The following is a 67,739-nucleotide window of genomic DNA, read 5'->3' on the forward strand; positions in this document are numbered from 1 at the left end:
AGTTTCAACCATTCATTCAAAACATATCACATTAGAGTATCATGTCTAAAACATTATTTTATTTTATCAGAGTAAAACATCTCACGTTGAATAAACAATGGTGTGTGCCATGCTATCACCCCGAGCTCTTCCCTCCGCTACCGGAAGTACCTGAAACCAAAACAGAAAAACATAAGCACGAAGCTTAGTGAGCTCCCTAACCTACCACATACCATGCATAATCACATACTGCAAGCACTGGGCCACGCCCGCTACATCGGGCTCCGCCCGATCCCAGGCCCCGCCTGGCCTCGAGCCCCGCTCGGTATGCAGATCTGTTTTACATTAGGCCCCGCATGTCCCTGGGCCCCGCCAGCTAAATGCATGCAAACATATAACCATAGCACATAACGCATAAACTGAACATACCCTACTGCATTATTGTCCTAAGGCCTCGCATGTCTTGGGCCTCGCCCCTGTCCTGCTACTAGTGAGTCATGGAACCCTGTCCACACTCCTACTGATAATGAGATACGGGCCCCCACCCACACTCACTACTTTCCTAACTCGGGCCTCGCCCCTGCTCTGCTACTAATGAGATAAGGAACCCCGTCCATACTCTGCTAATGGTGAGATATGGGACCTCGCCCACACTCACCTACCTACCAGGCACATACAAGTATCACACAGACAACGAGTATAATCTAACATGCAACTTTCATCGGGCTTACCCCGGCATCAGATCTTGATCCGGAATAACTAACACATAAACCTTCCTCAAGGTAAAATGACCATTTTACCCCTACCCCTAATATGGTCCATAACTAAGGCCCAAACATAATATAAAAGGCCCAACTAGATAGGCTTCACAAGCCCACTGTTGGCCCATTAATGGCCCAATTTGCTACATTGGGCCCAATCCCTTTATTTGGGCCTTACCCTAAGCCCAACACATATACTTGGCCCATAATCACTGACTCATGATGGCCCACTAAGGCCCAAAAACCTATAGTCCAAAGCACAGCCCACACCGAGGCCCAAATGCTCGAAACCCAACTGGCAGTGTTATGTGGGGCGTACTCCAATGTACGCTTAGCGTACAGGCTTGACGACGAGTACGGTGGGCGTACTTGCACGTACGCTCAACGTAGTACCCTGTTAAGCCATATTTCCATTAAGTGCTTAATGCTCCGATTCAGAGGCTACAAACTCAGATCCAGGTCTTATTTTATGTCTTAAACCATAAAGTTGCTTACTTTATGGCTTCCATGACTCTCATAAGCTCCAACTCCAAAAACCATAATCTATTTCCACGGAAAAAGGTCTTAACTCATGCATGAACTCATTTGGACCATCAAGATATCAACTTTCTGTTCTAGGGAGTCATTTAGCACCAAGGGAGGCAACCCTTGGTCTGGAAATTGGATTTAAGCCATAAAGCTTTCACCTTTGTACCAACAAATAAACCATACTAGATCTAAGCACCCTTAAGTAAAGTTGTGAGCTTTATACTTTCAAAGTGTTCCAGAAGATGATGTTATCTCATATATATATATATATATATATATATATATATATATATATATATATATATATATATATATATATATATATAAGCTCTAGCCTCCAAGGTTCCTCCTTTCCACTCTTCTTCTTTTTGCTTCCAAGCTTTAAACCACCAAACTAAGCCTCCCAAGGTCAAGATCTCACAAAATGAAGGGTAGGGGCATTCTAGGGTTTCTCTGAAGTTGGGGAGGCTGATAAAGGGTCTAGGGTTAGAGCCATTGTGTTCCTTATATAGTGGCACACCCTCAAAATAGGGTTTTAAGACTCTGAGCGTACGTTGAGCGTACGTTGGGCGTACGCCTCCTCGCACCCGCGATCACTTGCTCCATTACGCTGGGTGTACCCCGCGCGTTCCAAATTGCATGCATGGTCTTCCATACGAACTTTTCTCCATAAGGTCCATTATTGCCAATATCTTCAAAGTGTCATAACTCCTTCGTTCTAGATCCGTTTCCGATGAACTTTATATCCACGGAAAGGTGGCGAGAAGCCCCACGCTTCTAGCAACACACCCCGGCCCGAAACCTTCTCAAATAACTGCTCTAAGACTCATAAAGGACTGAAACGCCCCTATCCTTGGCTTCTAAAATTCCATAAATGAATAATTCAGAACAGGGCATTACAATAGAAAATATTGGATTTTACATGGAGAAACACACTAACATTTTCATGAAACAAAGAAAGATTTCTAAATACTAAATGCTTATGAACTCACCAACTTAAATGTTGATACTCTCTTCCCAAAATAACTTGTATTCCCAGGGAACCAGTAGGCAGGTACATTCATATAGGTTTTGGGAAGACGGAGCTTATGCAAGACTCGTCTTTCATTTTGCTATATATTTTGGTGTTATACAAACAGTACTACGAACACGAATGTAACTACTATATTTTCAATACTATGGTTGTTGTTGCTTTGATTGCTATTATACAATTGTTGTGATACTATACATGACGTCTTGCACCCTCGAATGTTTCCGTCGTCTCGGTTTGGCGGTGTGACACCAATGCCATCCCATGATTGTTTATGTTAGGATGCTAGATGTCTGCTTGACTCTTGTATGTGTTATGTGCTTGTATGCTTACCGATCGGGGACCAATGACCATTATGTATGTTATTTATCTTTGTGATTATTTCATGTGTTATGTGTTTATCTGTTGTATGAGTATATGTATACCGGGCGGGGCCCAATTACTAACAGATTTGTAGATCGAGCGGGGCTCGTTGGCGAGCGGGGACCGATGCCAGGCAGGGGCCTAATATATGTTGATATGTATGGTATGTAGTATTCTAGGGAACTCACTAAGCTTTGTGCTTACAGTTTTCTGTTTATGTTTCAGGTACTATTGTTCGAAAGGGAAGAGCCTAAGATGATTGCAGTGCACACACCAGTTTGCTCCACATTATATTATTACTCTGATGTTTTCTAATGTATTTGATACATACTGTTTTACTATGGTTTAATGATGATGTTTTGGATAATCGTTTTAGTTATTAAAAAATTGAAATTTTTTCGTCTTACTTTTGGGACGTTACACCTGGAGATTTATTCCGACTTGATTGTTTATGATTGTACTATGATGTTTTGGGATAATGAATGAATGATTTTGACTTATTTAAAATGAAAATTGTACTCGGTATTTTTGGGATGTTACAAGTGTTCTCTTTGATTTGGAAATGCTGGTGCTTGACTTGGAGATCATGGGTTTGAAGGAAGAAAAAGAAGCCATGAAAGAAGAGGGAAGAAGTCGTTCACAGAGGAGGAGATTCTTGACCTAGTTCGTTTCATTAAAAATGAGTTATATAACTGAAAATATCCTAATGTTATGCCAACTAAGCAATCTACATGTCAAGTATAATGCCAAGTCAACCATTAACTAAAATATCGGATTACCATGAGGTAAGATAAGAACAAAACCTAGCAGTCTGGTACCACTCAGCCCTTGTGGCCATGAAGGTTCGCTTGCAGTGGCTCCAAGGCATAAGACAAAGTCTCATGTTTGCAGCGGGAATTAATCGGTACGCGAAAGCTAGCCCGAAAACCCTTGTTAGAGAAGTTCATTTTAAAATAATAATAATAATAATAATAATAATAATAATAATAATAATAAGAACAAAACATGATATTAGATGATATCTTTTGATATAAATTTTTTAGTTAATCGGTATTTTTATACTAAAAAAAACATTAATAGTATTGTTACAACCTTGTTACCTTTTCAAATCATTTTCCTTTTAGAATCTACTCTAAACTCATATCATATCCTATATTTTACTATTTTATGCCATTAAGGGGAAATTCCCTTTTCCTCTGCGTTAGCATTTATGCATGGCTTAAAAGCTGCGTCGTGAGAAGTATAAAATCCCCAACCGATACCATACCATAGCTGTAGCCCAGAAAATCTTCTCTCTCTCATTTTTCTTGTTTCTCCCATTATCTTCGAAACATTTACATCATATCACCGCCAATACACACTTCAGCGTCGAATCTTCCAACCACAGAACACCCACCTTTCGCCCAACGCCATCTTCATGTTTCCTCATCACTCTCTATCTAGATGGATACAAATTCTCTGTATAAATAACAAGAAACGTTTTAGGTTTTGATTTTCTTGATAAAAAGATGAAGAACATTAGATCGTGTGAAGAGATCGGCATTCTGCAACACGATTTGGTAAGACGTGAACCCTTACTTGTTTTTCTCTAATTCGTGCTCGTGTTTCGTCAATTTCTACGTAAACCTACTTCAGTTTTCGATGGATTTTTGTTGATTTGAGTTTTATAAAATCTTAAGCTCAATTTGAAATCAATTGTTTCAACGATGAAAAAACTGCATTCTTTTCATGAATCTTATACGACATTTCACAAAATGATTCAGTGTGAGTAGGATTTTCTTTACTCTAGTTATTCTCTTGTTCTCTTTTGGTAATAATTTCCCCCAAAAACATGCTTGTGTTTGTTTTTTATCCTCAATTTTACTTTCTCAAACAGGTCTTAATGAATTGAACCTTAATGGAGTCACGATTTAATGAACTTAATGGAGACTCTCTTTCTTTACTTAAACAAAGAGGAATTCAAAATAAAGGAGCTTTTTATAGTTGAACCTCAACATTATAATCATTTGATCAAAGCTCAAATTTATTTTATTTAATTATAAAGTAAAACCTTGCATGTGTATGGAGGGTATTCAGATTCCTTTCACTAATAAGTTTGCTAGCTTAAAAGAACATAACAAATAGTTGTGTCCAAATTTTATAAAAGCAAACAGTTATTATCAGTTGTCTCCGATGACAATAAGAATCAGTCCAAATTATTTATTATGCCAAATTTTCAATACTCAAAATTTAAAACTTAATGTCAAGGGGACTAAGTTATTGAAGCATGGTTTGAGTCTTGTATTTTCCAACTAGAAATCATTCTATTCCCTTTTGGAGTGTTAAATTCCTTGCATTGTTTGATGAAAATTTGGTTCTTAAACTAGATTACAATTGCTTCTCTTAAACCATGATTTACAATGACTAGAATGAGTAACTAAATTTCAACATGAATTGCAGGATGAGTTACAAAAATCAGATATGCATGCAGATGATTACAAAAACACATCAGCTATACTTAGAACAAGACTCGAAAGACTGTTGAAGGAAAGAGAGTTAAGAAAATCTTCCAGGAGTACTCAAACTGATGATTTTCATGGAAATGATAATAGTAGTAGTAATAATAACAATAACAATACGATTGGGAATCGCAAAATATTTTCAACAGGGACCCATCCTGATGAAGAATTACGAATTCGCCCTCCAACAAACAGTCAACGTTTATTAGTAGTAGCAAATCGTCTACCTGTTTCTGCCACTAGAAAGGGTGATGCATCATGGCAACTTGAAATGAGTGTTGGGGGTTTAGTCAGTGCACTTTTAGGTGAGTTTTTTTTTTTTTTAACTAATGGTGATTATCAGGGAAAATTGCAGTAAATAGTAACATATTATTATTTCTTTTCTAAACACCGTTAAAATAACCAAATTAAGTGCTATCTAGATAAAGTGTTTTCCTTATGTTTATATTTGAAAAGATTCTAAAGGGGGGAAAGCTTTGATAAAGGTATAACCGAATTTGAAACAAGATGGATCGGATGGGCTGGAGTAAATGTAACTGATGAAATCGGGAAGAAATCACTCACCAAAGCATTAGCTGACAAGGTTGACTGTATGTATATTTATTTATAAAGGGTTAAAAAAAACAACCTTCATAGCATCCTACTCTCATTTCTTTCTATTATAGATTGTGTATATATAAACGGTTAAATGAAGAAAATCGCAACGTTTATAGCATCCTACTTTTGTGAGTAAATTTTTAAAAATTCAATGCCTTAATAAGAAGAAAAAAAAACCAAAAGTACAATGATATAAGAGAAAAACTAAATTAGAATGTTGTAATAGAAAGAAATGGAAGTATGATGCTATAACACGCAAATAAATTAAAGCACGTTGCTATTCTTCCATTTATTCATGTTTAAAGAAGATGTGTTAATATTTTGAAGAAAAAAAAACAAGGTTGTTACTCTAGCAATTGTTGGTATGCAGAGGTGTGTCCCGGTTTTTCTTGACGAAGATCTTGTTAATCTGTATTACAACGGATATTGTAATAATATCTTATGGCCTCTCTTCCATTACCTTGGTCTCCCACAAGAGGATCGTCTTGCTACTACTCGTAGTTTTCAATCTCAATTTGATGCTTACAAGAAAGCTAATCAGTTGTTTGCTGATGTGGTGAGTGAGCATTATATAGAAGGGGATGTCATTTGGTGTCATGATTACCATTTGATGTTTCTACCTAAATATTTGAAAGAACGTAATAATAAGATGAAAGTTGGTTGGTTTCTACACACACCGTTTCCTTCCTCCGAGATTCAGAGAACACTCCCTTCCCGATCTGAGCTGCTACGAGCCGTTCTTGTAGCCGATCTTGTTGGGTAAAGACTTACATTCTAAAATTTGTTCCATAAATCTTTCAGACTCAATCACTACTTTCATCCCTAAGGCTATGTTTGTTACACTATGTCCTAGACAGTCTGGCGGGAAGACGACCCAAAGGCCAAAACACTATCTGCTTGTCTGCCCACTCTGGGCAGACAACTCAGAACAGACAGTCTGCCTTTTGGGCAGACTATCTGGCATGGGCAAAAAGTCTGCCCTGTCCCGTGTCCTGTCCTTGGACAGATGGCAGACTGTCTGTCTGTCCCGTCCTGGAGTCTATCTTGGATGGGACACACGTCTGTTTTGGACGGGACAGACAGTGTATGGACAAATTGTCAGTCTTATGCCTAACGGAGATAGTATTGATGCTAACATGTGCTATATATATGTCAGCTTCCACACTTATGATTATGCAAGGCACTTTGTGAGTGCATGTACTCGAATTCTTGGCCTTGAGGGTACTCCTGATGGAGTGGAGGATCAAGGGAAACTTACTCGTGTTGCTGCGGTAAATTACTTGATCATCTTTCGTTTATATATATATATATATATATATATATATATATATATATATATTCACTTATGTATATTTTGTTATGTTTTATGAGCACAAAAACTTAGAATCTTGAAGCAGCTACTGATTCAGATTCATATATTGGTTTTTGAAAGCACAGTTTCCTATTGGGATAGATCCTGGTAGGTTTATACGAGCAATTCAACTTCCTCAAATCAAAGAACATATAAAAGAATTGGAGGAGAGATTTGCTGGTCGAAAGGTAAATCATAATCTACCTGTGTATGCACTACCAAAACAAATCTTTTTCAAGGGATGCAATACAATATGGAATTTTCAAATTTTCAATAATTTGTTACACTACAAAAAAACTAAAAGTTTCTTTTCAGGGTATGAACATGCATATCTTGGCATTTTTCATTGGTTTTTTTTATATGAAGGTAATGTTAGGAGTCGATCGCCTTGACATGATTAAGGGAATTCCACAAAAGATTTTGGCATTTGAAAAATTCTTGGAAGAAAATCCGGATTGGCATGACAAAGTGGTGTTGCTTCAGATTGCAGTGCCAACAAGAACCGATGTTCCCGAGTGTATGCTTTCAATCATTTTAAGGGTTAAATGCAAGAAATAACAACATACTTTTGTTTATTTGTTTATTTATTATTTGTTTATTTATTACAATGCCTTAATAATAAAAAGATTGAAATTATATTGCTGTACTGGAAAGAAATGAAAGTAGGATGCTATGATACTCAAATAAATAAAAGTATGTTGCTATTTCTTTTTTCCTTTATCAAAAATGGATCAATTATCGAAGCATGAAACTCGTGTTATTTCTATTTTTGTTCTTTGTGGATTAACAGATCAAAAGCTCACATGTCAAGTTCATGAAATTGTTGGAAGAATTAATGGAAGATTTGGGAGCCTTACAACTGTCCCGATTCATCATTTGGTTTGTCTTTTCTTTTAATTGAAAAACATCTTGTTGAATCTTGAGTTAAACCACAAGATATTGATTCAATGTATAATCATTGATTATTATATTATCAAGAAATATCTTAAAACTTGAATAATTTGTATTTGATCCCTCATACCTTTGGGAGCAATAATAATAAGAGTACACTCATGCAAATGGGAGAAAAAGGTTAATTAAACTACAAAATACAAGATAATGCTTGTGTGAAAGATTCTTCTCTTCTTGTAGATGCATCAATAGAATAATATCCCATGATTTTTTAGCCTTGAAATCTGTGATTCCTTTTCTTTATACAGGATCGCTCTCTTGACTTTCATGGATTATGTGCATTATACGCCATTACAGGTATGCTTTAACCCCTACCAAATCATGTGTTATGCTGTTTGAATGCAAGAAATAACGTACTTTTATTTCTTTCTATGACAACATTGTATTTCCTTTTTTTTCTTATTAACATATTGTACTTTGAAAAGCTACCCAATTATAGCTTTATACTTTCAATTTTTTTTTCCTTATTAGGGTATTGTACAAATTTATTCGTATTTAGTTGGCATTTTGAAATGGAAGTAGGATACTATAGCACACAAATAATTGAAAGTAGTTTGCTCTTTCTTGCATTTTAACCCTATGTTATGCACTTGTACTTTACTCATAGATGCTAAACTATGCTTCTTTCTCCCTTTAAAAATCTCAATTAACAAGTCTTTTTTGCTACCTAACACAATCATATTTTCTCGAATTGGTGGATAAAGTGATATACAATTTTCTTTTTTTTTTTTTACATAGATGTGGCTCTTATTACATCATTAAGGGATGGAATGAATCTTGTGAGTTATGAATTTGTAGCTTGTCAAGCTTCAAAGAAAGGCGTTCTAATCTTAAGTGAGGTATTTATTCCTAATTATTCAATCACTACAAAAAAAATAGTCAAGTGGGTAAACTGAAAAAAAAAAAAAAAAAAAAAAAAAAAAAAAGGTAAAAGTACATTGTTAGTATTCTTTTCTCTATTTTTCCAAAAAAAAAAGTAAGTGCATAGTTATTAAACATTACAATTTTCATGGAATGGATGAAGTAGTAATTTGTATGTTTCATACACATAGTTTGCAGGAGCAGCACAATCTCTAGGTGCAGGGGCAATTTTGGTAAATCCATGGAACATTACAGAAGTAGCTTCTTCAATTGGTTATGCTCTAAATATGCCTGCTGAGGAAAGGGAAAAAAGACACCACCATAACTTTGTCCATGTCACTAGTCATACATCCCAAGAATGGGCTGAAACATTTGTTAGGTATGCATCTTATTTGTTTACCAAATATTATCAATTCACTTTATTTTTTTATGAATTAAATAAATGTAAATGTAAGCATGTGGTTTATTTATTGTCTTGATGTGTAGTGAATTGAATGATACAATTGTGGAAGCTCAATTGAGGATTAGACAAATTCCACCTCTACTTGAAACAAATGAAGCAGTTGACCGATATTTGGATTCGAACAACCGTTTACTCATTTTGGTATTCTCTCCCTTTAAATTAAATACAAAAAAAAAAACAAAAAAAAACAAAATGTTGTTCTAAAATTAGTTTGTATACTTTCAACTTCATAGGGGTTTAATTCAACACTGACTGAACCTATGGATACGGGTAGACAATTCGATCAATTCAAAGAAATGGAACCCAGACTACACCCTGAAGCAAAAGAAGCTTTAAAGAGACTTTGTGATGATCCAAAGACCACAGTAGTCATCTTAAGTGGAAGCCATCATTCTGTCCTTGATAAGGTATTAAATGTAGACCTAACAATTTCAGACACGAAGACACGAATCTGTGAGATACACGACACGACACGAATACATCTTAAAAATTGAGATAAAGCTTATTTCTCATTGTGTAATCATATCGTGTCAAATTTGTGGCTGACACGTTTTCATGACACGAATACACGAATTGTCAGGTCTAATTAAATGCGAGAAATAGGCATCCCATATCATTAGCAAATAAAATGTTGGTGTTTTATTTGATGAATATGCAGAACTTTGGAGAATTAAACATATGGTTAGCTGCTGAACATGGAGTTTTTTTAAGAACACCCAATAAAAAATGGACAAGAAACATGCCTCAAGTACACATGGATTGGGTTGATAGTGTCAAGGTCAGTCCATTCAGCCAACATTTCCCCTTTTCGATATCATCATGAGCATGTGCCACAAACCCTAAACACTTTTGTCTAAAATTTAAACTGTTTATAAATATTTAGTGTGTGTTGAATATGATTATACAATTACAATAATAATCGATTGAAATCATATCCTTGGGAGACTTTATGATATGTTGATTTCAGCACGTGTTTGAGTATTTCACCGAGAGAACTCCTCGATCTCAGTTTGAGCTTCGTGAGACATCATTGGTTTGGAATTATAAGTATGCAGGTTAGGTTATTATCGTCGTCAATTTATATTTCCTTTATATATATATATATATATATATATATATATATATATATATATATATATATATATTATATGTTTTTAGATTAATTCGATTTTCACTTTAATTATGGGCTACAGATATCGAGTTTGGAAGGCTTCAAGCTAAAGACATGTTGCAGCACCTTTGTACAGGACCCATATCAAATGCATCCGTAGAAGTTGTTCAGGGTGGCAGGTCCGTTGAGGTTCGCACCACTGGAGTCACCAAGGTTTCCCTTTCTACTTCTTTATATATATATATATATATATATATATATATATATATATATATATATATATATATCCCATGGGCATGTCCCATCCCATGTGACATGCCATACTGTATTTGATGTGCATTGGACTGGGACCGATGTCAAAAGGACTTGCTCGGGATCTCTCGACTCTGCAAAAAGACATAAATGCTCTCCTCATCATTGAAAATAGCCCTAGAAAACTTTTCTAGTCTCGTCCCATGTAACAAAATGCATTTTGTTACACTTGATAGGAAATGACAGACTGAACAAGCTTTTTAGGGCTATGTTTGATGGTGAGGATGAGAAGGGTATACACGTCTTTTTCACATACAACAGATCAAGAGGGATTCCTTCCTGCTTTTTTGCGTGAGACAAAAATTTGCAACTTTATCATGTGATCCGATTTTCTCCAATCCTTTTTAGGGTGCAGGAATTAAACGTATTTTAGGACAAGTGATACATTATAAAGACACAAGGGAACCAATCGACTATGTTCTATGTGTGGGACATTTCCTCCCCAAGGTAAATATATATACCTTTCCATCTAACCAAAATACTATCATATACATACAACTCACTATCTCTATAATCTATCTAAATCCTTATTGTATTAGGATGAAGATCTTTACACATTTTTTGAGCCAGAGCCACCTACTCCGGTGAGGTCAAGTTTATCGACCCCGGTCAACGGATCATCTTCGGATCGAAACGGGTCCACAGGACATAAAAAATCTCATCCGTTTCCACCTTCCAACAGCAAACATATTAGCAATGGGGACAAAAAAGATGCCACACCATCAATTCTTGATCTCAATAGTAATAATTACTTCTCTTGTTCAGTCAAAAGAAAGCGATCCAGTGCTAGATATCTCTTAAGTTCATCAGCCGATGTTGTCTCGCTGTTAAAACAAATGGCAGATGTTTTATAGTCGTAATAATAGTGAATACACACACACACAAAATGTTAACAGTGGTAAATACATTGCTAGCATGGATAAAAGGTATTTCTTGCAATAGTAACTCATGTTACAAATCTCAAAAGCTAGAAAAATGTTCTAAAATGCACTTCTGTGGGGCCCCTTGAGTCGGTGGATTGCACATTTTTGTTTTGAAAGTTGTCGGCTTGCCAATTTTTTCTACACTTGTTGATAGCAAATTTTTGTGTAGCTTTTAAGATGTGGAAAGCAGTCACCTCCTTGTATGAAAAATTCACTGAGCTATTTACATATTATTTTGAGTGCAATAATATTGGAATTTGTTTATATGGTTTATAGATCGTGTGGGGAAATAAGAAACATTATATTATGTATTAATGTATGAGAAATTGAGAATGGTATTTTGTTGATTGTGTACTACATTAATTTGGTAAAAGTTTAAAAACGATTTTTTTTCTTAAAAAAAATCAGAGAAGACATTTTTGTTACAAGGTACAAACTATTATTGTAAACATGGATAACATACAATACAATGGATCCAAGGGTTATTTCCAATTATATACAAGTGGGATGAGTTATAACGAGGGCATTTTTGTCTTTTCCACATATGAAAGATCTAACAACAAGACCATGTCCCACCTTTTCTGAGTAGGACAAAAAAATGTAACTTTTGTCCAACTAACATTAGTCAGAGTCCCATGTCACATGTCAGACAAACACAGTACAACCTGTTATGTCTGTATTGGTGCTACACAATGAGTTGTTATAGATTCTATTCATCTGATGTGTATCTTCTAACCCTAACTCGTTCACCTTTAAAATGAATGTATTTCCATTGACTTAAGTATTTTTTAAGGACTAATTGTTGTTTTTCCTTTTCACCCACTATTTGAAAAGCACGCGCAACTTTCCTTGTGGTGTCCTCATCTGGTTTCACTCCAAGTTCCTCCATGTCTGCAAACACCTGATTCATTATTTACAAGAGATTAAACTTTACTACAACTTACACAATAATTTAAGTTGTATGTATGTTGGAAAGCAACAGGAATTGTTTACCTCTATAATATTTTGGGGCATGTTATGATGAGCATAAATGGATATGATTCTTGAAAACAACCTTTTTGAGATTGATCTTTCATGTGTATGCAAAATCATGTTCCAAAATGACTCTGCTTCATCTACCCTTTTCTCCATATCAAATGCGTGTAGAAGGGTGTCAAATGTTCCCATTGTCATCCCTTGACCTTTCCCAAACATCCATTTCGCCACCTGTACAATGCCATGTGTTTGGAAGCTTTTTAAAAAATATATATAAATATATATGTTGAGAACATACTTGAATGACTCGTTTCCATTGTTTGCGTTGTTTAAGGATATTAAGAGCTTTGGCAACTGCAATCACTGGGAATTCTGACTCCCAAGCTGTCCATTTATCAAGTTCACCATAAACAGCTTCTTTCTCATTTGGCAAACCACAAACCTATAAGTAAATTCACAAATTTAATAACTTTAATAACAATAAAAAATAATAATAATAATAATAATAAGCACTTACAATCCGAACAAGATTCAATGCCTTTTGGCCAGATGCAGCAGAATCCCTCTTATTCCATAAGTGGTGTTCTGTCTTACTTGGCTTTTTGGCAACTTTTCTGCAATATTTGTTTATAAAACTTTAACCTCAACAATCAAAATCCTTAAAACAACAAACTTTTCTGCAATATATGTCTCAATAGATTATTTAATATTACAAAGAAAAATGCATGATGACAAATGGCAGGAATAAAAGATAATTTCAAAACTGTTGTATAGATCTTGATGACAGAAAAACTTGGTAAATAGTTAAAAGGGGAAAAATGGTTCATTAAGATTTCGAAAAGGGTGGTTTGGTAATTAATCATAAATCAAAATAAAGAAAACAAAGAAGTAGCTTGCTTACCTGTCCACATCATTCAACTTGATGAGCTGTCGAGAAATTTGATTCTTGGAACACTTGACAACATGCCAAATTTCCTGTGTAAAGTCTCAAAATCATGAATTTAAGAGAGGAAACAAAGGCAACAACTAACATTCGAATGTATTTTAATAGTGATTAAAATGAGAAAACAAGCAGAATGTTATAACAAACAATTGAAAAAACAAGAAAATTGATTTGTATTTATAAAGGACTCAGTTTGGCATCAAAGAGAAAAAAACAAGAAAATTGAAAACAAATAAAGGGTTGAATGGTAGGAATGTATGTTTACCTTTTGTCTAATGGAAGGGGTTTTAATAAAGGAGGAATCTTGGATTCCAAACACGCCTATCTAACAACAAGAATAAGAAACAAATACAAAATGAATATAAGATTTAAAGTAGAAGGAAGCTTAGAAAAGACTATTCTTTTGACCTGATTTTGTTTAGCTGATGAAATTGGAAATGACATTTGAGTTGTCAGCATGCTTTGTGTGTGCTTTCACCACCTTCGATCTATAAACTTCTGTTGGTGGATCTGAATATGAAGCTTTTGTAATGAATTGTTAAACTTTCTAAAAATCAACACATATATCATCAAATAATAGTACATAATCATATTGCACTTTTACCAAAATCAAATTCATACTAATTTTTAGCATATAAAAACAATTAGCAGCTAGATTAACCTTATTGAATCATACAAGAAAACAGTACCCACTACTTAATTAGCAAATACATCAAGATCATAGTCTGAATTTAACTTACATGTACACAAATAAACAACTCAAATATAGAAATCTTTACTTAAGGCTGCTGATTGGACTAATCCAGGTTTTGTAACCAATTCATTAGTAACAAAAAACTGAAATAAGCAAGAGAAACGTAACAATTTCTCAAGAGTTGAAAGTAACAAAAAATATGGGGAGTTTGATGTTAGGTTACAATATACCTTTTTCTTGGTTATGTACAAAAACAGAAATGAATGGAATGAAAATACTTAACAATTACAAAAATACCCATACAACACAAAATTCATAGAATTCAATATATTCAACATTATCTAGTCAAAACTTATAGTTTTTATCATAATAAAGAGATACTAACTGAACTAAAAAACATATCAAAGTCTTTTGACTTTTATTTTGTTATGTGGCAATTACAGGTAGAGAATTTGATTAAAGATTGTAGTTGGGGAAAAGTTAATGTGGCTAAACTATATAATACTATATATAAAAGCTACAGAGGGAGCTGAAGGTATTGGGTTTTTACTGGTTTGTGTGTGATTAGCAGGTATACATGTTATGTGCTCCATTCCATATTATCAATAGATTGGAAGGCAAAAAGCTACCATCATTAACCTTTACATAATCACTAATTATAATCTGTGTAATTTATGAACATGACACAAAATTGAAAACTACACAGACACAGCTACGATTACATGATATTATAGCATAGCACACAAAGAAGAATACGCACTAAATGGAACACATTAAGATAAAGAAAACTAAAGGTAGAGAGATGATAACCTTTAAATGACGTTCCTTGATGAGTATAACTTGAAAGAAAACCTTCAAACGGGATTACGGGTACTAAGAATGCTCAAAATGAAGCCCTATGCTGCAGAGAGAAGGATATGCTGCCGTACATGGATGATTTTATGCGAGTTTTGAGATGGAGATTGCTAATTTCTTTCCGATTTGGAGGGAAATCAATTCATAAGTGGCTGATTTTTCAGCGTTCATGTCTTCACGATGTCTAACAGAGCCTGAATAGAATGAAAAATAAAAATCAGGGGTGCCCGCGACTGAAAACACGGCGTTTGGATTTTTTTTTTTTTTTTTGAGTAAATAATAGGGAAAATGACGCAAGGTATTTATTCGATCATTTAATTTATTTTATTTGATTTAATTTATTTTTGTGGGAACAAACTATTGCTTTAACCGGTTAATAAAGCCATGCAATTAAATAAAATGTCACATAATAAATTTTTTTTATTAAATGTGGGCCACGTTGATTAAGATATGTTTGAAAAACATCATTGAGTTCTTTCAAGCATTTCATCAAACAGTTTCTCTACACAACAGTTGTTCAAGTTGATATATGTTATATCTGATCAAAGGATTATTTTTCCATCCATCTGTAAAACCTGGAAAAAGTCATATAAAGAGTTGTGATTTGGTAGAGGGGGTATTTGAAGCTTTGAAAGGGACAAACAGTACTCGTTTTGATGCATCAAGAATCGTTGTGAATCTTCCAAACTTAAGACAAGTTGATTTGGAGTGGCTACCTTTTCTCAGGTATATATCGAAGAGTAAGATAGACATTATTTGAGTTTCCAAAGCTAACAACAGTCTCTATATATGGTTGCGAATGTTTACAATACGTTTTTACTAGTTCCATGATTGGTACCCTGAAGCAAATCCAACAGCTAAGAATAGATAACTATGGCCAGATGAACGTGGTAATTGCTAATGATGCAAAGGTTGCTGTTGCCTGTTGAAAAAGTATCTGATAGAAAAAAGAGTTAGGTTATGTTACCTTGTCTCAGGTCCTTAATATTTAGAAAACTTTCATATCTCAAGGGATTTTGCTTTGCGAAGGAGGGTTTTGTAAAGAATATGAAGATGTATTTGCTTTGCGAAGGAGGGTTTTGTAAAGAATATGAAGATAATTAGATTGAGAATTGAGACTGAGGAAGGAGGAGAACGAGGGGCGATTCTAAAGGCACCCCAAGTCTAAAAGTCAAAATAGGCCTGTGACGAGACTTGTTTTTGCATAAAAACCGAAGCTTTCAAACGTCTAATATGACCGTCTAAAATCACAATTGATTATTTTATTTACCCCCTTAAAATATATCAAGCTTTTAACTTAAACCTTTTATATTTTATAGTTTCTATTAGACTTTACCATTATTAATAATTTTATTTAGTAAAAGCTTAACAATTAAAAATTGTATTATCCAAAGGGTTTTTATTTAATTAAAAATAAAATACTTTGTAGTATCTAACAAAATTTTAATTAATATATCATTTAATATTTTAAATTTTAAATTTACAGTTATTTACCAAAATGTAAAATAAACAAAACCAACACATACCTAACTAAGTTATATCATTATAACTAGACATATGTCCGCGCAAAACGAGGACGATAAATAGATTTTTTGACGAATAGTTTTTTATAGAAAAATAATTACTATATTTTATTATTATCTATTATGTAATAAAAAAAGTTATCACTTTTAAATAAAAAATTTATGTTTATACCTTATATTAATATCTGTGTCTAGTTTCAAAAATATAAATAAATTTTTATATATAAGTTTAATATTTTAAATTTCATTTTTCTCCAAATTGAATTTTTTAATTACTTTCCTTAATTCAAGCCAACTATTGGCAAATATAAATGAATTATTTATGTATAATTGATTTATACAAAAAGCTTTGTAACATATACCTCTTAAAATTGAAGATATGACTAATATGTTTTATATTATAGTATAAGATATAACGAATATTTTCTTCCGCACCATGCCAAATCTGAAAGCATGATGACCTACCAACTCACATGTCCATCTCTATTTTGGAGACTAAGTTGATTGTCAGAGTAGCTTCGGGATACCCTCATAGAGCACGACTGATGATTAGGCTCTAATACATCTTTGAAGTTAATTGTTGTTTTTTGTTTTTGTTTTATTCGTTTTTTAACTTTTAAACTAAATATCGGTTTGATTTTTTAACTTTTATAAGAACTTGAAATCTTTTAAACAAACTGTAGGTATCTAAATGTTAAATAATTCTTCCCAAATGTCCGTGTTTATGCTCATTTTATAGAGGATTAAATGTTAAAAAGTTTGGGTTTTTAAGATTTTAATAAATGAATTGATATGAAGTTATATTTTGACGTTTTATTTTAATCTCTTATTAGCCCCCTAAGTGGTGTAAATGTTTCAAGTTATATCCATGTTTTATTTTAATATCTTCTTTTAGCCCTTTAATTTATATAAATTCTCAACTATTTCACTGTTTATCGAGGCAATAATATCTAAAGAAAAGGGAACATAAGAAATTGAAGGAAATCAGACAATTTCCAACACCCGCAACGCAGGGATCATTCCCCCGTTTACATTATTTTAAAACTATTAACGAAATTTATTAAATTATCGTGTTAAAAATTTTATTTTCGGTTTGGTGTTCGGTTTGATTAATTAAACTAAATTTAATTATGATTTTATTAGAATTGGCAACCGGCCAAAAAATTAACAATAAAAACATCACGGGACCCTAGTTGGCTTAAAGAAAACTGTTTTCCTAAAAAGTTACTCACTGTTGTTGCGTGACCTTTCTGTTTATATAAAAGTTACACTTTATCATTTTTAACTTTAAGTTACGTTACGACTACAAATTATCATTTAAATAAAATAAGAAACTATCAATATGTTATACCGAAGCCGTTCATAAACTATATCTAGCCTAAAATAGATCATAAAAATATATAAATTTAATATATTTGTATGTCTTAACTATGGATTTTTTTTAAGAAATTATTGTTTTTTTTAAAACATATGTATACATCCAAAAGAAAATAAAAATATTATTTTTCAATAAACCTTCTAAATATAAATATTATGACTAGTTAGTATTGATAATTTATTTGAAAAAAAAAAACAATCGACAAAAAAATTTCTTGAAGTTATATATGTGTTTCAATCTAAAATGTTTAAAGTAAAATTCAAAAGTTAAAGGTTTGTTTTGTAAATAATAAATATATCGGTATATCAGTAATTAGAAAAGAGAAAACTATAATATAATAAAGTAATAATGATTACTTGGTGTCAGATTATGTGGTAAATTTTTAGGTCAATGCGTGCGAATAGCAACACCCGAGAACGAGGAGTAGGAAATTTGAGACTTTTAAAAGTCAACATTGATTAAGCGAAAATGGATCTCCAGATGACCAAATGACCGATTAAACCCTACAAAAATAAATTAAAAAACAATGGACAAATGTGAAATACATAAGGCTGGTGGGTGTGGGCAACATGTTAAGACATGTTATCATATCTAAAATTTGCCAACTTATATGTCATGTCATCTTTAACACCATTTGATTTATGTAGGAAATGTTGTGTAAATGTTATAACATGTTAAGAGATACAAAGAGAGTTAGAGAGAAAGTGAGATAATGGTTTCTGATTTGTTGATTCTCACGTTACTTCTCATGGTCATGGTAACATTTCTTAACATAACACCAAATAACATGAGAGGGGGGCGGTGTTTTTGTGTTATGGCGCCGTTATGAGAGCTGTCAAATCAGCATAACGCCTTATGGCGTTGCCCATACCGAGTAGACTAATAGGATCCTTGCATCATTTTCCCTAAATTATAACACTAGAAAACATGTTTGGTACTTATTCTTTTAAATTAATTATTGTTTATTTAGAATTTGCAAATTTAATTCCCTCTGTTATAATAAAAAAAAAAATAGAATAAAACCTATTTTGGCGGGAGGGACATCCGTGCTAAGAAGAAGGGACTGCAGCTTCGCAGAGCAGCTCTCTCCCCAGACCAGAGCATAGTGTGGAATCTGGGTCGTTTCATCGAACACCATTTCTTTTAGATAGAAAGAGTCGGGGTAGGACCTTTCAGTCAAGTGTCTTGCCTTCCTTGCCTATTCATTTAGTCCAACAATTGAAATACCTATTCGCATTCCTATTTAGTGAAAAACTGGCTGGCTCTGGCTACCTTGCGGAGCAAACAAAAGATCCCCAAATCACACTGCCTATATGAACAAACAAGCTTTGTACAACCAGCTTACGTGGAAAAGATTCCATATTCTATGCCAATGGACTCGTGACTAAATTCCATTGTTTGAGTCCAAGCCCACAATAATAAAAATTTGTCATGAAGTGGACACGACTATTGGGACTGAGTCGTGTTATTAATTCGTTCACCCTTCAGACTTATTTATTGGGCTATGGGATGATGTCCAAAGGTAGTATCCCCAACATATATTGTAATAAACAATAAAGTTTAAATAAAAGATGAACATGTTGCTGCATCATTGTTGTTTTTTTCTTTTGCAAGTTTTGAACAGATCCCAATTACGATTTTAGGTGCGACATTAGAGTGTTTTAATATGGTTGTAGATATGAAAATACGAAAGTTCAAATCTATGCAATTTGTAATGTGACTTTAACCCATCAAAAAATACACAGATTTTAGCTGAATTCCACATGGATGATTTTAGTGATTTAGATAGGATGTATATTGCGCATGAAAACTTTTGGCACATCTTTTATATGCGATTAAATGGAAAAATTCTTACTTTAATGAAATATCCGAACTTTGTAGTAAAAATAGGACTTATTAACATTTTGAATAAAAATGTAACAAATTGAATTGTTTATACATAGTGCCAAGATATGAATATAAATTACAAATCTACTCCATTTCAAAACATATTACAATTATCATATAATCGATTACAAGTTGCTAGTATGTATGTGTGTGTGTGTGTTTTCCTAAAAAGTAAAAACTACAAACAATCAAGAGGAGTCAACCCACTTCTAAAGTGGTTGCAGTTTCAGGAACTGTAGAATCAGTGAGTTCCCTTCCGCTTGTCTCAAAGGGGAAAAGCATGACACAAACACCCGAAGAAAAAATAACAAATTCAAAGAGGAGGATGGCGGCGGTTTGATGGCAGCCATGTATCAAACCCACCGCCACCAGCGGACATATCATGCCGCCAATTCGCCCCACCGAGCTGCCCACACCAACACCCGTTGTTCTCACTGATGTCGGATATATCTATATATAATAATATAATAATAGTAAGAAATAAAAGCAGAATTGTATGATAAATAAAAGCAAAATTGAAGGACTTGCCTCAGGGGCAAAAATGTAAACCACAGTGAAGGTTGTTGTGATGCATATTCGAGCCATAAAGAGAAGAAATGTTGTGAGAGCTTGAGGTTGTTGGAAAGTCAATGGGAGCAAGAAAACGCAACAAAGGAAGAACATTGTTGACATGGAGCGCTTTCGACCCAATTTATCGATTGTAAAAGCTGATATAATAAGTCCCGGGAACTCTTGAACCAAATTAAAGGTAAATCTACTCAGCCAGATTATCTTCCACAGATGAACAATGTAATGTATTAAACTATGAAAATATGTCTTTTTTTTTATATATTAAAGAAAAACAAAGGCGTTGTTTAGAAAATATTTGAGAAAATCAAGGCAATTAAGAGGAAAGTCTTCTTTCATAGTCTTTCTCCATTAAGTCGAGAAAAAGAAGCATTCCTCATTAAGTCCTAACTTTTTACATATTTGTTCTGTTTTCTCAAAGGGATAATGACATAAAAGCCCTTAAGTTTGGTAGAAATGTACGAAATTTCCCTTTTGTGGATTTTAGGTTCATTAAAGCACTTACGTTTGGCAAGAATGTTCGGTTTTACCAGGTATATCAGCAAAAAGGGTAAAATCGGTAAAAAAAAAAAAAGTTGCAAGTATCTGGTATTAGTGAAGCTAAAACCCATAAAAGGGTAAATCCGCATATTTCTGCCAAACTTAAGGGTTTTATGTCATTATCCCTTTCTAAAATGCTACCAAACATCATTTATCCAAAAACGGGACCCACACATGCATATACAAAGCATACCTGCAAAACTAGTGATGAAGACATCTTTGTAGCTAACCTCCTCCGAGCCTTGAGATCGTGATCCATTTGGTCCACAATTATTTGCACCATTATGCAACTCGGTTGTAAGAAGCACAAGCCCATAATAAGAAAAAGCATTCCCAAAGAAAACCACCCATAAAAGCAAAGTCGGCTTTATCAATTCCGGAGAAAACAACATTGCCAATGTTGACACGTTACTTTTACTATGATTGATAACTTCCGGTTTTTCATCATCCGTGTGCTTATTATTATTACTCTGAGGGAGCAAGCGTGCACCTTCTGATTCCATTGACTTGACATTCAACTCGATTTCATTGTCGGAAACAAGGATTCCGGAGGGAAGTGATTTCCCGTTTATCTTGGCAACTTTTTCCAAGATTCGAAGGGCTTCACTTGTTCTTCCTTTTAAGCATAAATATCGCGGTGATTCCGGGACTACACGGTAGAATACAAGGAGGAGAGATGAAGGCAGAGATGAGAATGCAAGTAACCATCTCCATCCCAATGTTGGCATCACAAACTACAAAAAATAAAATTTAAAAATATATTACGAAAGTAAATATAGAAAATATATCAAGAGATGGGAGGGGCATTTTTGTCTTTTACACAAACGAGAGATCAAGAGCGAGTCCCCGTCCCACCTTTTTTGGGTGGGAAAAAAAAATTAATTTTTGTCCCCTTGACATCAGTCCTAGTCCCAATGCAACTGCAAGTCAAACACAGTACAACTGTTTCTGTCCTGTTCTGCATAAAAAAACAAAACGGGCCCAAAAAGGGCCCATTTTGTATGACAAGACAAAGCAGAACAGGACAATTTTGTACTGCATTTGACATTCATTGGACTATGACTAGGATTGATGTCAAGTGAACAAAAATTTAAATTTTGTCCCACCCAAAAAAGATTGGCTCTGGATCTCTTGTCTGTGCAAAAGACGAAAATGCCCTTTGTCATCCTCATTGTCAAAAGGTATAGTTATAATGAAAGGAAAGGAAGCATATATATACCCATGCAACAGAAGCCTCGAAAACAGTTCCAATAGTCCAAAAAGCTGAAAAGACAACCATCCAAGTGCCTCTGCTTGGAGCAGGGATGAACTCTAGAAACCAAGAAGAGAGGACGGGCCCACCTCCAAGACCAATTCCAACAAGACAACGAAGAATGATGAGACATGCGTAGTTAGGAGCTAAAGCACTAAGCATACCAGCCACAGAAGTAACCATTGCAGTAATAAGAAATCCTTTCCTATAATATTTAAAAAAAAAAACAATAAAACTACAACTACGAATCATTTTTTTTTTTTTTGAAACATTTAAAAAAAATGGAAAACTATACCTCCTTCCATGTTTATCTGCAACAACACCCCATGAATATGCTCCAACCAACATGCCAGCAAAGACAACACTAGTTATCATGCTTTGTTCATGCGAGGAAAGATTCCATGCAGACTGAAGTGTGGGTCCCACAAACGAAAGAAGCATCATTTCCATGGCTTCTGAAATCCAACCCATCCCTGCATACGCAAGCACAAGCATTTGGAACTTCCCAAATCCTACGCTTGCAAGTGCATCATCCACCGTGTAGCTTCGACTCTCATCTCCCATCTTTGCAAACAATTTAATTCCATAACTTAGCTACATTACATATATATACTTGAAAAAATCTATCCAGTTATAGCAGTGAAAGTTGCTTTGTATTTCGATAACAACATAACATTGCTATAACTAGATAGATTTTTCAAAGTACATCACAGAAATAAAAAGAAATGAAAGTAGAATGTTGTAATAAACAAATGAATGAAAGTACATTGCTATTTCTTGCATTGATCCCTAATAACTACATAATATACCATTTTAGCGCTTGGACTTTGACTCCTTTTTTGGGTTAGTGAGGAGAAACTTATATTCTTTCTCATAATGGAAACCGGAAGTACTTTTTATCCAAAGATATGGGAACATTGGCTAGCCCAGGCCCAATTAGGCCCATTTAGAGAATCATATGCTTTGCAGCCTTCTGGTTGACCCATCAAAGCATGCAACAATGTCAAATTCAACATTTTAGCATCCAACTTGTAACATCACAAAATGATCGGAAAGTAATAAAAATTAACTACTTTTATATTGTTATTTTTCCCAAGTTTTTAACCACTACCATAACAACTTTTTATTTTGTTTTGTTTTCTTACTCTACACTAATGTTCTTCATGGAATGCAAATGCATGATTCCATGTAGGTTTGTTCATGTCTATTATTACCACATTAAAACAAAAAATTTCCCTTGTATTTTTTATGTTTCTTTATGAATATGTCAACAGGTTTAGAATGTAAACAATGAGAAATGACATAACTGCCCTTCATTGACTTTTTTGTAAATTATTGTTTGTTTTATATGCTCCAAATGCTTTAAAGAGGAGACGATCAGGTATCAAATTTTGGGGTTTAGGAAAGTTATTTCAGTCATTTACACAGATGAGGGAGGAATGGAATAAATTTCATGACTTTATGGAGGGAAAGTTGAATTCCTTAACTAATGGAATTCAATTCCTTACTCATTTGCAACCAATCGCAGAAATGGATTGGAATGGAATTCCAATTCCAGCCACATCCCAAGGAATCCAACAAACCTGTGGTGCACCCACCACTACATTTCACGTACCAAAGAAAGAAACACAAAAAGATTCTAAAAGGACAAGGGACCACTATCACCCAGGAGGATGTTGCTGACATGGAGCAGGGGCAAAGTGGGAATTTAGAGAAATACTGACATTCCGTTATAAGGATGGGTAGGGAGCCTGGTGATGGCATGGAAGAATATTAGAAGTTTCTACTTCTCTGGGAGTCCGTAGCAGCTCGAATTGCTATTTCTATTTCATTCTTTTTCTTATCAATTTCTTGTGTAATCTCTGTTTTCGTTCATTAATCCCAGAAGAAGTGTGAATCCATCAGTTGTGGTTTTAATTTATCTTGAGTGAATCTGAGTTCATAACAAATTGGTATCAGAGCAACCAACCACCTGGGATTATGGCTGGAGAAAAGGGAGGTGGGAAAGAGGCTGGAGGAGCTCAACTCAAGAGGGTTGAATCGCTGGAGTCAGAATTAGGTGTGTTGTATGATCGCTTAGAGACCCAAGGTAATCAGATCCAACATCAGGCGGACTCCATAGCTTCCATCCAGCTGAAGATGGACCAAAATCAGCTTAAGATGGACCAGAAGTTGGAAGAGGTTTTGAGAGCTGTAACTAAAGGGATGAAGTCAGGAGAAGGGGAGAAGGAGTCCGAACCTGTTTCTTCCATTTTGGCGACACCAAAAGAATCCGCTGGGGGATATCGCAGCGGCGTCGTAGGTGGGTCGGGAGGTAGTGGCGATGGGGGCAACGGCCGAACCAATAACGGTGAACCAACAGGAGGGACCAATTGGCGATTTCGGAAACTCGATATGCCCCTCTTCGACGGGGAAAACCCCGATGGATGGATATTACGTGCAGAACGCTATTTCAATTTCTACAGATTATCAGAAGCTGATAAAATGGAGGCAGCGGTGGTGGCTCTTGAAGGAGACGCCCTTCTCTGGTACCAGTGGGAGCACACTCGCCGGCCGGTGACACGGTGGGATGAGATGAAATCTCTCCTATTACGACAGTTTCGTCCGGTTACTGCAGGTACGTTACACCAGCAGTGGTTAGCCCTAATTCAATCTGGGTCGGTTTTAGAATACCAACGAGCCTTTATTGAACTACTTGCCCCATTAAACAACATACCTGATGACATCACCTTGGGCCACTTCATCAACGGGCTACAGGAGGAAATTAGGTCTGAGGTCCAGTTATTGAGCCCCATATCAGTGGAACAAGCTATGACGTTGGCCATCAAAGTCGAACGCAAGCTTAATTCCCAACTCCATCGGAAATCCTCTCTCTCCACTGTAACTCCTCGGACTAACACATCAGGTACTCTTTCTGGAACACCCCTGATAACCCCGCTCAAAACCACTTATTTCCCCCCTCGATCGTCTACGGTACCAACCCACACCCCAGCCGTGTCGATTAAGAACCCCAGCAAACCAGGCGGGGAAGTGAGAAGATTGTCGGATAAAGAACTGCAATATAAACGATCAAAAGGGCTTTGCTTTCGTTGTGATGAGAAATGGAGTGCAGGGCATCAATGCAAGAGGAAGGAACTCAGTGTACTCTTAATGCAAGAAGAAGAAACAGGGGAAGAAGACCCACCAGACGAAGTCAATGAATTTGCAAATTTGGACACTAACGAATTCCCATTGATATCAGGTGTCTGTTTGAATTCAGTTACTGGTAACCTCAATCCTAAGACCCTCAAACTTAAGGGAATCATTAAGGACACAGAAGTGGTGGTACTCATTGATCCGGGAGCAACTCACAATTTCCTTTCCTTGGCAACTATAGATCAATTACAGATTCCAGTCAACCCTACTCCGGGGTTTGGGGTTTCTTTGGGCACAGGAGAATCAGTGACCGGAAGAGGAAATTGCCAAGGGGTATTAATACATATTCAAGGGCTGGATATTAGAGAGGATTTCTTACCGCTCACCTTGGGAAATTCAGACGTAATTCTGGGAATCCAATGGTTGGAGAAGTTAGGGGCGGTGACTACTAATTGGAAAACGCAAGTCATGAAGTTTCAAATAGAAGGCCACGGGGTGACTCTCCGGGGAGACCCATCCTTAGAAAGGGCAAAAATTTCCTTAAAAACCATGATTAGAACCATTGGCTCTGTGGGAGGTGGATATTGGGTCCAGTTGAACCAAGTGGAGGACCAACAGCCCATGAATCACATTAAAGACTGCCCTCCCTTTCTACTTCCAGTATTACAGAGGTATGCTTCTGTTTTTTCTTGGAAAGGAGGCCTACCCCCACTGAGGAATCACCAGCACGCCATTAATCTGAAGGAGGGAACTGGACCGGTGACGGTACGTCCTTATAGGTACTCTCATACCCAAAAAGCAGAAATTGAAAGATTGCTTCACGACATGCTCGACTCCAAAATCATCCAACCGTCCCGAAGTCCTTTTGCTAGCCCCGTGTTGTTGGTTAAAAAAAAAGATGGCTCGTGGAGGTTCTGTGTTGACTATCGGGCCCTTAACAAGGTGACGGTTAAAGACAAGTTTCCCATACCCGTGATAGACGAGCTTTTAGATGAATTACACGGATCACGGATGTTTTCCAAGCTGGATTTGAAATCAGGTTATCATCAAATCCGTATGAAGGTGGACGATATTCATAAAACAGCGTTTAGAACGCATGAAGGGCATTATGAGTTCAAGGTTATGCCCTTCGGCCTTACTAATGCCCCAGCCACCTTTCAATCTGTCATGAATGAGATTTTCAGACCTCATCTACGAAAGTTTGTGCTGGTATTCTTTGACGACATCCTAATTTATAGCCGAGACGAAAGTCAACATTTGTCCCATTTGAAGACTGTTTTGGAAACATTGAAGCAACACGAGTTATATGCTAATTCAGCCAAGTGTGAATGGGGTAAAAACCAAATAGCCTACTTAGGCCATGTTATTTCAAAACAAGGGGTAGCAGTCGACCCTGAAAAGGTAAAAGCAATTGAACAATGGCCCATTCCAAAATCTTTGCGTGAACTCAGGGGGTTCCTGGGTCTCACAGGATATTACAGAAAGTTTATTTCAGGGTATGCGAGTATTGCAGCACCTCTGACGGATCAATTACGCAAGGATTGCTTTGGGTGGTCACCAATCGCCATCCAAGCTTTCAACACTCTAAAGGCAGCCCTAATGAAAGCACCAATATTGGCCATGCCGGACTTTACCAAATTGTTTATCATTGAAACGGATGCTTCCGGAAAAGGGATAGGAGCAGTCCTGCTGCAAAACAAGCATCCAGTGGCTTTTTATAGCCAAGTTTTAGGGGTAAAGAATAGGCTTAAATCGATTTATGAAAAGGAATTGATGGCCATTGTTTTGGCTGTTAAAAGGTGGAGACATTACTTGATGGGACGCCATTTTTTAATTAGAACAGACCAACGCAGTCTCAAATATTTGATGGAACAACGAGAAGTGGGCCCAGAATACCAAAAATGGATGTATAAATTATTGGGCTTCGACTTTGAGATTCAGTACAAACCGGGGGCTACCAATAAGGTGGCAGATGCTCTTTCTCGAGAACTCTCCGAATCAACCGAAATCAACATGCTTACATCTACTTGGACCTTCCCGTTGGGAGAATTGGATAAAGAAATAGCTGAAGATTCCTTCATTCAGCAGGTAAAAAAAGACATATGTGAGGAAGGAAAACACCACAAAGGCTACACAATGGAAGGTGGGAAATTGATGTATAAAGGTAGGTTGGTCATACCTCAAAAATCGGAGTTGATTCCCAAGCTATTGAAGGAATTCCATGATTCGGTGATGGGAGGACATGCAGGGGAATTAAGAACTTACCAAAGGTTGGCGGCGGAGTGGTATTGGGTAGGAATGAGGAAGAGTGTCCAGAAACATGTACAAGCCTGTGTCGTGTGCCAAACCCAAAAAGCTTTAACTACTCATCCGGCGGGGTTATTACAACCATTACCCCTTCCGAGCCAGGTTTGGGATGAGATATCCATGGATTTTATCGAAGGCCTACCTAACTCGCATGGTTACAATGCCATATTGGTTGTAGTTGATCGCCTTACTAAGTACTCCCATTTCATAGCGGTTAAACACCCCTTCTCAGCAACAACAATTGCAGCAATTTTCATTAAGGAAGTAGTTCGTCTTCATGGGTTTCCATCTTCCATAGTCTCTGATCGAGACAAGGTGTTTATGAGTTTGTTTTGGCGTGAATTGTTTCGATTACAAGGGACTCAGTTATTAAGAAGCACAGCCTACCACCCGCAAACCGATGGACAAACGGAGATCGTCAACAAGTCGGTGGAGATGTATTTAAGGTGTTTCATCCACGGTAAGCCTCGTTCCTGGTCGCAATGGTTACCATGGGCAGAGTTTTGGCACAACACCGCTTATCACACCGCCAGCAAAATCACGCCTTTTAAGGCCTTGTATGGGCGTGACCCGCCGCGTGTTATACGGGTTCAGCAAGGGCAAACAGGAGTTTTGGCTGTGGAAGAACAACTGTTGGAAAGAGACGCCACGTTGGATGATCTTAAGGGCCACTTGCTTCAGGCTCAACAAAAAATGAAGACAAATGCTGATAAGGGTAGAAAAGATGTGTCATATGAAGAAGGAGATGTTATGCATCAACTTATGTCACATAGGCTAGGTAAGGGCAATATGGGAAATGCAATAAATAAAGAGAATCTCATTAGGTCAGGGGCAATTTAGGTATTTTATAGTTTGTTAGGTCAGTTACTCAGTTAGTATAAGAGGGTAGTGAGTATGCGGAGTGAGGTATCAATCTTCTGTGTTAAAATCTGGAATTTATTCCTTGGGAGAGTAGCTATCTCGAATCAGCTAAACTATCATTTGTTCTTGTAATCTTTTGGGTATAATTGAGGTTATCAATCAATATTTGAAGCTGTTGTTGCTTTTTGTGTTATTGAATCTGTTGTTATAACTCAGTTCATAACAAATGGTATCAGAGCATTCACCTTCACCTGGGATTAAGGCTGGTGATAAAGGAGGAGGGAAGGAGGCTAGAGGAGCTCAACTCAAGAAGGTTGAATCGCTTGAGACAGAGTTAGGGTATTTATATGCTCGAATGGAGAATCAAGGACATCAGATCCAACAGAACGCTGAATCGATGGCCTCTCTTCAGTTGAAGACGGACCAAAAGTTTAAAGAGATCTTGAGTGCCATCGCCAACAGCCGACCGGAAGAGCCCAATGGGAAGAAATCAGTGGTATCAACACTGGAAGTTGAAACAAGGAAGAGAGAAACTGTTCTTACGGAAGGAGGGACCAACCGGAGGTTTCACAAACTTGAGATGCTCTTGTTTAATGGAACTAACGCAGAGGAGTGGATTTTTAATGTGGAAAGGTCATTCTACACGTATGAGGATGAAGAAATGATGAAGGTTGCTGTGAGATCTCTAGAAGGCGACGCCTTACTTTTCTATGAATGGGAGCATCGGAGGCGGCCCATACGAGATTGGGAGGAGCTTAAAGGATTAATACGTCGGCGGTTCAAATCTTCCAACGACGCAGCGGAACATATTTTGGCGAATTCTCAGTTTAGATCGCTAGAATATTCCGACCATGACAGCAGCAAGAATGCAGTTCCGATCCCAGGAGGTCCCAAGCTACCTTCCGAAGAGCTAGAGATGCCCTTGTTCGATGGTAATCAGTCGGACTGGATCCTAGAGGCTGAAGGGTATTTTTCTCTTTACGGATTGAGAGAAGAAGACAAGCTCGATGCTGCAGTGATGGCTCTTCAAGGCGACGCCCTACTGTGGTATGAATGGGAGCACCGAAGACGACCCATTAAAGACTGGGAGGAGATGAAGAGTCTAATTCGTCGTCGGTACACACTACCACTGTATCCGAAATGCGAAGCAAAGAATAATGGGGAGAGGAACTCGACTATGAACAAGGAAGAAAGGATCGGGGACCATCGTAAGTTAGCGACGTCGTCTCAGGTCCCAGCAATGGCGATAGAGATCAAACCAAGCCTCGATGAGGTAACTGCTCCGTTAAAAGACATAACAGAGGCAACGTTACTAGGGTTTCACAAAAATGGGCTTAAAAAAAAGACTGGGCCCGAAATTAAAGAGCTGTGCCAACGAAAATTATATGAAGTGGACTCAGTTATAAAGGTCCAAAAGAAATTAAGCCCAAGTGTTATTAACGCAGACACAACTCAACTAACCTCACAGTTAACGCCGATTTCACCAAAATCAGACACCGTTTCTCACGCTAGCACCAACTTCTCCAATCCTCAATTCCAACTCAAACATGGAGTTTTCGCTCCAATGACACACAAATTGAACCAGTCAGGAGATTGGCCCATGGGTGTTAAAGATAAATCAGACCTATATGAAGTTAAATCTACGACAACAAAGGTAACCCAGTTGGCATCGATATCACCCAATCGTATCATCGCCTCACCCTTACCATCGTGCAATTCTTCATCTTCTTCATTCTATCGAGAAATCTTGTCTACAGATAAGTCATTAAAGAGGGGTAAGGAAAATATTTACACTAACATTGGCATTATTGGACATGTCGACTCCAGCAAGTCTACAACCACCTACAAGCTGGGAGGTATCAAGAATGAAGCCTTCAACCTATTCGATAAGGATAGCTACGGTTGCATCACAACAAAGGAACTTGGAACAATTATGAGATTGCTTGGGCTAAATAGTACTGAAGTGGAACTTCAGGATATGATCAACGAATTAGAAGCAGAAGGTAATGGAACCATTGATTTCCCAGGATTTCTATACCTGATAACAAGGAAGATGAACACTCAAAGGGGTGCAGTATTCACAGAGATAGAGAAAAAGTTTAACACTAAATGGACCACTCCAACAATCGTGAGTAGTGCTAACATGATGAAAATGGGTTATACAACCAGGGTTCATCCTTGTGATCATTATGATCTAGTGACCTTGGCAATGGTTGGAAACAAGCAGAAGGAAATTGATGGTCAGATTGGAACAAAACTTGCTGATTGGTTTAGCCCACACGAAAAGGTTCTCATGTTACCACTGAATCTTAAAATAGCAAAACTCAAGGAAAAGCTCACAACTAGCCAGGAAATACATGCAGCATGTGGGGAGATAGGAGATAAAAACGCTTCATTTATTAGGTGTATTTGGGTTGGTTCAAGTCCTCAAGCTCTGAATCGTGTGAAGAATATAAGGAATTTTGAGTCGATTGCAAGTGGTGGTGACCATTCATCTGCTGTGAATTCGATACAACTCACTGGAAGGGGGCATACAAAGGGTGTTTCTGCAGCTTGGTTCTCTCCAAAGCATCATCACTTGATTTTGCATATCAAGATTTGGAAAAAATTTAATTCAGACAAGAATGAGGAATTAATGGAGGTTGATGTTACTTATCCCATGAAGATGGAGATATCTTATTTAGAGTATGTGTCAAATTTGGCAGAATCTCTCACATCAGATCCAGGGGAGCAAGTGAGTGGGACATATGTAGGGATTGCTGATCATAGTAAGGCAAAGGGCAAGACAAAAAGGTCACCGGGGAGAGTTTGGATGCTATATACCATTTCTATCCACCTTGAGGACAAGGTGGTTCTTTTGGGGTGGGGTATTGTTATGCATCAACTTATGTCACATAGGCTAGGTAAGGGCAATATGGGAAATGCAATAAATAAAGAGAATCTCATTAGGTCAGGGGCAATTTAGGTATTTTATAGTTTGTTAGGTCAGTTACTCAGTTAGTATAAGAGGGTAGTGAGTATGCGGAGTGAGGTATCAATCTTCTGTGTTAAAATCTGGAATTTATTCCTTGGGAGAGTAGCTATCTCGAATCAGCTAAACTATCATTTGTTCTTGTAATCTTTTGGGTATAATTGAGGTTATCAATCAATATTTGAAGCTGTTGTTGCTTTTTGTGTTATTGAATCTGTTGTTATAACTCAGTTCATAACAGGAGAGTGGGTCTATCTAAAATTGCAACCGTATAGACAAAGGTCAGTGACAAATAGACCTTTCCAGAAGCTGGCGGCTCGATTTTTTGGACCATTCGTGATTATCAAAAAAATTGGTGCGGTTGCTTATCACTTACAGCTACCAGAGGCTGCTAGGATCCATCCGGTCTTTCATGTTTCGCAACTCAAGAAAGCAATAGGCAATCAGTCAGCATACCCGAAATTGCCAACCCACCTAATGGAAGACATGCGTCTTGACTGGGAACCAGAAGCATTGCTGGGGGTTCGTACCAAGCAAGAAGACACAGGTCGAAGAACAGAAGTGTTGATCAAATGGAAGGGGGTTCCTGATTTTGATTCCACCTGGGAAGATTTCACAACTATTCAAGGCACCTTTCCAGACTTTGACCTTGAGGACAAGGTCTTGCTTTGGGGGCAGGGTAATGTGGTGCACCCACCACTACATTTCACGTACCAAAGAAAGAAACACAAAAAGATTCTAAAAGGACAAGGGACCACTATCACCCAGGAGGATGTTGCTGACATGGAGCAGGGGCAAAGTGGGAATTTAGAGAAATACTGACATTCCGTTATAAGGATGGGTAGGGAGCCTGGTGATGGCATGGAAGAATATTAGAAGTTTCTACTTCTCTGGGAGTCCGTAGCAGCTCGAATTGCTATTTCTATTTCATTCTTTTTCTTATCAATTTCTTGTGTAATCTCTGTTTTCGTTCATTAATCCCAGAAGAAGTGTGAATCCATCAGTTGTGGTTTTAATTTATCTTGAGTGAATCTGAGTTCATAACAAAACCATACTCCTCATAATGTAGTTTTCATATCAGAGCATTATTTGTTCATAAGTTACAAAATAAAATTCGAGGGCGCTGACCTAAATGCACAGGGTTAGTTTTTATTTTATTTTTAAGCATAGATTTCAAGAATGGTGAAATAATTTTCTGAAATCGATGATCGCTTTCATAGGGAATGTAAGTAGCAATTTGGAATAAGGTCAACCATCATACTTTAAACAGGAAAGATCCATCAATAAAGATTCAAGTGAACTTATAAAAAGGCAAATCGGAAACAGTATGTAAATGAATTGGCTTCCAAACAATGATCCAAAAAAAAAATTGGAAAATAAAACCCAAAATTGAAACGGGTTAAGAGTTGATGCAATAATTCCCAGGAAAATTAAATCCAGAATGGCGTATAGTATGGATAATCAAGATAGAGATATGATACATTGATAAAAGGTTTGCAAAAGAATCGAACCTTAAAGAGCAGGAGGATAGCGGAAGGAATCAACGAAGAAGCAGGAGAAAATGTAGATGAATCTCGGATGTGTTTTGACTTTGACAAGCCTCCATGAGTTTGAGAAAATTATGCGACCATCTTTATGACATAAATGGAAAACCTAACTTTTATTTATGTTTCTCATTGGTGAATGGCAAAAAGACCGTGCGAAGTTTACACGTTGAATGCAATAAACAGTCAGCAAACGTCGTTATTATATAATTTTTTTGTTATAGTTTCGCATATATTCTAATTAAATTAATTAAATTTTAAAATATGTATTTGTCAAACCTAAAATCTAAATATCATATGTATTTTTGCTCATATTTACCTATTTTTTTTAAAATATTTTTTAAAGTTTTTTAATGGATTTTTATATTTTATAATCATATTAGTATATATAAAACAAATTTACCAAATTGTCCTTCAATATTAAAACCAATACATTAGATTGAACTCGGAAAAAGCTATCTAGCCCGTTTGCCTAGCTATCTAAGTCTTATCGTGATCACGTAGATGGAGATCGACTCCTCAATACCAAAAAAATCTTTTACCTATCAAAATGTTAACAATCCAAAATCAATACCCACAAGACTATTTTTTTCACATAATTCGACTTCTTTTGTAACACACAACCAATCAGGTAATTTCCTTTCTTGTTTCAAATTACCAATTATTGCAAAAAAAAAAATGGTCCTTACACCCTGCATACTCGGGGCGTACGTTAGGCGTAAGCCTTTAAAAGGGACGCGGATGTTTAAGAGTATACATGGCGTACTCGGTAGATATGCAAACCTTAATATTGAGGGTTTGAGCCATATTTAAGCAGCCTTAACTCCCATAAACCCTAACACCTTCAGCCTCCGTCCTCCCAAACAAGCCCTTGCAAACCCTAATTTTCATTTGAGAGTTTTTGAGCTATTTGAGTGTTTTATGTCCAACCTTGAAGGAAGAAGATCATTGGAGTGCACTTAGAAAGCTTCAAGCATTGTAGATCTGAGAATTTCACCTCTCAAGCAACCTCAAGAAGGTATATAGTTGAGTATGAGCTACTCCATACCTAATAAGTAGCCTTTTCAAATGTTTTGAAGTGCATGGAGTCATAAAAAATGTGATATTGATCATTTCCTTTCATCCATGCATGAGTATTGGGGCTTAGTGTGACAACCGTCAATTTTCGGTCAAGTCAAAGTCAACTGAAGTCAACAAGTCAAACCGGTCAACTCAACTAACCCTTGTGTACTAGGGCTTACGTTATGTAATTACTAAACAACTCGCTATTCTAATAAGGGATCATAAATCGAAAAGTACGTACATCTAGATCTCCTTAACCTAAAACTGTGGTGAGTGACGAGCCAAACCGATAATACAATGTTGCATACTCATCGGGAGTGTGTAAGATCCTTAAGCAAGGCTTAACGGGGTTTACGGACCTTGCATTGCGAAGCCGGACACTCAAAAGGTCACAAATGAAACCTCTCTCAATCGTTTCCACTCTATCTCTTCTTATCGAGAGTCTCTCCTAAATCTCTCTAAGTATGTGGAATCTCTCCCAAATATCTCTTTATATGTGAAATCTCTCCAAGAATGTCAAATCTCTCCCAAATCTCTCTAAGTATGTGAAATCTCTCCCAAATATCTCTTTGTATGAGAAATCTCTCCAAGCATGTCAAATCTCTCCCAAATCTCTCTAAGTATGTGAAATCTCTCCCAAATATCTCTTTGTATAAGAAATCTCTCCAAGCATGTCAAATCTCTCCCAACTCTCTCTAAGTATGTGAAATCTCTCCGAAATATCTCTTTGTATGAGAAATCTCTCCAAGCATGTCAAATCTCTCCCAAATCTCTCTAAGTGTGTGAAATCTCTCCCAAATCTCTCTCAAAAGTTTCCGTAACTTTTTGAAGTCATTCGGGTCATTCCGACCCTTAACCGAGTCAAAAACGACTTAAAACAGAGCAAAAACGGACAAAAAGGGCTTAAGGACCCGAAACCTCTCTTAGGACCCGAAAGTCCTCTTAAGGACCGAACCTCGCTCAAGGGAACCGAACCCGAAGGGTTCTCTCGGGCCCAAACCTCGCATGCCACACCCGAACCCGAACCTTCGGTCCATTTCGGATTCTGATGCCTTCGGACCGAGCCTTCGCTTCTCGCTTCCTCGCCTCCCTTCGTTTCGGACCTAGCCTCAGGAGGACCGAACCTCCGACCCCTTTCCGAGAAGCCTTGCTGGAAGTGCTTTTCTTCCCGGTTTTCGACTACGACTTCATTTTAGCTTCGTTTTTAATTGTTTTAACGCGGGATTTTCACCCAAAACTTTATTTTAACATATAAGGACCCGTAATTAATTATTTATCATGTTTTTAAGGACAAAACCTTATCCAAAAAGAGTTGGTGAAGTACAAGAGATGGAGTGTTAACTTTCCTTTATTCTATGACACAAGCAACCACCATACCCACTCCATGACTAACCCACACTCCTCCCCACCATACCTTGTCACTTCCTTGTCCTTTTTCACCTCACTCACAATTCATTTCCACGTTTTGAGAGTTGGACATTCATCCTCTCTCCTCATTTTCTCTCACTCTCTCTCATTTCACCAAAAATACAACACAACTTTTCTCTCAAACTTTTTCTCTCTATTTCAAGACTCCAAGGCTGATTTTCAAGATATATTCTTCCCTTGGTAAGTATAATTCATCCTCCTTGTGATTATTACACTTCTTTCTACTCAAATCATGGATTTCTTACACAAACATCATCACATTCTTGTTAGATCTTCGAACCGTCAAGTGATTCTTCAAGTGTTCTTGAGTTGAACACTTCTTCTCTCCATCACCCATCTTCTGAAATCACTCAAGGTGAGTTCATACCCCTACATTTTCATGTTTTTTCAAGTTTTTAGGGGGGGGGGGGGGGAATACAAGTTAAAACACCAAGAACATAACTAAACTTTTCTAACAGCCTTCATCAGAAAATTTTAACTCCATTCACGGACTATTTTTGACCACTTAAACATTTTTTTTTTCAAAACTGTTTTAGGTGTAAGTAGTTCCAGTTCTTAGCTTTAAAATGACTACTTGCACATCTCCATACGATTTTTCTACAATTTATGGTGATTTTTACAAAACTGCCTATCATTTCAAACATCAATCCGGACCAGTCTGTGATTATGGACTTTTTCACACAAGTAAGAGATCATTAAAATTTATAATAAAAATTATGAACAAACTAGACTCATTTTCCAAACTCTCAGAATTTACGGATTCTGATTTGCACCTTTAGTTATTTTTCTATGAATTTTCTAAAAAGGGAATAGAAATGGCAATACTAGAAAAATGTTTTCAATTTCATATACACCTTGTAACTTGTTGAGCAAGGTGTGTACCTTCATGTGATGATATGTTATTACCATATATGTCATCTTGTCTTATTATATGGACATACATCAGAAAACAAATGGATTCTTACCTCCATAAGTATGGTAAATATATAAATGATATTACAAGGCTATATCCATTAAAATATAAACATTGGTAAACTATGACAAGTAAGGCTTATGCTCACTACCCAAACAAAGTGATAAACTATAATAGGTATAGTTTAGGGTTCTTTTACATAACAAACACATTATTAAAGGTGTTACACATACAAAAGAGTTATTACCACTATGAATAATTATGATAAACTATAATAAGTATAGTTAAGCCATTATACCCCCCCCCCCCCACAACCGGACACGCTAGTTATAATCGGTATAGTTATGACATTCATATATTACAAACAAAGTGATAAATTATAATAGGTATAGTTTATGTTTCATCTACACTACGAACTTAATTATAAGAAAGGAATTCACCATCACCACCACTTTTGATAAGCTATAATATGCATAGTTCATGTTCACTACCACTATCACTATTAGATGAACTATGATATGTATAGGTTATATTCACCATCACCACCACTTTTGGTAAACTATAATATGCATAGTTCATGTTCACTAGTCACTATCACTATCCAATGAACTATGATATGTATAGTTTATGTTCACAGTCACTATTACTAATTTGCACACTACACTAGGGTTTGGTTCCGGCTTTTGGATTTAAGTCCACATTCAATTTTCGCATTGTTAGACTTCAACTATAATCGTTGAGCGTCTATGCTTGAGTCATATAAGAATTTAGTCTTGATTGGCTTAGAATTGGTGGTGCCCGCCTCATCTCCTGTTCATCGTTGGGTTGTGGACCTAGGGCAGACCCACTATATTCAACGTTTTATCTAACCTAAATCTTATATAACTCATATACGTTGGACGATTATAGGGGAAATCTACGGGTCATTCTAGGGTTCATTAACGCATCATATAGAAATATTCTATTCATACTTAACTAAGAAAATATTGGATTTTCTGGAAATCAAACTCTATCGATTTTACAAGGAAAATGGTTTCTACTTCAAACAAAACTCTTATGAACTCACCAACTTAATTGTTGACACTTTTTCAAAACTACTTGTATTTTCAGGAAATCAGTGAAACAGGAAAACTTCAGCGCTTTGAGGATGGGACGTTAAACCGTCAACAATTTATTTTTGTCATCATAATGTAATTGATTTTGAAACATGTAAACATATACTTTGGTGTAACTTTTTCAATTATATTTATGATGGTTGTATCTACTTTGAGCACTATTATACACGTTGTTGTGATACTGTACATGAAGTCCTCCACCCCCGATCGTTTCCGCCATCCTTGGTTTGGGGGTGTGACAGATTGGTATCAGAGCATTGTTTATAGTGAACTCAGTATATCGAACCACATAAGATATACAAACTATAAATACATTGGGACTGAAAGTCTCTGATTTAAAGTTTTCAAAGCAACTATACTTTAGAAACAAATAATTTCTCGGTAAAAGTAGGAGCATGTGCACACACACTAGGGTTGATATCATGGTGGGATAGGACAAAAGTGGTGATTGTTGAACAATACGAGTAGGCTTGGGGATGTATAGTCAGGTCTGGGAATGACATAGCCTGATCAAACTAAGTCTCACTCAGAAGTGATTAGCATATGCCCAGGAGTGGTCGTAGGTGTTGCAACAAGTCTAAAAACTTACCAACACTACCACAATGAAATACCATAGGGGTATTTGGTGTTATTATAATTACTTATCTGAGAACTAAACAGATTTTTATCAATAGGTCAATAATTGCTTAGTGGATACATTAAAATTATATGTATCCAGGACGTCATAGACTTAGAATCTGTGGATCTTTGCTTTACTTCTTGTTCTCGTTGGATTGGGGATTTAGAGTTAGGGTCGCTTATTCGAAGGTCTATCCTGTCCCAGATACATGTGACTAGTATGCACTAAACAATGTATTGAAGTACCTGATAAAGATCATCTTATAATTATCTAAATAGTACGTCTACTTAGTTACTTCTTATATTCCCTTTTTCTCGCGAAGATATCATGGTTGGATTCCATTCCCACGACGACCCGTACTACCCTAACCACGGCAATACTGAATGGCTCGGAGAGGAGCCAGAGAATGATTACCCAATCCCCGTGGATGGTCACCAAGTTGAAGGCTTTGCTGATGGTTCTGACTCCGACCCTAAAGTGGAGAACCTACCCCGATGACCCTTGTTCCGAATCCTAACCCTCACCCGATTTTTCAAGGCCCGACGCCTCATTGGGTAGAATGCTTGGAAACCTGGAGCGAAGAGCAAGCCCAACCTATGTCGTTTAGTGGAGACCGAAGCTTCTACGACATAAGCAAAGGAAGCTCAGCAGATAGAATTCTTCCAATCCATGTCAGTAGATTTGCCCGAAACGAGATTCAGGGCAGAACAACTCTCCATCATATCGCAGAGGTTGATGCAAATTTAAGAATGCATACAATCCGCACCAATCGCCTTGAGCACACTTGTGAAAATTTTGAGAGAGACCATGAAACCCGGCTGCAAGCACTAGCTGAAACACGAACCGAAGTCATAGAACTCCGAGTACGCCAGAGGGTGTACGAAAGGCACATGCTTGATATAGAGCGACAACTAGCTAAACTGAAGGTTCACCAGAGGGATGACCGCCGCCAGTAGTAGATGCCTTACTTTCTTTCCCTGTTAAAAAAAAAAAAGAATCGTCTTTCCTATCTATGTCCTATGTGGCATTCTCTATGAAACTATCTTGTACTGTAAGTACTTTTAGTTAGGCCTTTAAGCGGCCAAAAACTCTCCTGCTCCGGATGTGATGTAAGACCCTCTACAAAGTTAATTTTCCCAAGCCTGTTACATCTTAAACATCAATGACGTTGTCAATCGGATAAATTCTGTGACACTCTTTGTTCAAATACTTCCATAGGAGTCTATCTGAAACCCACTTTAGTCAAGTTGTGGGACTAGAGTAATTTAGCTCCGGGATCGTTCCCAATTCTCTTTCCAAGGTTGGATCATGTTATTCACCAACCAATGGAACCCGATTTTGAAACGACAAACGTCATGAGACTATTCTACGAACTTACTTCTACTCCGTAATAGGACTGCATCATAGGGATGTAGGTCAAACCTTCGAGAACATACTTCCACTCTATAGGTGAACGGTCGAAATACATCTAGGTTCAATGATAGCCCTTACTAGGAATTCTAGTTCATCAAGAAGGATTAGTAAGAATGTTATTTGTTATGATTTCCTCACTTATACATTCCCCAGTTATATATAACGAAGACCTGGTAGACAATAGAATGTGAGATTTCTAACTTAGTTTCTTTTCCTCGTTGGGATGTGAAACTGAAGTAGAATCACACATTTTACTATCCGCCTAGTCTTGGTTATATCATAATGTGTATAATCTAAGTTTTCATGTATAATAACTTATCTCTTAGTCAGAATCAAAATAATACAGAGCCAACCTTAGTCACTCACAAACTCCTTGTCTTTCGTGTTGCAGAATCATGTCATCATCCGGAAATAGTCAGCCAAACAATGAAGCCCCTATCCTTCATATCGACGCCGCTAAATTTCAAGCCGCGGTAACCGCTGCTGTGGCAGCTGTCCTTACAAACCTCAACACTAGCAACGCAATCACGACTGACAAAGGAATTGAAAATTTCAATTGTTGTATCAATCCAGGAAGCCAACAAAAGGCAACAGTCATGGACGTACAAAGTCGTAAAACCGATAAGAGGAAACGAAATCGCCAAGCTCGAAAGGAGCGTCAACGATCCCAAAGACTTTCCATGCAACAGCAACAAGTGGCAACTCCTGCCCCTTCAGCACCGGCACAACCAATTTCTCAAGCCCCCGGCATCGGGACAAACTCTATACACAAAGGTGGTGGTAAAACCGGACCCCATAAAAGGAAAGTTTCGAAGTGGATGAACGAGGAGGGCACCCGTGTCCACGTAACTCTGACTAAACACCTCACTTCCACCACCAATGCTAGTGCAAGCCAGATATGTCACCAATGTGGCGAGATTGGACACCTCAGAAAGGACTGTCCAATCATAAAGAACTCTGGCGCAGACGGGAGGATACTAAGGATCGCTGCCGCAGGAGAAACTACTCCAGACATCGTTAAAAATATCTAAAGCATTCGTTGTATCAGACTCATAAACTGCTTAAAACTAGTGCAACTAGAGTCTTATCTTTTGCGAGACACCGTCAGTGAAGGGACCCTCGTGCTGCGTATACTTGTCTTTTGTAGTATACCTAGTTCGCAGCAATAGTCTTGTAGTAAATCTATAGTACTATAACTCTGTTAAAAGTTGCACAGTGGTGTCTTGTCTGTAACGCCTTTATGATCAAATCTAGTGCCTTTATTACCAAGTGACTTCAATTTTTTTTTATCATACGACTAGAATGCCAACCAAGGACCTGAATTCACTTGAGAGCGTGAGAATCAATCGATTAGGAAGTATCCCCACTTTTTGGCTCGATTATTCATGCCTACTCCTTGTCTAAATTCAAATTTCGGGACGAAATTCCCTCTAACGAGGGGATGATGTGACAACCGTCAATTTCTGGTCAAGTCAAAGTCAACTGAAGTCAACAAGTCAAACCGGTCAACTCAACTAACCCTTGTGTACTAGGGCTTACGTTATGTAATTACTAAACAACTTGCTATTCTAATAAGGGATCATAAATCGAAAAGTACGTACATCTAGATCTCCTTAACCTAAAACTGTGGTGAGTGACGAGCCAAACCGATAATACATTGTTGCATACTCATCAGGAGTGTGTAAGATCCTTAAGCAAGGCTTAACGGGGTTTACGGACCTTGCATTGCGAAGCCGGACACTCAAAAAGGTCACAAATGAAACCTCTCTCAATCGTTTCCACTCTATCTCTTCTTATTGAGAGTCTCTCCCAAATCTCTCTAAGTATGTGGAATCTCTCCCAAATATCTCTTTGTATGTGAAATCTCTCCAAGAATGTCAAATCTCTCCCAAATCTCTTTAAGTATGTGAAATCTCTCCCAAATATCTCTTTGTATGAGAAATCTCTCCAAGCATGTCAAATCTCTCCCAAATCTCTCTAAGGATGTGAAATCTCTCCCAAATATCTCTTTGTATAAGAAATCTCTCCAAGCATGTCAAATCTCTCCCAACTCTCTCTAAGTATGTGAAATCTCTCCGAAATATCTCTTTGTATGATAAATCTCTCCAAGCATGTCAAATCTCTCCCAAATCTCTCTAAGTATGTGAAATCTCTCCCAAATCTCTCTCAAAAGTTTCCGTAACTTTTTGAAGTCATTCGGGTCATTCTGACCCTTAACCGGGTCAAAAACGGCTTAAAACAGAGCAAAAACGGACAAAAAGGGCTTAAGGACCCGAAACCTCTCTTAGGACCCGAAGCCTCTCTTAGGACCCGAAAGTCCTCTTAGGGACCGAACCTCGCTCAAGGGAACCGAACCCGAAGGGTTCTCTCGGGCCCGAACCTCGCATGCCACACCCGAACCCGAACCTTCGGTCCATTTCGGATGCTGATGCCTTCGGACCGAGCCTTCGCTTCTCGCTTCCTCGCCTCCCTTCGTTTCGGACCTAGCCTCAGGAGGACCGAACCTCCGACCCCTTTCCGAGAAGCCTTGCTGGAAGTGCTTTTCTTCCCGGTTTTCGACTACGACTTCATTTTAGCTTCGTTTTTAATTGTTTTAACGCGGGATTTTCACCCAAAACTTTATTTTAACATATAAGGACCCGTAATTAATTATTTATCATGTTTTTAAGGACAAAACCTTATCCAAAAAGAGTTGGTGAAGTACAAGAGATGGAGTGTTAACTTTCCTTTATTCTATGACAAAAGCAACCACCATACCCACTCCATGACTAACCCACACTCCTCCCCACCATACCTTGTCACTTCCTTGTCCTTTTTCACCTCACTCACAATTCATTTCCACGTTTTGAGAGTTGGACATTCATCCTCTCTCCTCATTTTCTCTCACTCTCTCTCATTTCACCAAAAATACAACACAACTTTTCTCTCAAACTTTTTCTCTCTATTTCAAGACTCCAAGGCTGATTTTCAAGATATATTCTTCCCTTGGTAAGTATAATTCATCCTCCTTGTGATTATTACACTTCTTTCTACTCAAATCATGGATTTCTTACACAAACATCATCACATTCTTGTTAGATCTTCGAACCGTCAAGTGATTCTTCAAGTGTTCTTGAGTTGAACACTTCTTCTCTCCATCACCCATCTTCTGAAATCACTCAAGGTGAGTTCATACCCCTACATTTTCATGTTTTTTCAAGTTTTTAGGGGGGGGGGGGGAATACAAGTTAAAACACCAAGAACATAACTAAACTTTTCTAACAGCCTTCATCAGAAAATTTTAACTCCATTCACGGACTATTTTTGACCACTTAAACATTTTTTTTTTCAAAACTGTTTTAGGTGTAAGTAGTTCCAGTTCTTAGCTTTAAAATGACTACTTGCACATCTCCATACGATTTTTCTACAATTTATGGTGATTTTTACAAAACTGCCTATCATTTCAAACATCAATCCGGACCAGTCTGTGATTATGGACTTTTTCACACAAGTAAGAGATCATTAAAATTTATAATAAAAATTATGAACAAACTAGACTCATTTTCCAAACTCTCAGAATTTACGGATTCTGATTTGCACCTTTAGTTATTTTTCTATGAATTTTCTAAAAAGGGAATAGAAATGGCAATACTAGAAAAATGTTTTCAATTTCATATACACCTTGTAACTTGTTGAGCAAGGTGTGTACCTTCATGTGATGATATGTTATTACCATATATGTCATCTTGTCTTATTATATGGACATACATCAGAAAACAAATGGATTCTTACCTCCATAAGTATGGTAAATATATAAATGATATTACAAGGCTATATCCATTAAAATATAAACATTGGTAAACTATGACAAGTAAGGCTTATGCTCACTACCCAAACAAAGTGATAAACTATAATAGGTATAGTTTAGGGTTCTTTTACATAACAAACACATTATTAAAGGTGTTACACATACAAAAGAGTTATTACCACTATGAATAATTATGATAAACTATAATAAGTATAGTTAAGCCATTATACCCCCCCCCCCCCACAACCGGACACGCTAGTTATAATCGGTATAGTTATGACATTCATATATTACAAACAAAGTGATAAATTATAATAGGTATAGTTTATGTTTCATCTACACTACGAACTTAATTATAAGAAAGGAATTCACCATCACCACCACTTTTGATAAGCTATAATATGCATAGTTCATGTTCACTACCACTATCACTATTAGATGAACTATGATATGTATAGGTTATATTCACCATCACCACCACTTTTGGTAAACTATAATATGCATAGTTCATGTTCACTAGTCACTATCACTATCCAATGAACTATGATATGTATAGTTTATGTTCACAGTCACTATTACTAATTTGCACACTACACTAGGGTTTGGTTCCGGCTTTTGGATTTAAGTCCACATTCAATTTTCGCATTGTTAGACTTCAACTATAATCGTTGAGCGTCTATGCTTGAGTCATATAAGAATTTAGTCTTGATTGGCTTAGAATTGGTGGTGCCCGCCTCATCTCCTGTTCATCGTTGGGTTGTGGACCTAGGGCAGACCCACTATATTCAACGTTTTATCTAACCTAAATCTTATATAACTCATATACGCTGGACGATTATAGGGGAAATCTACGGGTCATTCTAGGGTTCATTAACGCATCATATATAAATATTCTATTCATACTTAACTAAGAAAATATTGGATTTTCTGGAAATCAAACTCTATCGATTTTACAAGGAAAATGGTTTCTACTTCAAACAAAACTCTTATGAACTCACCAACTTAATTGTGGACACTTTTTCAAAACTACTTGTATTCTCAGGAAATCAGTGAAACAGGAAAACTTCAGCGCTTTGAGGATGGGACGTTAAACCGTCAACAATTTATTTTTGTCATCATAATGTAATTGATTTTGAAACATGTAAACATATACTTTGGTGTAACTTTTTCAATTATATTTATGATGGTTGTATCTACTTTGAGCACTATTATACATGTTGTTGTGATACTGTACATGAAGTCCTCCACCCCCGGTCGTTTCCGCCATCCTTGGTTTGGGGGTGTGACAGATTGGTATCAGAGCATTGTTTATAGTGAACTCAGTATATCGAACCACATAAGATATACAAACTATAAATACATTGGGACTGAAAGTCTCTGATTTAAAGTTTTCAAAGCAACTATACTTTAGAAACAAATAATTTCTCGGTAAAATTAGGAGCATGTGCACATACACTAGGGTCGGTATCATGGTGGGATAGGACAAAAGTGGTGATTGTTGAACAATACGAGTAGGCTTGGGGATGTATAGTCAGGTCTGGGAATGACATAGCCTGATCAACTATGTCTCACTCAGAAGTGATTAGCATATGCCCAGGAGTGGTCGTAGGTGTTGCAACAAGTCTAAAAACTTACCAACACTACCCCAATGAAATACCATAGGGGTATTTGGTGTTATTATAATTACTTATCTGAGAACTAAACATATTTTTATCAATAGGTCAATAATTGCTTAGTGGATACATTAAAATTATATGTATCCAGGACGTCATAGACTTAGAATCTGTGGATCTTTGCTTTACTTCTTGTTCTCGTTGGATTGGGGATTTAGAGTTAGGGTCGCTTATTCGAAGGTCTATCCTGTCCCAAATACATGTGACTAGTATGCACTAAACAATGTATTGAAGTACCTGATAAAGATCATCTTATAATTATCTAAATAGTACGTCTACTTAGTTACTTCTTATATTCCCTTTTTCTCGCGAAGATATCATGGTTGGATTCCATTCCCACAACGACCCGTACTACCCTAACCACGGCAATACTGAATGGCTCGGAGAGGAGCCAGAGAATGATTACCCAATCCCTGTGGATGGTCACCAAGTTGAAGGCTTTGCTGATGGTTCTGACTCCGACCCTGAAGTGGAGAACCTACCCCGATGACCCTTGTTCCGAATCCTAACCCTCGCCCGGTTTTTCAAGGCCCGACGCCTCCTTGGGTAGAATGCTTGGAAACCTGGAGCGAAGAGCAAGCCCAACCTATGCCGTTTAGTGGAGACCGAAGTTTCTACGACATAAGCGAAGGAAGCTCAGCAGATAGAATTCTTCCAATCCATGTCAGTAGATTTGCCTGAAACGAGATTCAGGGCAGAACAACTCTCCATCATATCGCAGAGGTTGATGCAAATTCAAGAATGCATACAATCCGCACCAATCGCCTTGAGAACACTTGTGAAAAATTTGAGAGAGACCATGAAACCCGGCTGCAAGCACTGGCTGAAACACGAACCGAAGTCATAGAACCCCGAGTACGCCAGAGGGTGTACAAAAGGCACATGCTTGATAAGTGTGTCCAAGTCTTTACTTGACACCGAGCACCCAACCGGCACCTTCGTCGGATCCACTTACATCAGGTGAGTTCATACCCCTGAATGAACCTTTTAAATGTTTTTACATGTTTTATAGGGGGAATACAAGTTAAACATGCCAGTTATCATATCAATCACATGTGATTGATAACCAGCATGCACAAGGATTTACTACACTGTAAACTGTTTTACCGTATATGAGACTATAAATGGTTTTCTAAAATGTTTTCACATGTTCAAATCATTTACCTATATTGTTTTATCAATGTTTCCTTTTAAACTGGTTTATGAAAGGTTTCCAAAGAATTTCTAAAGGTTTTCAAACTTATTTTACCAACAAATACCAAGTTGTGATTTTCTTAAGTATAAAGGTTTTTCCAAGGTTTTCATCAAAGTTCTCTTTCATGTTGGATACTTTTACTTGTTTAGATACCGCTGCTTCGCTTTTACTTAGTTTAAACTCCTACTCGACAACGCTTTCACTTCGTGATGCGTTTATACTTGTCATCGCCTCTATTTCGCTTATACTTGTAGTCGCTTATACCTGTTAGACGCTCTTACTTCACTTGATGTCGCTTCTACTTCGGGATACACTTATACTTGATGACACTTTTGCTTCACAATTTGCTTATACTTCACGATTCGTTTATTCCACACTGTTCGCTTATACTTCACGATTCGGTTATTTCACACGATTCGGTTATACATCCCGATTTGATTATACTTCACGATCTGTTTTCCACTTGTTACACACTCAAACGTAGTTGGATGTGTGCCTATGCTTGTATCGATGCATATAAATAATGGTTGAAGGACTTAGGAAGGCTTGTTCGCCCTATTTCCTTTTCTTCGTTGAGATGTGGTCTGGTGGGATCGGATGTCCGTCCGAAGGTCGTTTGATCATTAGTTATATATTATGTACACAAGCATAGACATATAGGTTTACATTAGTCAGTTCAGTTATGAGCCTCTACCTCTAGTTCAGCACTTATATTGGAAACCCACTACCCACTATTTGGGATGCATCTTCGGGACACGGCCTTCTCTGTCGTCTAGTTAGTAACCAGAGTCTCCTGTAGGGAGAGCGGACATTGTGTGTATAGATCTATACGGGATTAACACCCCCGCACCCTGACTGCTAGCTACAGTTCACGGCCTACTAATCCAAGGGGTGACAAATGTCACATTTTATAGACGCTTGCAGGGCGTCAGGTACTCTAGTGTCGGTTAGTATGGTTACGAGTATCCTTGGTTACCTTATAATTCATGGCCTTAAGGTAACGGTATTTTACCAGCAATTTACACTGTATGCTGGGAACCTACTCTCAGAGTCACACTGTTTTAGACCTTACTAGCTGTATCTTTCATTTGATACTGTCTGAGGTCTGTATCCTCTGTTTTTAGACCTTGCTAGCCGTACCTTTCATTTGGTACCGTCTGGGGTTTGTGTCTCTCTTTGTTAGACTGAGCCAGGCGTGTCATTTGATCGATACTCTCTTGGAGTCTATGATTCCTTTGCCTTAGTCAGCAGTCTTCATTGCTGAGGCATATGTTATTTCCCCGATTTCTCTTGCTTTCTTTAATAATCAAATTCTGTATTTTGGTAATGATAGCGATTAAGGGAAAACTACTTTTTACCACATAACTCCGTCCAGTCTTGGTAGAATACTGCTTTTATTAAAGAAAATATAGGATTTTCTGGAAAAGACACTAATGTAATGGACACTCTAAAACTACCACTTTTATTAAAGTTATTTGGATGAAATGACACTAAATACTTATGAACTCACCAGCATTTGTAAAAATGTTGATACTCGCTTTTCAAATAACTTGTATTCTCAGGTCAGCATTAGACAGGTACATTCCCGGAGCTGTTGATGAAGATAGCTTAGTACCAAGCTGTACTTATTATACTTACTTGTATTACTTTGATGTATTGTAAAGTAAACCATGTAAAACTATTACTATTAATGCAATGGTTGTTGTACTTTGATTACTATAATGCATGTGTTGTGATACTTGACATGACGTCATCCACCCCAGAACGTTTCCGTCGTTCCGGTTTTGGGGTGTGACAACCCTAGTATATAGGATGTTGCTATGTTGTAGTGATCTGTTAGATCTACATGATTATTTGTTGTTGTTATATGATTTATCTTTTGCATATGTCGACATAGTGCGGTTTGGGTTGAGGGTTTACTGATATGTTTGACAACCGTCAATTTCCAGTCAAGTCAAAGTCAACTAAAGTCAACAAGTAAAACCGGCCGACTCAATTAACCCTTGTGTACTAGGGCTTACGTTAGGTAAGTACTATACAACTCGTTATTCTAATGAGAAATCATCAATTGAAAAGTTCGTATATCTAGATTTCCTTAACCTAAAATTGTGGTAAGTAATGAACCAAACCGATAAAACAATGTTGCATACTCATTGAGAGTGTAAGATCCTTAAACATGGCTTAACGGGGTTTACGAACCTTGAGTTGCGAAACCAAACACTCAAAAAGGTCACAAAAGAAATCTCTCCTAGATATCTCCAAGTATGTCAAATCTCTCCCAAATCTCTCTTTGTATGAGAAATCTCTCCAAGAATGTGAAATCTCTCCCAAATCTCTCTCTGTATGAGAAATCTCTCCAAGAATGTGAAATCTCTCCAAAATCTCTCTTTGTATGAGAAATCTCTCCAAAAATGTGAAATCTTTCCCAAATCTCTCTCACAACCTCTTTTGAGTTTTGTAATCATTTGGGGCATCCCGACACTTAACTTAGTGAAAAACCATTTGAAAAGGGGTGATACCTTGGAAAATAGCCTCTTAGGGCCAAAGTCCCTCTATAGGGACCAAACCCTCCTTGAGCCGAAGCCCTAAGAACCAAGACCGAAGTCCCCTTGAGTAGCCGCAGCCATCGAACCACAGCCATCGGACCGGACCGGATCTGCTGAGGACCGAGGCTGATGAAGACCCGCAACGCCGAACCGAACCCGTTAATCAGGAAGGGATATTGGTCGATCCGGCCAAGGTTGAGGGGGTGATGAGTTGGGAGGTGCCAAATTCACCCTCTGAGATCAGGAGTTTCCTTGGATTGGCAGGGTATTATCGGAGATTTATCAAGGATTTCTCCAAGATCGCAGTGCCACTCACCAGATTGACCCATAAGGGTGTTGCGTTCTCATGGGGTCCCGAGCAGCAGACCTCCTTTGAGACACTTCGCCAAAGGTTGTGCGAAGCCCCAGTATTAGCTCTCCCGGAAGGGATGGAGGATTTTGTAGTATATTGTGATGCATCGATTTTGGGGCTGGGTGCGGTGTTGATGCAACGGGGACATGTGATAGCTTATGCATCGAGGCAGCTGAAGCCTCATGAGACGAGATATCCCACGCATGATCTAGAGTTGGGGGCAGTAGTGTTCGCCCTCAAGATTTGGCGTCACTACTTGTATGGGGTTCGATGTACGATATACACGGACGATAAGAGCTTGAAGTACTTGATGGATCAGCCCAACCTAAATATGCGTCAGAGGAGGTGGTTGGATGTGGTCAAGGATTATGATTGTGAGATCCTGTACCACCCGAGCAAGGCCAATGTGGTGGCTGATGTGTTGAGCCGCAGGGCGGAGAGCACTCCACTGCGAGATGTATGTTTGAGATTGACCGTGATAGCTCCGGTATTGGATGCCATTCGTGGGGCACAGGCCGAGGCTGTGCAGCCGGAGATGCAGAAGAGGGAACGGGTCGTTGGTTTGGTTTCAGAGTTCGTTACGGATGGTCGAGGGCTTATGACTTTTCAGGGTCGGATTTGGGTACCGTTTGTGGGTGGTACGCGCACTACTTTGATGGAGGAGGCTCATCGGTCGAAATTTTCGATCCATCCCGGGGCTACGAAGATGTATTTGGATTTGAGGAAAGAGTATTGGTGGCCCTGTATGAAGAGGGACGTCGCCTGGTTTGTTGAGAGATGCTTGACCTGCCGCAGGGTTAAGGCCAAGCACCAGAGACCGCATGGCAAGTTGCAGCCATTGGAGGTTCCCGAGTGGAAGTGGGAACAGATAACGATGGATTTCATCACCAAATTGCCAAGGACTGCCAGAGGAGTTGATGCAATTTGGGTGATTGTGGATAGATTGACGAAGAGCGCTCACTTCCTTGCCATCAGTGAGAGTTCTTCAGCGGAGAAGTTGGCGGAGATATATGTGAGGGAAGTGGTATCTCGGCATGGAGTGCCGATCTCGATTGTTTCGGACCGTGATGTGCGTTTCACTTCCAGATTCTGGAAGAAATTTCATGAGGATTTGGGTACTAGATTGCATTTTAGTACTGCATATCATCCCCAGACAAACGGTCAGAGTGAGCGGACGATTCAGACGCTTGAGGACATGCTTCGAGCATGTGTGTTGGATTTCGGGGGTAGCTGGGATGCGTATTTACCCTTGGCAGAGTTTTCCTACAACAACAGCCATCATTCGAGCATTGTTATGCCACCCTTTGAGCTGTTGTATGGTAGGAGGTGTCGGACTCCCATTTGTTGGGGAGAGGTTGGGCAGAGAGTGATGGGCAGTACAGAGATCGTGCTTCAGACGACAGAGCAGATTCAGCAGGTCAGACAGAGGTTATTGACCGCCCAGAGCCGACAAAAGAGTTATGCAGACAGACGTCGGTCCGAGCTTGAGTTTCAGGTCGGCGACTTCGTTCTCCTGAAGGTCTCTCCTTGGAAAGGAGTGATTCGATTCAGGAAGAAGGGCAAGTTAGGGCCCCGGTATATTGGGCCTTTTCGTGTGATCACAAGGGTAGGCCGGGTAGCCTATCGTTTGGAGTTGCCAGCAGAGTTGGGGCAGATCCACGACACTTTTCATGTGTCGCAATTGAGGAAGTGTATAGCTGATGAGTCGGCAGTGGTTCCATTAGAGGATATTCAGGTGGATGCGAGCCTGAATTATGCCGAGAGACCAGTGGCCATCAGAGATCGGAAGGTCAAGGTTCTGAGCAACAAGGAGGTACCTCTGGTGTTGTGGCAACACCGGAAGGGATCAGAGATGACCTGGGAGCCGGAGCGCGAGATGCGGGAGCAGCATCCGGAGCTATTTTCAGAGCGAGACTTCGAGGGCGAAGTCTAGTTCTAGTGGGGGAGAATTGTAACAGCCCGGATTTCCAGGTATCCTTTATTATTTTGATTTTGGTGTTTTGAGAGGGGACTTGGCGAGTTGGAGCTCAGACTCGCCGAGTAGGGTCGCGATTCTGGACGCGGGATTCGTCTGGACTCGGCGAGTCTGCGCTGTTTAATGAAACCCTAATTTCTCGGGTTTGGGACCTATTTAAAGGGCCTTATGGCCGTCATTTGTGCTCACCAGTCCCTTGAGTGAAACCCTAATCGAGTGTGAGCATTTGGAGCAAAGTAGGAGGCCATTATTGATCTTGGAGGTGTCATTTTGCAAGGAAAGGGAAAATCAGCTAAGGGGAAAGCAAGAGGAGCCATCTTCTGAGGGTTTGGAGTCCAGAGCATCACTATTGTGGTAATACTTTCGAGCTATCCTCTTCTATGTTGATGTTTACATTGATTTAGGGTTTATTGAACCCTTTTGTGGCTAGATCTTGTGCTCCCTTGGTCCCTTAAGAGATTTAGACCATAGATCTGAACCCTTGAAGGTCCAGAGTGTCCCTTTGCCCAAGCCTTTTGGGAATCAATGGAGGTTTTGGGTTGGAACCCTTATGCCTTAGGTCAAAATGTTATTTATGAGCCATGGGGTGTGTTATGGACACCGAGATAGGGACTTTACGTGGTGAATCAGTCTAGAAAGGCTAGATCTATGAATTGTTGGAACAGATCTGACCTTAGAAGCGAGTTTGAGTGATTGCATGGCATGGACTCGCCGAGTCCGATGAGCAGACTCGACGAGTAGCTTGAAGATTGCCTTGGATCGGCCAGTGAGTGGTCCAGTCGAGTCATGGGTTGACTCAGTGAGTCAGGGCGAGTTAGAGAGGGTTGTCAGGGGGACTGAGTCGAGCTGGGACTCGCCGAGTTGATCTTGAGACTCGGCGAGTTGAGTCGGGGTGGCCCCGCGATTCTGCCAGGAGGAACTCGTCGAGTCAGGGGGAGTACTCGACGTGTAGAAAGGGAATCCTAGAGAGTTGGTGGAAACGTCTAGACTCGCCGAGTTGCCCTTGTGCACTCGCCGAGTCCGGTCAAAGTTGACCGTTGACCGTTGACCTGTGTTGACTTCTTAGGGATAGTCAACCTTAGAGATAAAAAGGTGTTAATTAGAGTCATGTGATGTTATAGGGGGATTAGAGCTCGGAGGATCGAGCACGAGGGATTCAGGATTCGTGAGATACCGAGATACGCGAGGTGAGTCTTCTCACTATACTTTACCTTGAGTAGGTAATCAGAGCTATGTGTTAGTGTATGTATGTTATGTGTATGCTATGTGTTGTACTGCATTATTTCTATGTGATTTATGCTGTGCCTGTTTACAGAGTTGGGACCGGAAGGTTCCTAGAGTTAGAACCTGAGGGTTCACAGAGTTTGGGTGCACGGACCCATAGAGTTATAGCCTCGAGTGGCTAATATGTGTTTTATGTGTGGTATTTTGGGGAACTCACTAAGCTTCGTGCTTACAGTGTTAGTGTTGTTGTTTCAGGTACTAGCGATGACCGTGGGAAGGCGTCGGCTTGATCTGTACACACGCAGGGGACTTTTGATACATTTATGTGATCTTGGGATATGTATGATACGGATTGGAATTTGAAACTTAATGTTTTTATGAAATTAAATGAGAAATGTTTTTTATAATTGTGAAAAATTATTTTGAAAATTCACGGTGTTACACCAAACCTTCCCTGCGGACCTATGGCTGCTAAGACCGAAACCACGCCCTGACCTCGGATTTCCTATTTTTCCACCCGGTTTTCAACCACGACTCCATGTTAAGTCCATTTTTAATTATTTTAACGAGGGATTTTCACCGAAACTTATATTTTGACATATAAGGTCCCATATATTCATAAATTCAACATATTTTTTAGGAGATCCTTATTTAAGAATAAGATCTATTAAGTAAGATCTTGTGGTGGAGTGTTGACTTTGCCATAGTGTTTGACACAAGAAACCACCCCCATGACCAACCATTGTCCTCCCACCATACCTGGTCATTCAAGAGTACTTTCCCCACCATTTTACCAGCCACACTCTTGGTCAAAGGCTGAAAACTCCCATCTCTCCTCACTTTCCTCTCATTTCTCTCATTTTTCCTCCAAAAGACAAACACCATTCTCTCTCAATTCTCTATCTAGGTTCCTAGATTTAGGGCTATTCTCCAAGTTTTCTTCCACTATTGGTAAGTATTATCATCCCCCACAAGATTATTTCACTTCTTTCTACTCATATCTTACATAAACATCATCACATTCATGTTAGATCTTCGAAACTTCAAGGCATCTTCTTAGTGTTCTTAAGTAGAACACTTCTTTTCTTCAACATCCATCCACTAAGAACACACAAGGTGAGTTCATACCCCTATCTTTTCATGTTTTTATTAAGTTTTAAGAGGGGGGGTACAAGTTAAAACACTAAGAACATAACTAAACTCATTTAACAGCCTTCATCAGAAACGTTTAACTCCATTCACGGAATGTTTTGGTCAACTTAAACATTTTAGTTTTGAAAACTGTATTAGGTGCAAATAGTTCAGGTTCATAAATTTAAAATGACTACTTGCACATCTCCATACAATTTTTCTATGATTTATGGTGATTTTTACAAAACAGCCTATCATTTCAGAAACGAATTCGGACCAGTCCGTGAATATGAACATTTTAACACAAGTTAAAGACTTCCAAAAATCATAATAAAAATTATGAACAAACTAGACACATTTTATGAACTCTCAGAATTTACGGATTCAGTTTTTGACTTCGTATGATTTTTCTATGATTTTTCTAAAACAGTGCAGAAAGGTTAAAAACTAGTTAACAACTTATAACTTTCATAACCCTTTGTATTATGTTGAGAAAAGTGTATAACAATAAGTTCTAAATATTGATTGTGTTTTCTTGTTAGTTTATCATCATAAACTGAAATTTAGTCATTCATGATAAGATTCTTCATTCATTTAGAACACATATAATAAATTATAATAAGCATAGTTTATGGATTCATAGCACTAATGTATTTTCATAAAAGAGTTCTTTTACATTACAAACGTTTTGGAGAAACTATAATAGGTATAGTTTATGTATCATTTATATTTCAAAACTTATTTACCAAAGGTTTTCAGTTCACTTCACGTAAATCTGTTAATGAATAAATTTGTGAAGCATTCCCTTCGTGTTACCTTCATGGTAACAAAGTCAAAAGTCTTGTAAATTGTAACCAGAGTCTCTTATAGGGAGAGCATGATAGTTGTGTATAGATCTATATTGGTTCTGACAAACCCACACCAGAGTTGCATGCAACAGCTAGACCGGCAGGTCTGAGGTGACAAGTGTCATTTAACGTGCGACGCCTGAAGAACGTCGTATTACGAGGACGTCTGAGTCTTAGCATGGTTATAATAGCTCACATGTGGTATTAACAACACATAAGATTTACGGGTTCTACTTTTAAATTAGCGATTTATGTCGATTTAACTCACAAGAATTACTTTAAGTATGGAAAAATACTTGTACACTTTCATACCAAAAAGGGTTTTATGCCGATTTAAAATCACTTTTATATCTTTAAGTATGGAAAATATTTGTTTATTTTCGGTCCTGGGATTTAGGACTACCTAACTTTTATAAGGAAAATATTGGATTTTCTTTGGAACATATTCCTATTAAAACTACATAAAGCTCAAATTGTTAGACTTCAGCTATAATCGTTAAGTGTTTATGCTAGGGTTATATAAGAATCTTGTAACGACCCAATTTTCACGCCCAAAAATTTCATTTTAAATTAAGTGATTTGTAAAACATTTGTAGTAAAACATCATCCGATCATATCATCTCATAGGACATATCTCGTGTCTGAAAACCCAAAACATGAAAATAATAATAATGTCAGAGTACAATCCCAGAAAATCTCATAATGCGGAAACCAATGTGTGTGTATGATGTGCCACTACCGCACAACTCCTTCCCCCTTCGCTGAAGAGGTACCTGAAACCAACACTGAAAACTGTAAGCACGAAGCTTAGTGAGTTCCCCCATCATACCACATACCATACATACTACCAGACATTTCTAGGGTGCCCGACCTACCCGGTACGACTATTCTGGGGTGCCGACCTACCCGTACGGCCATTCTGGGGTGCCGACCTACCCATGCGGTCATTCTGGGGTGCCGTCCTACCCATGTCAAGCCATTCTGGGGCGCTGACCTACCCATGTCGAGCCATTCTGGGGTGCTGACTACCCTTCGGTCCTAACAACCGAACCTCGGGGACTATTTCACCCCTACTACTACTATCACATATATCATATCATAATCTATTGTCAGACATATCTGGGGTGTCCGACCTACCCTTCGGTCCTAACAACCGAATCTCGAGGACTCTTCCCCATCCTACTACCTCTATCTCATGTAACATATCATGCTAGCAGCTAAACATGTCATAACATACTGTTAGACATATCTGGGGTGCCTAACCTACCCTTTGGTCCTAACAACTGAACTCTATCACTATCACATACTATATCACGCTAGCATATAACATATCAGGTAGTAACAAAACAGATGAATATCACAAAGACAAACATCTAGCATACGATCCCTACTGGTGGGCCGGCATTGTGGCCGTAGACCCACCGCTACTGGAAGGTAACTCACCTCGTAGTAGCTGCTGAACTGTGCGGGAATCCTCTGACTGCCGCCGCTGTTGCTCCGGAAATCCTCTGGCTATAATTCCCACAAAACACTTAGTCAGAAACTGACACCTACTCTTAGGGTAAAATGACCATTTTACCCCTGACCAAGTCAAAGTCAAAGTCAACTTCTAGTTGACCTGACTCGCCGAGTTGGCTCGCCAACTCGCCGAGTCCCTATCCTTCCATTAGACCTCATACCCGTCTCTACTCGTCGAGTTAGGCGATGACTAGACGAGTTTTCCTTCTAAATGAACATTGACTGAATCTTCATCCGACTCGCCGAGTTGTATGAACAACTCGTCGAATTCATCATCAACTGATACTCAGGTCCTGTCCTTGACTCGCCGAGTTGTATGAACAACACGTCGAGTTCATCTTCATCCTTAAGAAGATTGCCTTGGACTCGCCGAGTCTGTTCATGCACTCGCCGAGTCCCATGAATTTCCAGAACAATGGCTTAGTCTAGAATGTTGGGTCACCCCTTGGGACCCCTTTAAAACCTTTCCACACTCAATTGGTCCTTATGACCCTCAACTGATATGGGATAGAACCTTGGACTCGCCGAGTCCAAGAACGGACTCGCCGAGTTGGTCACAACCACTCACTGAATCTTCGATTTCTGATGTACAACCCTTGATCAAAATGTAGATCTAAGCTTCTACAATCGATCTAACACATAAAGTTACAACCTTTACGTGCTTGCACGGGACTTTAAGCTCAAAAGGTCCTAAAACAAGCTCTCACAATGCATGGGGCCTTCCTTGAGTGCAAAAGTCACTCCTTTCTGCCTTGTAACCCCTCAAAGGACCTAGATCTGAAACATCAACCTCAAACCATGCTTGCAATCATGGTTGGTGACCAAAATGGCTTAGAGAAGCCCTAAAACTCCACAAAATGGGATCTATCAAAAGAGCAAGCAAGGTATAGACTTTATACCTTCTGAAGTCAGCAAATGATGCTCAAAACCAAATCCTTCTAGCCTCCTCTTGATCCTTCAAGCTTTTCCTTCCTTCCTTGGATCACAAAAGCACCAAAATCACTCCAAAAGCCTTAGATTGCTTCAATAATGGCTAGGGTTTGCTATGGGGATCTTCTGGGAGCAAATGGGACTAAGGAGGCCGAGTTAAGGTGTTTAAATAGGGTGCAAACCCTCGGATTAGGGTTTTTGCCCAAACAGGGTCTACTCGTCGAGTTCGGAACTCGACTCGGCGAGTCCACAACTTAAACTCCGCGCCTCATCCCGCTTCTACTCGGCGAGTGGGTCCTTTAACTCGCCGAGCCCAAGACCAAAAGAAAAATATTAAAAGATTTAATAAAAAGAACACGTACCAAGAACCAGGTGCTACAAATCTAGTCACAATCGACTTAGAATTTGTGGGCCCGCCTCATCTCCTGTTCCTTGTTTGGTTGTGGACCTAGGGCAGACCCATTATATTCAACGGTTTATTAACTTGAATTTTATATAATTTATATACGCTGGACGATTATAGAAGGAATCTATGAGACTTTCTAGGGTTCATTACCGCATAACATAGAAGCATTCATTCGACACTTAATAAAGAAAATTTTGGGTTTTCTGGAAACATACTGTGTTGCTTTTACAAGGAAAATGTCTTCTTTCTCAAACAAAACTCTTATGAACTCACCAACTTAATTGTTGACACTTTTTCAAAACTACTTGTATTCTCAGGAAATCAGTGAAACAGGAAAACAACAGCATTTTGAGGATGGGACGTTAAATCGTCAAACAGTTCATTTTGACATCATAATGCAATTGATTTTGAAACATGTAAACTTACTATGATGTCACTTTTTCAATTATGTTTATGATGGTTGTATTTACTTTGAGCACTATTATACTCGTTGTTGTGATACTATACATGAAGTCCTCCACCCCCGGACGTTTCCGCCATCCTTGGTTTGGGGGTGTGACAATATGTGCGTAAGCCAACAGACCGAGGTATTCCAGTCCGATAACTGATTAGGCTGAGGCAATCTAGTTCGATGACTCTAAGCTAGGGGTAATCGAGTCCAATGAATGTTCTCATGTGGGCGTAACGTGCGTTGCATGCGACATACACTCTGACAAACAGATTTGTCACACCCCGAAACCAATGGCGGAAACGTTCCTGGGCGGAGGACGTCATGTAGTATCGCAACCAATGTACATAGTAAGCGTAGTAAACACAACCATTACATTACATAGAAATATTTACATTGTCTGAAAACAAAGTGTTACAAGTGTTATACATATATATATCATATGAACAAAAGTTAAGACGGGTCTTCTATACGCTCCGTCTTCTCCAAAAGATCGCAGGGTACCTGTCTAATGCGGACCTGAGAATACAAGCAGTTTGAAAGTCAACATAAAGCTGGTGAGTTCATAAGCGGTTTATTTTCTAAAAAGAATAAATTTCCTTTGGTTTTCTGAAAAAGTCGTTATCCAAGAAAATCCCATATTTTCTTATAAAGAAAGTTTAGTTATCCATTCGTTACACAGTTTCGTTAAGAGCAGTTATGTTATCCCAGGAAAAACCCTTATTTTACTAAAAGTCGTAGTTAGTTCTTGGTTCGAAATGCAATATACTAGTATCTACCACACTTGTAGTATTAGTTAGGTATTCTGATATCCTGGTTATCCTACACTCGTATGTCGAATATCTACTTTACTTATCCGTAATTTCGAATCTTTGGAGTCACTCAGAAATGTACATTAGCTATATATTCGATGTTCTGGTGACATCCAAAGGCGTACTTTAGACATATTTACAAAGCTCTGTCGACATCCAAAGGCGTATATTTTCGAAACTCTGTCGATATCCAAAGGCGTACTTTCGAATTATTTCTGAAACTCTGGTGGCACTCAAAGACGTACATTAGTTGTAATTTCGAAGTTTTGTGCCATCCAAAGGCGTGTACTAGCTGTACTTTCGTAGTTCTGTTACTATCCGAGGGCATATCTTATTAGTATTAATCCTAATTTATGATTAGCACGAATCCTTCGTAAATTCTAAAATGTAACAAAGATTATAACATTTTATGAAGAAATCTACAATTAGTCTGAAAGCTAACTCTGCAATTCGAACTATTTGTTAATATGGTTTTCGATATTAAAAACATACAGAATATGAACATTTGAACTGAAATAGTAAGTTTGAGTACCAGATTTCCTTGTAATTTTGCTTGTATTCCCCCTGAAAACATTTGAAAACACGGAAAAAGGAGTAGGGGTATGAACTCACCAATCGAGGAATGTGTTGGCTAGGATGCTAAGTGTCAGCTCGGGGCTTGATTACACGCGAGGTTCCAATTTGAAGCTTGAAAGTGTTGTTTTTGGCTCAAACTCGAGTTTTAGAGAGAGAGTAGAGAGAGAAAGTTGTGAGGTGGTGGTAAAAACCTAAATTGAAGTTCACTCATCCTTTATATAAGGTTTGAGTTTGTGGCCCGGTGGAAATTTACCCGATATTGACGTTAAACGAAGCTTTTGGTCGTACCCGATTTAATTGTTTATAACCAGACGGAATAAAACTAAAATTTTTCCAAATAATCATTTGGGGCGTTTTCACGTGTTTCTAACGGATTTGGATACTCGCAAGTTCATAATAAAAGTCTTAAATTAAATGACCTAATCCAAAATGTTAACGGAAAAATTGCAAGACAAACGGTTTAACTGACGAGAACGGGATACCGTGACGGAAAATTTTTCGGATTGTCACATTATCCCCCCGTTAGAGGGAATTTCGTCCCGAAATTCAAACTTTAGATACAATTCATGGATTCAGAAAGAAATACGCATACTTCTGCTTCATCGGATTTTCGCGCTCTCAAGTGAACTCAGGTCCTTGCATGACATTCCAGTGAACCTTCACTTATCGGGATACGGCTTTGTTTCGTACGTTTAATCTCTCGATCTATGATTTCGATTGGTTCTTCCATGAGGTTCAGACTTTCGTTGGTTTTGGTCCCATCAAAGGGATTACTAGGGTTTCATCGGATAGGCACTACTTAAGAATGGAGGCGTGGAATACCAGATGGATGCTGCTAAGTTCTGAAAGTAGTCGGAGTTTGTAAGCTATGGGATCGATCCTAACGAGGAATTCGAAAGGTCCTACGTTCCTCGGGTTAAGTTTTACGCGCTTTCCAAAGCGTATCATGCCTTTCCGGGGTAAGACTTTCAATAGAACACGGTCTCCAACAAAAGAGTACACCTTTCTGTGTCGGAGTGGTTAGGGGTTTGGCGATCTTGGAAAAGTTTTGAGTGAATCTACGATAGTAGTCGACGAGACCCAAGAATTGACAGATTTTTGTGGGTGTCTTTGGTGCCGACTAATTCTCTATCGCCTAGATCTTGGACGGGTCCACGTGTATGCCTTCCTCGCTTACCACGTGACCAGGGAAAGTGGTTAGGCCGAAGGGCATCACTACGATCTCGTAGTGACCATATCGAGTGCTGAATGCTGTTTTGGAAACATCATTCTCATGAACTCGTGTCTGATGGTACCCTGATCTGAGGTCTATCTTCGTGGAGTAACTGGCTCTCTGAAATTGGACGAAGAGGTCGTCTATTCTAGGAAGAGGATATCGGTTCTTGACGGTTTATTTGTTCAACTCGCGGTAGTCTATACACATTCGAAAGGAACAAACAATACTGGGGCTCCTCAGGGTGAGGAACTCGGTCTGATGAACCCTTTTACAAGTAGCTCACTGAGCTGACTAGATAACTCATGCATTTCTGTTGGGGTTAAGCGATAGGAAGATTTGGCTACAGGATTTGTTCTGGGAATCGGGTCGATGCGAAACTCAAGTTGACGTTCGAAAGGAATTCCCGGGAGCTCTTCGGAAAAATACATTGGGAAAAATTGCAGATTTCGAGGATGCTCTCAAGGTCTTCAACTTCCTGTTTCTCGTTGGTCACATAGGCTAGGAATTTATGGCACTCCTTTCGGGGAAGCCTTTTGAGCTTTGATGCACTAAATGATACGAAGATTTGAACTAATTTTATCGCCGTAGATTATGAGGGTTTGACCAGAGGAAAGGTTGAGATGGATAGATTTCTCGTAACAAAGGATATCAGCACAATCGATGTTCAACCAATCCATGCCAATGGTAACATCAAAGCTCTTTTTTTTTTTTCTGAAAAACCGACATAAGATCGATGGGAAAAGAATGATCGCCGAGGGTAAGGGTATATCCTATGAATATATCGCTAATGTCCTCTTTCTCACAATTAGTTATTGATGGGTTATATCCAAACAATCCTATGTGTCCATGCAACCCTAGAGTTGGATCTATGTTTTCACTATTAGTTATACAACTTTATGAACACAAAAAGAAACCTGGAATGCTAGTACTATTTTCAAAATCCACATAGAAGAATAGAATAAATACCTTTTGTTGTTATATAGTAATAACAAATAGTTCCTTGAATTTCCTTAGCTCTTGAAAGCAAGTACCACAAGTGTAGTACCTCCAATGGCTCACAAACACACTAGGTGAAAGGATGAATATAGGAGAGAGGAGAGAAGGGTATCTTGCCCTAGATTTCGTCCCTTTTAGGGTTTCCCAAGGCTTGGACGAAATCTTAGTGCCTTAGGGTGCTATTTATACTTAAGGCTAACTAGGGTTTCAAGGTGTAAACCCTAATCCCTTAGCTTAGGGCCTAAGCAAGTCCATGGACTCCTTTCCTTAAGCCCTTGGACGAAAACTCCTAGATCCTTCTATGATTTTCGTTCAAGCCTTAATAAAGGTGATCCAATGGCCCAAAGCCTCAACTATTGAATAATTACAAAATAGCCCCTGCACTTTCAGCCAGTTCCTTTAATCCCAAAATTAATTCTAAATTAATTTCTGATTAAATACTAATTAATAATATGATTCCAAATTAATATATTATTCATATAATATATTAAAAAAAATCATATTTACACCCTAATTTATTATTCTTAACAATAAACCAGCCTCTCTCCTCAACAATCATCCTGTCTAGTCACCAGTGTGAAGGCAACCCAAAAGGACCATGCACAATCGGGTCAAGTACATACCAAAATAGTTATGGACTTAGACACTAATCCAGCAGTCTCCCACTTGGGTAAGTCTAATAACTATTCTGCGTATAACTTCAGATCCTGATTAGCAATCGTAGCTTTCAAAAGCCGCTGTCAACTCTGATCTTATCAGAAGCGTGTCCTTTAGATAAGGGATCATATATTACTCCATTCTTGATATTGTATAGACCTTAGACATGGATTTTGATCATTCTCTTAGTCTATGTTCTGTTTCCCGATTCCCGATTTATGACTACTGACAACAGACTACAATTGAACACATCAAATTAGTCTCGGCTTGGCCAAGCACTTATGTGCCATCACTAAATCATCGAGGGGACCACATATATCGCTTTCATCCTACTTTGGATAAAAGGAATGGATAAACTTTGATTCAATGCTTGCTTGTACTCACTTACCGAATCACACACAACAATATGTTTTATAACACCAAGTTACTAGTGCGTTTACATATTATCAATGTGTAACCGACTCGCAAGATACAACTCACACATATCGGTTTCAAGAATATAAGATATTATCGTCTCACCAATCACTCGTGATAAAATCCATGAAGTGATCCAAGTGAGCGTGGGTTTAATCCAATGCTTAAATCATATTCATAAGCACTCATGAACGTTCCAGCAAACATTTGTTATGTCTAATACACTTTAGACAATCTACAAACCAATTCATGACAATCTTCATTCATACCTACTAACAACATATGAACGAATGTGGTCCGTTCGAATAATTTGATTGTTCTGAACCAATTTAATTATTCAGGAAGTCAAAACATGTAAAGTGAAACACAAGAATAATACTAATCCCATATGGCCCCAAACTCTGGGTATAAATAAAACATTTTATTTAATCACCATGTTGATTACTCATTATTTGTTGTTTCGGGTGATCAACTTCTTACTTGAATTATTACTACACTTGTCCCATGCTCTCAGCATGCACACAATGTTTACCTACGGTCCTTACTTTGTGAAATAGATCAAACGAACACATTTCCAATCATACTCATTTCACAACTCCCAATTCTTATCATAAGTATAAGAATATCAAATTCTTGTCACTTATAGAATATGCTAGATTCTAACATTTTATGCAATGTTCCTTTCGTAAAGTCATAGCTCAAAATCATCAAGACTTGACCAATCTCTATCAGAAACAATTCTATAGATATGATGTCTCTCACTCAAAGTACATTCCTTTGAACATCCTTCTTGCATAAAAGTTTCTAATCTAGACATAGATTCTTAATATCCAACTCCCAATATGGAACCATTTCCATATTTGCCATATGACAACTCATTCTTAATAGAATCTTATCTATTTATAATAATTTCGATATGGTCCATCCAATACCATACTTCCAACTACTCACAAGCAACCAATCCTCAGCGAACTTTGGATCGTCCTTTGATAGTTGTTTAATTATCATAGTCAAAAACCGATTCAAGTCCTTTTTCTCTCTAGATGTGCTAGACATTTGGAAAATTTTAGAATGGTCAAATATAATAGCACTGGCAATTAATCCTATACCCGAAGCGTATGGGACACGATGCATAATGTCTTACATAAAGATATGATACTTTATCAATCTTCTGCCATAATATTTTATGTGTCACGTTCTTACAACTCGAACTATGAAGAGGGATGCCGTAACCATAATCAAAATTTAAGAACACACTATGTATCCTTTGACTAAATTTATTAAAATTTCTCAGTCTAAGCTTTTAGATTTCAAAACAAGGTACAATATTCTCTCCCTTAATTATAGCAAAACAACTTTTCAACCCTTACAACTTTGCAAAGTATAACTCTTGTTTTCTATAATTAATATTGCTAACTTGCAATACTTGCCATAATAATCATACAGGCATAACACTTATGCTCCCACTATCATGATGATTATTATCATATAAGCATATCACTTATGCTCCCACTAGCTCTGACATGTATTCAGAAAACAACTTAACTTCCAAAAAACAATACCTATTGAATTTCTTAAGTTCATATTTCTAATACCTAATGCTTTGATAATCCTATATCTAAGCTTCTCAAACTTATACACCTTTGCCTTAGATAGCTCATATGTGTGTCTAAACAATTCAGATTAATTGCCAAATCTCACAATTCGAATCATGGAAAGGGATACCGTAACCATAATCGAATTAGAGAATACAATTTCATAATCAATATCTTCTTAAAATCTCTCTTAGCGAAAGCATTTCCTCACAGACATTTTCATGAAGGAGGGAATCTTATGACACTTAGATTTTAATGGTGTATGTGTTCTTATCCATGGGAATTTGTCAAAACCAAAGTTTGCGACAAATCCAAACTCATATGGACCGAACTTTCTCAATCTTGATTTCTTGCCTTATGGTAACACGAGTGCCCACCATGTCTTCCAAGTAGTTAAGCAGCTCATCCTTTACTATCAATGTAATTTTCATTGATCAAGGTGCTTGCCTTTTATGCGTTCAAATGAGAACTCATAGAACTTACATGCATAACTAACTCAATTGGAACGACACAGAAACAAGATAGTGTCAACACGATAGCTTGTGAACCTCAAGTCGTGTGCTAGTGATGATTGATAAGTTTTATTCTTGATGAGTTCTTGAACTTTTCAAGACCATTAAGACTCCCACTGACTCCTTGACATATAAGATTCTCTTGTCAATAAACATTTCTCAACAAACAAATATTCAAGAGTTACTGTAGCTTTTATCAAGACAAAACACTTCACAAAATTGGTCTTAGTTGGTCTTTGTCTTATCCAAGACATCACAACTTTCCACATTTGATGAATGTTATAAACCTTCTTAAGACTTGTCACTCAATGTCACAATCTTAACTCTAAGACTTGTTTTTGGAACTAAGTATGATTGACTTCTTGATTTAACCATTTCTTCAATTCTTGACTCCTCTTCTTAGACATACAATTGTACTAAGACTCATTTAGAGGATCAATTGAGATATGGTTATTAATCATTAAAACCTATCATAAAACATAATAAAAGGTACTCTCCCTTCTTGTTAGACTAGAGAAACTTTTATCTTTCTGCCTACTTGATTCTTCTTATCCGTTCTGCTATTGATTGAAACTCTTTCAATCAACTCAGAATTACACTTAATCTTATAAATATAATCATATTTACCAAACCTTTAGTAAATCATGACGAATATCTTTGTCACTCTTGTGGTGGACTTGATCAACACACAACTTTGTGTACTCGATCTTCTAGTCCTTCACTTGACATTTTGTCAACGAATTAGTCTAATTCCCAAATATAAAATTTCTCATTCATCATGGAACCAAGTTGTATGATTCCAAGTTTCTATCCAATTGAAACTTGGGCGATGATAAAACTTTCCCTATTTGGTAAATTCTTGACATTTCCTCCAAAACTTTCTTTTCTCACCGCTCCTCTCTGTCGGCTCAGGAGTGGTGGCTGCTTCCTCTAGGTCATCACTATGGTCAATCAGTGTTTGCGCTAGGCATTTGGCGATGTCGTAGGTGTCTGGCTTCGCAGCCAAGACATTTCCCTTGGTTGGTTGGGTCAACCCCCAGATGAACCTCTCAATCTTTTTGCTTTCCGGGGTAACCATACCCGGACAGAGAAGCGTCAAGTCATCGAATCTGGAAGTGTAAGCGGCGATATTGGAACCCTTCATCTTCAGGTTCCAGAGTTCATGCTCCAGCTTCTGCATTTCGCCTCGAGGGAAGTACTCCACGAGCAGAAGTTCCTTCATGACCTCCCAACCCATAGCATTGGCTATAGGTAGGGTTAAGGATTTGACTCGGCCGTTCCACCAAGTCAGAGCTTTATCGATGAACATGCAGGCGACGAATTTGACCTTGTCGGATTCTGAACAGGCATAGGTTTCGAAAATTGATTCGATTTTCTCTAACCACCGAGTTAGGGTTATGACACCTCCAGTGCCGTCGAAAGATGTGGGTTTCGCGTTCATAAAATCTATATAGGAACACTCCTTCCGGTGTCCTTGGCTACCGTCCTGATTTTGGGACTAGGTACTACCTCCTGAACCACCGGGGTTCATTTGAGACATGGCGGCTGCCACCGCGGCAGTAACAGCTGCCTGGAACATCACATGATCAAATTGAGGAGGAGGTGGTGGCAGAGGAGGATTGTTATTCTTTGAGCTGGGTCTTTTCCTTGGAGGAATCTTGATCTAAAATAGCCAGGAAAGAGAGGATCATAAGTCCTCTGAATTGAATCAAGAGATATGGAACAAGGGATATCTCATTATGACAGATATAGGGTTCTATAAGCGATAAGCAGGAAAGAGTTATCAAAGCAAATAAACTATCGCTAAAAGAGGAACGAGTAGCAATACTCGGAATGAATTTCTACAATGTATTCAGTTGCTGGCTAAAATACTCCCATAGTATTTTATGTTTTCGCTGCGTCGACGACTCATTGTTTGGGTATTGGGTAAGTTTTAGGCATGTTGAACACCACGGTCACTCCCAAGCACATGTTGGCCGTGTCTCGAATGAATATAGTTGATCAGGCTATATTGACCCTAGACACGACTACATAACTGCCCAGGTTTAACCGCAACTTTCAATACCCATTTACTTATGTTTTTTTCTACTTATAATTACGGAATCCGGCGGTTAGATATACTTGTATACTTTTGAAAATTATTTATATTTTAAAGTATACTTTTAGTTCAGAGCACTTCGGCCCCTTAGTGTTTATAGTCTTATACCATGTAAGGTTTGGTATACTAGTTCACTATAAACAAGGGCTCTGATACCAATCTGTCACACCCCGAAACCGATGGCGGAAACGTTCCGGGGCGGAGGACATCATGTAGTATCGCAACCAATGTACATAGTAAGCGTAGTAAACACAACCATTACATTACATAGAAATATTTACATTGTCTGAAAACAAAGTGTTACAAGTGTTATACATATATATATCATATGAACAAAAGTTAAGAAGAGTCTTCTATACGCTCCGTCTTCTCCAAAAGATCGCAGGGTACCTGTCTAATGCGGACCTGAGAATACAAGCAGTTTGAAAATCAGCATAAAGTTGGTGAGTTCATAAGCGGTTTATTTTTGAAAAAGAATAAATTTCCTTTGGTTTTCTGAAAAAGTCGTTATCTAAGAAAATCCCATATTTTCTTATAAAGAAAGTTTAGTTATCCATTCGTTACACAGTTTGGTTAAGAGCAGTTATGTTATCCCAGGAAAAACCCTTATTTTCCTAAAAGTCGTAGTTAGTTCTTGGTTGGAAATGCAATATACTAGTATCTACCACACTTGTAGTATTAGTTAGGTATTCTGATATCCTGGTTATCCTACACTCGTATGTCGAATATCTACTTTACTTATCTGTAATTTCGAATCTTTGGAGACACTCAGAAACGTACATTAGCTGTATATTCGATGTTCTGGTGACATCCAAAGGCGTACTTTAGACGTATTTACGAAGCTCTGTCGACATCCAAAGACGTATATTTTCGAAACTCTGTCGATATCCAAAGGCGTACTTTCGAATTATTTCCGAAACTCTAGTGGCACTCAAAGACGTACATTAGCTGTAATTTCGAAGTTCTGTGCCATCCAAAGGCGTGCACTAGCTGTACTTTCGTAGTTCTGTTACTATCTGAGGGCGTATCTTATTAGTATTAATCCTAATTTATGATTAGCATGAATCCTTCGTAAATTATAAAATGTAACAAAGATTATAACATTTTATAAAGAAATCTA

At 38.1% G+C, this 67,739-nt stretch overlaps 3 protein-coding genes across 10 annotated transcripts; 1 reads left to right on the top strand and 2 right to left on the bottom strand.

Annotated features, from left to right (window-relative positions):
• Window positions 1–3,942: 3,942 nt before the first annotated feature.
• Window positions 3,943–11,989, top strand: LOC145102298 (alpha,alpha-trehalose-phosphate synthase [UDP-forming] 1-like). Its single transcript, XM_079039686.1, has 18 exons — window positions 3,943–4,220; window positions 5,101–5,464; window positions 5,645–5,742; window positions 6,127–6,515; window positions 6,913–7,027; window positions 7,194–7,295; window positions 7,474–7,624; window positions 7,898–7,986; window positions 8,307–8,355; window positions 8,797–8,897; window positions 9,111–9,298; window positions 9,406–9,523; window positions 9,616–9,789; window positions 10,041–10,160; window positions 10,350–10,437; window positions 10,576–10,706; window positions 11,154–11,252; window positions 11,345–11,989. The coding sequence occupies exons 1-18, from the start codon at window positions 4,170–4,172 to the stop codon at window positions 11,657–11,659; spliced, it is 2,742 nt and encodes a 913-aa protein (XP_078895812.1). The 5' UTR covers window positions 3,943–4,169; the 3' UTR covers window positions 11,660–11,989.
• Window positions 11,990–12,198: 209 nt separating this feature from the next.
• On the bottom strand, window positions 12,199–16,383 carry LOC145102310 (pentatricopeptide repeat-containing protein At4g18975, chloroplastic-like). Of its 4 annotated transcripts, none has more exons than XM_079039697.1 (9): window positions 16,163–16,380; window positions 15,151–15,389; window positions 14,055–14,156; window positions 13,912–13,971; window positions 13,605–13,678; window positions 13,221–13,317; window positions 13,002–13,145; window positions 12,722–12,934; window positions 12,199–12,629 (listed from the first exon to the last, which is right to left on the bottom strand). In XM_079039697.1, the coding sequence occupies exons 3-9, from the start codon at window positions 14,103–14,105 to the stop codon at window positions 12,438–12,440; spliced, it is 831 nt and encodes a 276-aa protein (XP_078895823.1). In that variant the 5' UTR covers window positions 14,106–14,156; window positions 15,151–15,389; window positions 16,163–16,380; the 3' UTR covers window positions 12,199–12,437. The 4 variants fall into 4 exon arrangements, with proteins under 4 accessions (XP_078895823.1, XP_078895828.1, XP_078895833.1 ...); XM_079039702.1 differs by having other exon boundaries at window positions 14,055–14,168; XM_079039707.1 differs by having other exon boundaries at window positions 14,055–14,193.
• Window positions 16,384–19,970: 3,587 nt separating this feature from the next.
• On the bottom strand, window positions 19,971–33,285 carry LOC145102334 (organic cation/carnitine transporter 7-like). Of its 5 annotated transcripts, XM_079039730.1 has the most exons (7): window positions 33,128–33,267; window positions 23,152–23,315; window positions 22,638–22,906; window positions 22,310–22,547; window positions 21,284–21,824; window positions 20,512–20,714; window positions 19,971–20,433 (listed from the first exon to the last, which is right to left on the bottom strand). In XM_079039730.1, exons 2-7 carry the CDS (start codon window positions 23,215–23,217, stop codon window positions 20,182–20,184), a joined length of 1,569 nt encoding a protein of 522 aa, XP_078895856.1. In that variant the 5' UTR covers window positions 23,218–23,315; window positions 33,128–33,267; the 3' UTR covers window positions 19,971–20,181. The 5 variants fall into 5 exon arrangements, with proteins under 5 accessions (XP_078895856.1, XP_078895875.1, XP_078895871.1 ...); XM_079039749.1 differs by lacking the exon at window positions 23,152–23,315 and having other exon boundaries at window positions 33,128–33,285; XM_079039745.1 differs by lacking the exons at window positions 23,152–23,315; window positions 33,128–33,267 and adding an exon at window positions 27,426–27,554.
• Between the last annotated feature and the right edge of the window lie 34,454 nt (window positions 33,286–67,739).

The sequence above is a fragment of the Lactuca serriola genome, chromosome 1, assembly GCF_051521515.1.
Source record: "Lactuca serriola cultivar US96UC23 chromosome 1, Lser_US96UC23_V15, whole genome shotgun sequence".
NCBI lineage: Eukaryota > Viridiplantae > Streptophyta > Magnoliopsida > Asterales > Asteraceae > Lactuca > Lactuca serriola.

Excerpts from the sequence above, each read along its gene's own strand:
- LOC145102334 (XM_079039730.1), bottom strand. The coding sequence starts at position 23,217 with ATGAGAAAGAATATAAGTTTCTCCTCACTAACCCAAAAAAGGAGTCAA. Across the intron at positions 22,548-22,637 it reads GCAGATAAACATGGAAGGAG|GAAAGGATTTCTTATTACTG; the intron begins GTATAGTTTTCC and ends TAAATATTATAG. Across the intron at positions 21,825-22,309 it reads TCGAGGCTTCTGTTGCATGG|TTTGTGATGCCAACATTGGG; the intron begins GTATATATATGC and ends TATTTTTTGTAG.
- LOC145102298 (XM_079039686.1), top strand. The coding sequence starts at position 4,170 with ATGAAGAACATTAGATCGTGTGAAGAGATCGGCATTCTGCAACACGAT. Across the intron at positions 4,221-5,100 it reads GCATTCTGCAACACGATTTG|GATGAGTTACAAAAATCAGA; the intron begins GTAAGACGTGAA and ends CATGAATTGCAG. Across the intron at positions 7,296-7,473 it reads AGAGATTTGCTGGTCGAAAG|GTAATGTTAGGAGTCGATCG; the intron begins GTAAATCATAAT and ends TTTTATATGAAG.
- LOC145102310 (XM_079039697.1), bottom strand. The coding sequence starts at position 14,105 with ATGCTGACAACTCAAATGTCATTTCCAATTTCATCAGCTAAACAAAAT. Across the intron at positions 13,972-14,054 it reads CATCAGCTAAACAAAATCAG|ATAGGCGTGTTTGGAATCCA; the intron begins GTCAAAAGAATA and ends TCTTGTTGTTAG. Across the intron at positions 13,679-13,911 it reads CCCCTTCCATTAGACAAAAG|GAAATTTGGCATGTTGTCAA; the intron begins GTAAACATACAT and ends GACTTTACACAG.